This window comes from Pelmatolapia mariae, linkage group LG13, assembly GCF_036321145.2.
Source record: "Pelmatolapia mariae isolate MD_Pm_ZW linkage group LG13, Pm_UMD_F_2, whole genome shotgun sequence".
NCBI classification, from domain to species: domain Eukaryota; kingdom Metazoa; phylum Chordata; class Actinopteri; order Cichliformes; family Cichlidae; genus Pelmatolapia; species Pelmatolapia mariae.
Genome location: NC_086238.1, coordinates 26,219,736 through 26,291,824, shown reverse-complemented (window position 1 = coordinate 26,291,824; position 72,089 = coordinate 26,219,736).

The window sequence follows — 72,089 nt, the reverse complement described above, 5'->3', positions numbered from 1 at the left end:
AGAGAGAAATCTAGCGAGACACTCTGACTAGGACACGGCCTCAGAGGACCAAACTAGCAGTCAGCCACTTGTACGGCTGTGCAGATAAATAATTAGTTGCCGTTTTTGTTTTGGGGGCTTTTTTTATTCCTGGGACTTCTGATCCTCTCCAAATACACAGGGAAGTACCTGATGCAGCTAGTTTTGGGTACTACCATCACCAAGCATTTACAAAATCTATTAGAGGATAATAAAGTGTTTTCACCAACTTGGCCCAGAAGAAAAACATATTTTAGCATATAAAATAGCAGTCTCTTCCAAACAAGTCCTTTAGCATGCTGATGTTAAAAAATATCATGTAGAGTAAGACAGGCATAGAGAACAGCACTGACTGGGAGAGGCTTTGAACAGATGACATACTCAGTTCAATTCAACATATAAGACTTTAAGAATGCACAAGCATCTATCAAAAACCTATTTAATCTATCATCTGTGATATTATTATATACAATTAAATAAATATTTAAGTAAAATTGTGTATGTTTCTGTTCTGTGTCCTGTGTACTGTTTGTTTGTATATGTGTCTTTTTGCTGCTGTTACAACCAAATTTCCCCTTGTGGGACAATTAAAGGATTATTCTATTCTAATTATAATGTATTGTTTATCTCCCTTAAATAAACAGGCAGCCTTCAGGTATGAAATATTCATTTGTCTACTGTTTCAGTGGCTGATAGTGCCCCACAGGCCTCAATGTGAGTTTGAAGCCATTATAATGTTTAAGTTGTTTAACGATAAACAGATTTTGAATGAAAGCCACGAAACTTCGGTAGCACAAAAAAGTCTATATTCTTTGTGTCCATATGGATCAGTCATATTACCATTATTTCCCCCTAAGGTTGCCAAAAGCACCAAGTTAATACTTGAAAAAACTGCAGCAATACACAAAAATATAATCAATATTCTGTTTACTTGGTGACAACGCCGCTTTTAGCCTTCAATCAGAAAGCCTTAAGTTGGCTAGTTAAGCATCGGGCTAACGTTTAAAGCTTTCACTTTGGAGAAGTAACTCGCATTACTGCTACTGCTGTGTAATCTTGGTTAAATTCACAGCATATTCCATAAATTACCCTGCAATAACTAACTGTTATAATAGCGGCACCGTATTGCATCACACTGAGTGCATTTCAATCATTTATCCCGCAAGTTTGCTAGCTAGCAAAATAATAAAAACGATTTTAAAAATTAGCATGTGTAACGTACACACTCGAGAAAATGATTTACTAGGACTTATGCAAACTCCCCCATTGTGAAAACGTACAAATCCTTCTTGTATTTTTGGTTTTCCAGCAAACACTCATTAAAACGGCCTCCAGGCACGTTAGTGCACTCACCCCCGACTGTTCGGGGAGGGGCTGGGGGGTCACAAATTGAAACAGACTGACGTGCAGAGGTACAAGGCAGCCCAGGCAGAGAAATGTTGCTTTTAGACTTTTTATTTCTCTATTTGATAAGAAAACTATTCAATCAGATAGTTATTTGTGGTGAATGAAATACAGTTTCAAGACGTTTTAAGCACAAAATCCCAAATAGAAGCACTACAATATTAAAATCCAAGATTGTTCAAGGATTTCAAGCACCCGTACGAAACCTGCATATGAAGTTGATGATTGTTAAAATAAAATAGAACATTTTCATCAATTTCTTGTACGAAATGACTATATACAGAAAAGCTCGACATGTTATGCAAAAGAAAAAAAAACAATTCTCGTAATTGTCAGTTTCGTAATTTCAAAATTCTTCAAAACTAACATTTTCTTTGATTGACTCATATTAAATTTCCTACGGTCAAATTCAGTGTGAACAATATTACACAAACAAACATGTGTGTGTGCGCCTGCGCATACATTAGAATCACTTTGATCCCTTGTGATGCGGTAACTTTGCTTTGATCCTGTATGACTGGTAGCTTTGCTTTGATCCCAAAACCCATAAATACCAGCGCTCACCTATTATACTTTATGGCATAACGGACGTTGACCTGACACCAACCCAAACCCTTTCGAGACGTTTTGAGAACATTTTAGGACAGAAACCAAAACAAGTTCAGTTTTGTTTCTAACCAATTCACAGAGCAAACAGACAGATCGTGGCTATTAAAGTCAACAAGAGCGACCCTGAAATTCTGCAACAGGCAAAACTGACCAAAGAACAATTTCAATACGAGACAGATTATCAGTCCAAGGAAAGTCGATATATAAACCTAAGCGTTTCGATGACCTCGAACATCGACTGAAGGTTAGGCGAGGACCTGAAAATGGCCAACCATTATTTGTTAGTCTAATCAAACAGATGTTGGTCATGTTTCTGAGGTCGGTTTTCTCCTTTTTTATGTTGCTCTTTCAGTTTTTCTCCTGAGATGAGGTATGAAGTGTCTGTGGTGCAGCTGATCTGGTCTGTCTCGAGACAGTCCAGGCTGCACTCACCTGCAGCAGGTGGAGACTCACCAGAACATTCAGACCTCACAAATTTTGTCTTTCTCAACTCTTCTATAAAGGGTTTCTCTCCGGAGGAGGTCCACCTTTATAATGGGTGGCCAGGCGGCCCAGTCTGGGTTTTTTCTGCTTTCTTTCACACGCCTGAGGGGTGGTGCCACACCATCACGAGGGCTGGCTAGGCTTTCGCAGCCTGTGTGAGTGTATGTGTCTGCACGACTGTGTTTATTGTGTTATATATTTCAAAAAGATGCACATCTGCAGTTTCTTTGGTGGATCTGGTCTCGTCTGTCTTGAGACAGTCCAGGTTGCACCCACCTGTAACAGGTGGAGACTCACCAGTACATTCAGAACTCTGAATGTGTGTGCAGTGTGCGCAAAATTTCCATGTTCGGATTTCTTTTGGGGAGTTTATCTCTGGATGTGTGTAAATGTATGTGCATTCATGTGTGCCTGCGTGGAGTCCTGAGGTTTGCTGGTAGGGTGGACGTCTACGCATAATCACAAGTGTGTGCAAACATTTCCATGTTTTAATTTCTGGGAATTTGGTTTCTTTGGGGGAGTTTATCTCTAGATGTGTTCAGATGTATGTGCATTCATGTGTGCATGCGTGGAGATCTGATGTTGGCTGGTAGGATGGACCTATATTCATAATCAAATGTGTGTGCAAGCATTTCCATGTTTGGATTTCTTTGGGCCGGTCCACCAATGTAAAGAGCGGTGAGGCGGCCCGCTCCCGTTTTTTCCTGCTTTCTTTCCCGCACCTGGAGGGCGTCGCAACCTCCTCATGAGGGCTGGCTAGTTTTTGGGAGTGTGTGTGTGTGTGTGTATGTGTCTGTACAACTGTGCTTATTGTTTTGTTTATTTCAAACAGATGCGTGTCCTCACCTCTGCAGTGCTGCCGTCTCCTGTATCCCGGCATGTTTCTAAGGTACGTTTTCTCCTTTTTTATGCTGTTCTTGTGGTTTTTGCCCTCACATGAGGCTTGAAATTGGGACTATTTAACAGGATCATGACATCACATATATTTAGAATCTTACCACCAATTTGATCCTTTGATCCTTAAATCCATAAATATGGGTAAGAAGCGATGACTTTTAGTCCATTAATCACAGCATTTATGTTCGCAGAATTGAAACGTTCGCCAGAGAAGTATTTTGAAACATCTGGATCCTTTTCGGAGTAACTGTTTACAGATTCCAACATGTCTCAGAGAAAACAACCCTACAGATTTTTAAGGTAAGTTTTCTTTCTTTTTTCTGTTTTTCTGTTGTTCACTAAAAGAAAAGAGACTCACACAGGCTCACCTCTACACGGCTGCCGTCTCCTCTAACCCTGCATGTTTCTAAGGCAAGTTTTCTCATTTTTTATGTTGTTCTTTTGGTTTTTGTCCTGAGATGAGGTTTGAAGTGTCTGTGGTGCACCTGGTCTGGTCTGTCTTGAGACAGTCCAGGCAGCACCCACCTGTGACAGGTGGAGACTCACCAGAACATTCAGATTTCACAAGTTTTTGTGTTTCTCAACTCTTCTGTTGAGGATTTCTCTGAGAAGGGGAGGGCAGTGTGGCCTGGCGGAGGTCCGCCAATATAAAGGGTGGCCATGTGTGTGTATCTGTTAATGTCTGGATGTGTGCAGACATATGTGCATTAAGCCTGCGTGTCTTATTCCATCATGTGTCATGTATCACTCCAAATCTCACTACCTTTAACTGATAATAACTGTTTGCTGAGTGTTATGTCTAAAAGGTATTGCACAATCGCCTCTAGTAGAGGATCAGGTTTCCACTGATAATGGATTTTAACATGACTGACCAATGATTGTGGAGCACGTCCATGTAGGAGCAAACTTAAATGTTTAAAAATGTTCAAAACTTAAGATATTATATTTCTGAAGTATGACGGAAGGAAAAAGTTACATTATTTCATATTTTAAAAAAATCCAATTTCATATGATCAAATTTATGTCAAAAAGTTCATATTTCTTCCCTCCTATGTCATGTGTGAGTACTGTACTGTAAATGTCATATATATCAGATGATACTGATAACCTAATGCTAATTGCAATAACTATGCAGAGGTCTCTAGGCCTCGACCTTTATGGAGCATGTGAAGTTTGGGGCAGAGTGGACAAAGAAAAGTTTCTCAGCAGGTTCAACAGGTTGCTACAACACAGGCCGATGAAGTATTGCACTCACTCATCCAAACTGGCAAACATGTAACATACACCCTAAGACTGATCCTGCTTTTTACTCCTTTGCTATGATTTCATTTGATATTATGTAGCCTTGGAGACAGTTTGCATAGATTAGAATGTTAGATTGCTGTGATGTCATCAATGCCCGATGTTTTGTTTTAATGTCTTGTGATAGTTCTAAGTGCAGACAAAGTCAGAGTTCAAGTGAGTTTAGTACAATTTTGAACCAGTTTCTGACATGTGGTCAAAATCTTGGCCGACCTTTACCACACCACGTGCTGTGGGTGTGCGTAAATATCTAGGTGAGTAAAGTCTCCTTTACCTGTTAAATTCATCTTAATTTGGGGCTTTTACTTCAGGTGTTTTGATTCAGTAGTAACCAAGTGATCTTTGTACAAACTGCAGACCGCCACACTGATCCCTGGTTCCTCAGGATAGAGGACAGGACGTCAGATGGGCGAATCAAGAGCTCCAAACGCAAAGATTGTGCCACAGAAAGACTGGAAAAAGCTTCCAAAAGAAGCAAGGACAGCAAAAGTCCAACCCCAGGCCTCAGCCATCTTGTCTTGGAGAAGTGTAAGTGAGACATTCAGAGATTTTTTGTTTTACAGTTATTGATCATCTGTAGGCCTGTGTGGAGTTCAGAGGTCTAATTGGTTTTGGTTTTTGCAGCTGCTTTCAGAAAGAAGAGCAGCAAAGGAAAGTCAAGCAGCGATGGAACAAAACAACCACGCAGTAAAAAGAGCAAGACATCAAGCTCACAGGAGGAGGCCAGCTGCTCCGTCTACGAGTCAGATACACACAGCACATACAAAAGTCACACTAAAGGTAAGAAGTACATAGGTAAGTTCACACCACACCTGCAGTGATAGAGCCTCTTTCCCAAGCTCTCAGAGTTTAGCTGGTATCCATCTGCTAATCACTAGGAAGCTTCTAACAAAGACTGTATGAATGTGTACATTGAGGCAAAGTCAGCTTTCCTACATACAACTAATCACAACCCCTGTGTTTGTTTTGTCTCTCTGTAGAGGACTTTGAAGAAAAATACGAAGAGCAGGATAAGCTGGGTGAAGGAGGCTTTGGGACTGTCTTCTTTGGAAAAAGCAGAGAAGACAATTTCCCAGTATGGCTTCTTATGTGTGCACTTTACAATTCTTCTAGTGGCAATCTTTAATGGATAATGTAAATCTGATTATTTGAACGTATTTTTCATTTGTCTGTCAGGTCATAATGAGACAGCTGGTACATGCAGCCGCTGAAATGCAATCCAAGGGTGTCTTCCATCGAGACATTAAGCCAGACAATATTGTGTTTGACACATCGCCTGATCATCCAGCATTTCTATGTGTCAAATTCATCGATTTTGGCATTGGAGTCCCTTTTAGAGCAGAAGCAGTCACACGAAGAAATGGTAGGTCGTCAGCCTCGCTGTTTAAATGTCCTTGCCTGCCCACACGCTTAGTGTCCACATGAATTCCTTACCATGAATAATTACTCTCTGGATTTTAGGGACCAAATCAGCCGCTGTAAACTGGCAGGACTTTAATGCCACCACAGCAGATTGCGTCACAGTTTTGCAGCTGGGTGCGGTGATGGATTGGCTGGTACGTGTTGTCATCCCTGATGACAACAACACATCTGAGATGCACACTGACATTTCAGAGGGTAAGCTGAATGTTAATTCTTTAACCTGTCGCATTACAAGGCTTGAAAATTCTGTTTTCGGTGTTATCTGTCTTTATCTGTATCACTTATGCACACGCAGACTTATATAAACACCAACGTGATAAACTCAAACCCCTCTGTTGTATTTCTGAGCAGACTGCAAGTGTTTTCTGTTGGGTTGTTACTGTCAGAACCATGAAGACCGCCTCACCCTAGAGGAACTTCAGAATCATCCCTGGCTCAAATGACTTATTGATGTCAAGCAAAACAGGGTTACAGAGCAGAAGCTCTAACAGAGCCTGAGTCAGCCTGAGTTATGAATACAGTTGTGGTCTAATGTTTTGTCAGTGGTACAAAGTTTGCTTTTGTGCACTTTGCCACTTCAGTTTGTATTTAGAGCCACAACTGTATACACAACAGACCGAACATGCTCAGCTTTGCCAAAGCTTGCAGGAATTGGAGTTTAATTTGATCAATGAATTATTTCTGAATCAACAAAAAAATGGGCAAATGTAAAGAAATGTATCAATCAGGGAATTAGTAGCAACATTAATTGGACAATCTAAATTTGTTGGTTAATTATTAAATGAATCTGGATAACTCATCCTGCATCTCCTGTGATTTTAAGTCACTGATATTGATTTATTAACGATTATTTGTTTGTACTAATGTGTCACAATTTCCTTGAACGTTAAAGGGTCTGGATTTCTTCTCTTAAGCGCCTCAGGGTGATCATCCTGTCCTGTCAGACTAAGAAATGCAGTTGTGAGTTTTTCATTGCTTCGCCTGCACAAAATACCTAGGCACCAAAAATGGTCCAGCTCTCTCCTGCTGTCCTGTTGTATAAGGCGCACACAATTCACCGTGATGAGAGGATAACTTTTGTCACTGCTCCTGTCCTTGATCCTCTGAGCCACTTAAACACCAAACTACTTGTGCGCTGTAGGGGCTTTTCTAATGGTCGTGCTAAGGAGTCCTTTCCCTCCCATCAGTTGCAGAATGCACTCAGAGTTGTACAACACTGGTGTAAATATCAAGATGATGCAACTTTGAACATATTTAGGTCAACAGACTTTTGACTAAAGTAAGAAGAAAAGTGAATCTAACAAATAATATGAATTGGTGTTAAATAGTTACTAGTTAGTAGACAGTAACTAGGCCAGGGGATGCTAATCACCTGCCAAGGAATATTAGTGACTGACTTATTGATGCTAGTTAATAGCTTAGGTATTCTATGTGGTAACCTGGCAAGTAATCACTTGCCTTAAAAGTCTCGCCAGTCCCCTAGGGACACTTGTTGGTGGTATTTATTTGTTCATGTTACAGGCCTTGCTGTAGTGGGCGTGACCACAGATTACAATCCTGTAAAACAGGAGAGATAATGAACAGAGGAAATTTGTTCTTGTTCAGTTTCCCTTTCAGGTGAGGTAACTCTGGGTTGCTCTGACATATAAAATGTGTATTTATTTTCTGGACTCTCTCTGGATTCCTCTGCAGCTGATATGTTGCTCTCAGATTCACTGTTTGATGCTGAGCTTGTGGTGAAATATGACATCATACTGTATGCCTATATGACATCATACTGTATGCCTATATGACATCATACTGTATGCCTATATGACATCATACTGTATGCCTATATGACATCAATCTGAATGCATATACGATATCAAGCTGTCTCGTTCCAGGACTTCAAGCTGAGTGCATAAATGAGACAAGGCTGTATGACATAAATGACACCAAGCTGTATGCCATATATGACATCTGTCACGGCCCAGCGGCACGAGGTAAATGGGATGGACACAAGGGCAAGGGCAAGGGCAAGGGCAAGTTTATTTATATAGCACAATTCAACAACAAGGTGATTCAAAGTGCTTTACAGAGACATTAAAAACAAAAACAAATAAAAAGCACGATTTAAAATTGATTAAGACAAGCAAACAAACAAACAAACAAACAAACAAACAAAACAGTATTTAAAATCAAAAATCAAAACAGTAGATAAAATCAGAACAGTAGATAAAATCAGAACAGTAGATAAAGTCAGTAGTTAAAATGTAAGTTTTGAAATTTAAGCTTAAAAGTGTGGATTTGGTGCTTTATTCAAAAGCAGCTGAGAATAGGTGAGTCTTCAACCTGGATTTAAATAAACTGAGTGTTTCAGCTGATCTGAGGCTTTCTGGGAGTTTGTTCCAGATATATGGAGCATAAAAGCTGAATGCAGCTTCTCCGTGTCTGGTTCTGACTCTGGGAACTGATAAAAAACCGGATCCAGATGACCTGAGGGATCTGGAAGGTTCATACTGGGTCAGGAGGTCACTGATGTATTTTGGTCCTAAACCATTCAGAGCTTTATAAACCAGCATCAGAACTTTAAAGTCTATCCTCTGACGGACAGGCAGCCAGTGTAAAGACCTCAGAGCTGGACTGATGTGGTCCACTTTTTTGGTCTTAGTGAGGACTCTAGCAGCAGAGTTCTGAATGAGCTGTAGTTGTCTGACTGATTTTTTAGGTAGACCTGTAAAGATGCTGTTACAGTAATCAAGCCTGCTAAAGATGAATGCATGGACTAGTTTTTCCAGGTCGTGTTGAGACATCAGATCTTTTATCCTTGAAATATTCTTGAGGTGATAGTAAGCCGATTTTGTTATTGTCTTAATGTGTTTTTCTAAGTTTAGGTCTGCATCCATCACTACACCCAAATTTCTCGCCTGGTTGGTGGTTTTTAGGTGTATAGATTGAAGTTCTCTGGTGACCTGTAATCGTTTTTCTTTGGCACCAAAGACTATTACTTCAGTTTTGTTTTTGTTTAGCTGGAGAAAATTGTGGCACAACCAGTCATTAGTTTCCTCAATGCATTTACCAAGAGCCTGTACAGGGCCTTGGTCTCCTGGTGACATTGTGATATATATTTGTGTGTCATCTGCATAGCTATGATAGTTTATTTTGTTGTTCTTTATAATCTGTGCCAGTGGGAGCATGTAGATGTTAAACAGAAGGGGTCCCAAGATGGAACCTTGGGGAACTCCACATGTGATACTTGTCTGCTCAGATGTGAAGTTACCTATTGATACAAAGTATTTCCTGTTTTCTAAGTATGTTTTGAACCAGTTTAGTACAGTTCCTGAAAGACCTGCCCAGTTCTCCAGTCGTTTGAGTAATATGTTGTGGTCAACTGTATCAAATGCTGCACTGAGATCCAGTAAAACTAAGACTGACATTTTTCCACTGTCTGTATTCAGACATATGTCATTAAACACTTTGGTCAGAGCGGTTTCAGTGCTGTGGTTCTGTCTAAAACCTGACTGGAAGGCATCATAGCAGTTATTCTGTGTTAAGAAGTAATTGAGCTGTTGAGAAACTGCTTTTTCAATGATCTTACTTAAAAATGGGAGGTTTGAGATCGGCCTGTAGTTATTCATTTGTGTCTTGTCAAGATTGTCCTTTTTCAGTATAGGTTTAATTACAGCAGTTTTTAGTGATTCTGGAAACACACCTGACGTTAAAGAAAAGTTTACGATCTGTAACAGGTCTGACTCCAAAGTCTTTGAGACCTTTTTGAAAAAACTCGTTGGCAGGACATCTAAACAGCAAGAGGAGGAGTTCAGTTGACCTAAGATGTCCTCCAGGTCTTTGTTGTTAATAGGGTGAAACTGTTTGATGGTGTTTAAACAGTTTTTTGGTGGACACAGTACATGTCCTGGATCTGCTGTTGATGTACCAATTGCTTGTCTAATCTTTTGGATTTTTTCTGTGAAGAATTTGGCAAAGTCATTGCAGGCCATGGTCGAATAAAGTTCAGCTGCCACTGACACAGGAGGGTTTGTTAGCCTGTCAACTGTAGAAAATAGGACCCGAGCGTTATGACTGTTTTTGGTGATGATGTCAGAGAAGTAGGACCTCCTTGCACTCCTCAGTTGTAAATTATAATTGTGAAGTTTCTCTTTATAGATGTCATAATGAACCTGGAGGTTTGTTTTTCTCCATCTGCGCTCAGCTTTCCTACACTCTCTTTTTTCATATTTCACCAGTGTGGAGTTTCTCCATGGAGACTTCTTCCTTCCAGAGATAACCTTCACCTTAATGGGAGCAATAGTGTCCATTACATTTAACATTTTAGCATTGAAGCTAGTGACGAGCTCATTGACTGAACCTCTGGACAGGTCAGGTGTTAATGGGAAGACCTGGTTAAAGATCTCACTACTGTGTTCAGTTATACACCGTTTTGTGATCACTGCTGATCACAAAACGGTGCAAGATCCAAACCGGATTGTTGCTCTCATATTCACTGTTTGATGCTGAGCTTGTGGTGATACTCTAAGCCAGTACTGTACTCTGGCTGTTTCAGAGTTTTCACAGTCACTGGTTTCGTAGGGTTACTGATGTGTTTGACTGGTTTCTTTTGCTTAATGCAGGGGTGTTTTCTGGTCACATACGCCTCAATGTCCTTCTTCATAAAAGGCCAGTAGAAACGGTCCCGTGCCAAGTGAATGACCCTCTCTGCCCTGCGTGACCCAAGTCATCATGGAGATGTTTAAGCACTAGGAGATGATATTGTGCTGGCAGCACAAGCTGCCTTCGCTGAGCCGCTGTACGATGTTGCAGCTGATTTTCCATATGAAGCTTTCCCCACTCGTGCATAAGCTCTCTCACAGGGCCACTGGCTCTCCTTCTGCCATCATTAGTTATTACTGATTTTGTTTCTTTCAGTTTGATAAGTTAACTGATAGAGGGATCCTTCCTTTGGGATTTTACCAGGTCACTGTGACAGGCTGCAATGGTGACATGTTCACAGGTGTCTCTGGCTGGGCATGTTAGGCACAGGGCAGCGACATATGCAGCATCTTGTCTCTTTGCAGACTCACAACCCTCCCATGTAGCCTGAATGGCCTCTCTCGTCAGCTCTTCAGTACACTTTGTGAGGTAGGTGTCAATGTCAAGTGGAAACCGAGAGAATGAGTCTGCATCGATGTTCACCTTCCCCGGCCTGTATTTGACATCAAACCTGAAATCTGCCAGCTCACCTACCCAGCGGTGGCCTACTGCATTCAGCTTTGCAGTACTCATCACATATGTGAGGGGATTATTGTCTGTATAGACCAGGGGTGAGCCAGCATTTTTCCAAATACAGCAGCGCTAACCAACATCATTTTTTCAAGTAATATAGAAACTATTTTATATATTACCTTTTTAAACATCCCATTTTTCTTTCTAATGTCATTAAAACAAGTTTGCACATTTGTATAACAACAGTCAGACCTCCAGATCTTTTAAGCGTTCAGTTTTTTTCTCAGTGTCACACATAGATTAGTTTTCGTCTCTTTCAATAAGAAAGTCAAATCTTCAAACCTTAAAGCAATCTTTGTTTCTTTCAATCATTCCAATATTTTTCATCTCCTGTAATATAATTGCAGTTAACCAGGGCTTAGCTACTCTGATCCACAGTGATTTTGGGGGTGTGGATACTTGTTTTTTTTCACAGGTGCAGAGCCTTTTTCTACAAAATTACGAATAAACTGCATTTTTTAAAAGTACCATTAACATTAATGTAGACTGACAAGTAACTCAACATTTAACACAGTGATCAGTAGAGAAGAAGGAAAATAACCCATTTTACAATTTCTAGTTCAGATCAAAATTATTGTTCTGATTAAGGAAACAGTAAATTTGGCCACATTATTGTCCCGATCCTCCAATTTTCCCTTTCCAATGTGACGAAATAAAATTCAACCTTTTTAAATAAAAGCAGATGCACACCCAGATATTTCTTACAGTAAGAATCCTCCAACAACCTTTCAAAAGAAACATTTTTTGTCTTTCCTTAATTTTTAGACCAACTGAATCCACAAACCTGAAGCTGCAGACCCCAAACTAACCAAATTTAATGTTTCCTTAATCAGCACAGTAATTTGTAGCTCTTTGTGTGTTATGTTTACTCACAGTTTTGATGCTTGCTTCTTCGACTTGATCCATGATTGGCTCTGCACCATCGCTCTGCTGTTTTCTCTCTCCTCATGCTTCTCCTTTATGCATCCTGTCCTCAGATATAATCCAACCAGCTGCCTCCTTGTTTCCTTCTTGACTTGTATTCGCAAAATTTCCAGTTAAATTAAGAGAAATCCAGAAAAGTTTTCCTGCTTCAAAAGCTCTTCCAATTGCCTGTCTTCTTGTCCTCCTTTAAATGTGCATTTTTGTATATTTGTATTTATTTGACTTCATATTGCCATGACAACATAACACAGAGCATCTTGGTAGATTAAAGCAGGGAGTTCTGTCCTCTGCAGAAATGCTGGTGTTCCATAGTGATGTAAAAGTATGTTAATAATCTTTAAACAAACACTCACTGATCCTGTAAGAGCAGGAATTTAACTACAAACCCTCTTAGTCCCCATCAGTATCATTCATTCTGCTCTGCCACAATGGTCACAGTGGCTGGTTTAAGTACGTTTGCCCCATAGAAAGCCACTGATGTTCAGTGAGCCCCTTTGATACATATTTAGACCTTCATAATTTTCAGGGTGCATGAGTGTTATATCTCCATCTCATCCTAAATATTTTGCCAACATGTAAAAGGCATACGTCCACAAGATTTTGATTTCTTTAATTTTAATTTAAACTTGTTTTATTCTGTGTTGCATGTTTTGAATAATCTTCTTCAGAGTAGAAGCTGATAGTGAATGAAAAAAACTATAAAAAGCTGCTGTGGTTTTAATTTTCCAAGAGAGGTAATGCACATAATGCAGAGACGAGCGCACGGGGGATATCCAAATTCTAGGAAGGCAGCCTGCTGCTGTACACAGGCACATCCTTCTCAGTCATAGTTCTTAACAACTTGACTGTTTTCTCAAACCACACAAAGAGTGCTGTTTCCATTCTGGGAAGTCTACTCATTGGTGTAGGCAGCTCTTCAAATTATAAGTAGCTATATATGAGCAGCTATATTAGCTTTGACTTAACATATGTTAAATAGTATACTTTCCTCTTTTAAAATTTATGATGGCTCAAAATTCAAACCTTACAAATTAAAACCCTGAATCATCACCACTTGTGTGAACTACAAGGGTGCCATCATTTTTCTTTTCAATCCATTAAGTACCACATTTTACACACTGAGCAAGAAAGGAAGTAAGCTCTTCATGGTGACCCCAGGAATTTTAATGTATCACTTTCTAGCATACGGCTGACACTGCTCGACATCTTACAGTGCAGTATAAGAGTCCCGCCACAAGGAGACACTGAAGGCTTTCAAACCAACAGTTTCTGCTTCCAAAGCGGCGCCAACCGTCACCACCGATCATCGTACTTATGTAACACAGACCATGGATGCATGTTTGAGTTGATACATCACTTAAAGCCACCACTGTTCAGGCATCACATCTGTCCATTAGGTTTCCCTTTAATACACAACATTTTTATCCCTGGGTACTAACTTTTTTGTTGTTGTTGACTGTTTATTTATTTGTTTGTTTGTTTGTCCGATGCTCCTTTTGCACTGCTAAATAGGCTGTAGCCAACATGATTTATAAAGGGATTATAAAACTAAGAAATTACTGCATTATTTTACCTACTCCTATTAAACTCACTTTCCTAAAAACTGATTGCAGCTTCTGCTTTGTGATGTCAATGTTATGTCTCTAAATGATTTCATATCATTCATGGGAGATATGCTTGACAAATGAGAAGTTAACAAGTCACTGCTACAAGCTGAATCAATTCATTGGGGCGACCTGCGTGTTGTGTTGCATTGTCTGATTTGGTCATAGTGTGTTTTTTTTTTATTATTAGTAAAGATAACATACAAATAAAATGCACCATATATTATACATTCAGAGAATAAACATTCCTTACATATTAACAACTTTCATACATAGGAAAAAATATATATATAAAGATGGGGTCACATAATTTAACAGATTATTAACTCACTAAATCAAAATCTTCCACAAAGGAGACAAAAAAAGCAGCCTTTTTCTTTTTAACTAAAGTCAAAGATTTAACCAACAGGTTTAAGTCGTTTTTCCAGTAAGCTAGTGTTGGTTTGGTCTTAAAAAAACGACATTTATGTATAAATTGCTTGCACAAGATTAATAACACATTAACACCATAATTAGCTTTCTTTTCTTTCAAAAACACTCCAAACATGATCATATTTAAGGTAAGTGGGGTAATTTGAATCCCACTGGAAAAAAGCCAGGTATGAAAATCCAACCAAAATATTTGTATAAAATTGCACAAAAAGAATAGATGGTCCAAATCCTCCTCTTCTGTTTCACAAAATACACAATTACCAGTTTCTATTTTGAATCTATCACCAAGGAGTCTATTTGTCGGGTAAATTTTATTCAAAATTTTAAATTGGACTTCTTTCCCTTTAGGAGGGATAGGGAAGGTGATATAATCAGTTCTTATTTTTTCAATTTCTTCCCTTTGGAAATCTTTTAATATGTAATTACGTCTAAGTAAATTTGGAGAATAAAGGCTCCTTAATGAAGATCTTAGAAACTTATTATTGCATTTAACATCACAAAATCGAATATCATCTATATATAAATGCCTTAACTTGGGGGATATGTCAGAATATATTATATCATTTACAACTATGTTTTTAAGTGACAATGGAATGGATTTTATAACCCGATTAAATTTACTTTTAGAACATTGGATATTAAACTTTTGGCAAAAATCTTGATGTTCTAGAACATGTCCTTCCTCATCTACAAAATGGGCAATTGCCCAAACACCTTTTGATAACCAATCTTGAATAAAAATAGATTTTCTGTTCATTAGTATATATCTATTGTTCCAAATTGGGCTATTATGTGGAGTGAAATTATGTTTAAATAACATTTTCCAATAAAGAAGGACCTGTTTATGGAATTCAGAGAGTTTAACAGGTAGCTTAGTAATTTCAAAGTCACACTTTAGGAGAAAATCGATACCCCCCAATGTGTTAAAGACCTTACTTGGTATAAAAAACCAAATGGAGTGTGGATTATTTAGGAAGGATTTTAACCATTTAAGTTTCAAAACACCATTCATTATATCGAAGTCAATTGCGTTTCCACCACCTTCAATGTATGGTTTAACCAAATCATCTTTAGATATATAATGGCACTTATTCCTCCAAATAAAATTAAAATTCAAGCTATTAATTGTTTTAATAACTTTATTTGATATTGATAAAGAGTAAGCTGGCTATATAAATCTAGATAAACTATCCATTTTGGTTAATAATATTCTTCCAAAAATTGTGATGTCTCTTTGTAACCACTTATTTAAGATTGTCTTACATTTGTCAACATTATCTGAAATATTTACTTTTTCTAAGACTTTGTGATCTTTTGAAATTGTGATGCCCAAATATTTTACCTCCTTCTTCACCTTTATATCGTACAGTAATTGTGAATGACACTCCTTTAACGCCAATAGTTCACATTTATTTAAATTTAACTTTAAGCCTGAAGCTTTTGAGAATGTAGTGATTATTTGTTTTACCAGGGGAATCTGATGTTCATTTTTTAAGAAAAGAGTAGTGTCATCCGCAAGTTGACTAATTATTAAAAAATTATCCATAATCTCAATTCCGGCAACGCTGCTGTTTTTAATTAAAATTGCGAGCATCTCCACAACCATTATGAATAACAGCGGAGAGCTTCCACACCCTTGCCTAATTCCTCTTTTGACGCTAAATCTTTTACCAGTGCCATAGCCTAACGACACAGAGCTATTTATATCATTATACAGTATATCTATTATCTTCCTAAATTTATCCCCAAATCCAAATCGAGTTAGTGTTTCTAAAATAAAAGGATGTTCTACTGAATCGAAAGCTTTATAAAAGTCCAAGAAAAGAATAAAACTGTCATCACTAATTAGATCATTGTAGTCCAGTAAGTCTAAAGCCAATCTGATATTATTATGAATGTTCCTGTCTTTCAAAAACCCTGATTGTGTCTCACTAATTATACTTGAAACCCCTTGTTTGAGCCTTGTCGCAATTGAGCTAGAGAAAATTTTATAATCTGTATTTAATAAAGTTATGGGCCTTAAGTTATCCAATTGTCGTTTATCTTTGTTTGGTTTAGGAATTAATGTAATTAATCCTTGTTTCATGCTAGACATCAATTCTCCCTTTTCAATACTGGCCAGTATAGCTTTGAATAAAATTTCCCTTAAGTCTTCCCAAAGAAATTGGAAGAAATTAACTGTAAGCCCATCTGGACCAGGGGATTTATTAAGCGCCATTTTCTTAACAGATGCATCTAACTCTTCAATTCTAAAGTCAGATTCACAAAATTCCTTAAACGATTCATCAATTTTAGGGATCAGATTATCTATTTGATCAAAAAAGACATCACAATCTGCTTGGGAGAACTGTGAGGAGTATAAATTGGAATAGAATGTATAAGTTTCATTCTCCAAAATTTTAGGGTCGTCACATTCAATGCCATCAATTAACAGGGAAGATATAAAATTTCTTTTCTGTCTGCTCTTTTCTAAATTAAAAAAATATGAGGAATTTCTTTCCCCCTCCTCAATCCACTTGGCGCGTGAACGCACAAAAGCTCCTTCTGCTTTATTTAGGTAGAGCTGATCTAATTTAGTTTGCAACTCCATAAGTTTACTCCTTTCTTGACTATTTAGATCATCTTTACTACAGCAATAAGTAATTTCTTGGAATAATTTACATTCATATTCTCTTTGCTTTCGACTTATGTTTTTACTGAATTGAATACTAAATTCTCTAATTTTGAATTTAATGAATTCCCATTTACTGATATATCCTACAATTGAATGGTCAGCCATAATATCTTTTATAATTTTTTTGACTATGTTGCAGTAATCTTCATTTTGTAAAAGTTTGGCATTGAACTTCCAATAAGTTCTTTTATTTGATTGTCTAATTTCCGATTCAAAGCATAGTTCAATAAAGCAATGATCAGAAAGAGGTGCATTTGACATCACAACTTTTACAGTGTGGTTAAGAATGTTGTCACTTCCTAGCCAATAGTCTATTCTAGATTTACAAGCTCCATTTGGTTTAAACCAGGAAAAGCTTTTAATTCCTGGATTTCTTACTCTCCAAATATCTGTCAAATTGTTGTTTATCAAAAAATCTATAATTAGGTTATTTTTTTGTGGTCTACCTGTCCTTGAGGGCCATCTATCAGTCCATTCATCAGGAGTCATATTCCAATCACCACCCATTAAAATATATTCCGTAGGGTATCGATCTTTAAGTTCAAAAATATTTAAAGTTATATCTTCTAACATATTTTTATTCTGACTTTCATTATTATATCCATAAACGTTGACTAAAATGAAAAACAAACTTTCAACTCTCATTACAGCAATCAACCAATGACCATTCAAGTCAGTCCGTTGTATTACAAGATCCCCAGGAAAGTTATTGAATAAAATTGCTACACCCCCCGACCTCGTTGAGCCATGGCTAAACAGGATTTTGCTACCCCATTGGTTTGACCAAAAAGATACATCACTATCAGATGAATGAGTCTCTTGTAGAAAAATACAGTTTGATTTTTTACCTTTGCAGTACAAAAATAAGGCTTTTCTTTTAACAGATTCTCTTAAACCCCTAACATTTAAAGAACCAAAACAAATGTTAACATTCAACATGAACTATAGACAGAATATCACTCACCACGTGAAAAAAACGAAAAAGAAAAAAAAGTACTAAATGCTGAGCTCCTCAGACCGCGAACAAGTTTCCACTATTTCAGTTTTTGTCATTTTTAGTTCTCCTGTGTTTCTTCAACTTTGCGTCCATCAATGAAGGCATGTGGACCACGAAAGTAGGCTCGTTTACCCGCACGTCTTGCCTCCTCCACCAGAGGCCATAGGCGCTGTCGATCTTGTATGTCCTCCTGCGGCAACATCTCTGCAAAGCTGATGCCTTCTTGTTTGCAGATTGAAGAATCTTTGGTGCGCCTCCACAATTCTTCTTTGATTCGCCTTTGTGTGAATAAAATAATGATGTTTCTGTTTCTGCCATCAACTCGTTTCCCTAAGCGATGAACAATATCAACGGCCTCTTCTAAGTTCAAGTCAGGGGCAATCTTCTGAAGCGTTTGCAAAACCTTCACTCTAATGTTTTCGTCTTTGTCTTCCTTCACCCCTTTCAGCTTTAAGCACCACCTCATTCGGTAGCGCTCTTGTTCTCTCACTCTTCTTTTCAAGTCTTCGTTTTCTTTAAGCAGCTGTTCATTCGCATTTGCCAGTTTAACAACTTTCAGTTTGCAATCAACTATCTCTGCAGCATTAAACTCCACAGCCTTAGCCAAGCTGGCAACCATAGCTGCACTTTGTCTGTTTTGTTCCTTGATATCTTCCAGTTGTACTTCAAATTTCTTCTCAAGTCCCAGAATGGCTTCAAAAATAGTTTTATTGGAGATATCATCTTCCTTCTCTGAAGATTTTGTTCTTTTCTCCTCCGGCGGTTGTTTTGATGGAGTTGGCGGCGCAGAGTCTGCTCCCCGTTCTCGCTTGTTTAGGCTCACTTTGGCAGCTTCAGTGCTAGCATAGCCATGGTCACTGACTTTAGCATGCGAAGACGTCTTAACATTGGGGTTTGACGGCACAAATTGCAGCTTTGCATTCTTAATAACCTTTTGGGCATCCATAGTTGTAATTCGAGTGGAAAGAGAATAAAGTTCCTTAGTAAATTTTGCGGTCTTTCGGAGCTCCTGAAAAAACACGACCGTTCAAGCTGCCATCTTGGTGCCACCGCTGCTGCAAACTGAATGTGCCCGTACCAGAGGTTATACTTAAAATGGCAGCTGTCAGGAAGTCTCTTTGGAAATTTGTGTTCGCCCTTTATGAAATAGATATGTTGTATTACAAGGTACTAATGCACCCTTGCATTGGTAAAATAAATTCTGTTAGAATAGCTGATACGCCCTCACAGAAGATTTATTTTGACCTTTCTAAAGCCTTCTTTAAAATTTAGAAAATAAAATGAAAACAGGCATATCAAAACAAGCCTACTAGAAATACTACTCTGTATTACATCCTAACACTTGGCTAAATCCTAATATGTAATTCTGGTTTAATAGTTTATTACACTAAATGCACACAGATGTTTTACTTTGGCAGGAGCTTAAACAACTGAGTTGAATTAACACAAGTTATTCATATTCAATAAACCTGTGCAATTTGTGTTGATAAAATATGATTGAAACATGTTTTGGTGAAGTAATTTGAGCTCTTGGAATATTTTAATCCTTCATAATTTTCACACTTTATTCCAACACTATTCAGTGGCAAACAAACAAAACCGTACATTTTCTGAAATATTTGTGGGTTTTTCTCGTTTGTTTTTATACTACTTAAACACTAAAGTGACCCTCCAATGTGATGACAGTGCCAGCAGTGGCCCACAGCTCATTTAATGCTTTCTCCTAATTGGCTCATAATAGTCTTGCATATGTATGAACTATGTAGGCTATCTCTATTTTAAAATAATGACTGGGCAATGAGAGCATCTCCTCACGGTCTACTTTACTGACAATAGGACAACAGGGAATACAGAGAACTGACTGAGGACTTTGTCAACTGGTGCCAGCAGAACCACTTCCAGATCAACACTCCGAAAACCAGCGAGCAGGTAGTGGACTCCACCTACACCAGTGAACATCCAGAGAATGGGCATTAAGATAGCTGACTCATATAAGTGATCTAACCAATAAACTGATCTGGAGTAACAACAGAGAGTCCATCTACACAAAAGGATAGAGACGGTTGTATTTGCAACAGAGAAGTCTTTTGGAAGGGAGCAGGGAGAGCTCCTGAAGACCTTCTAGGACTCTGTGGTGGTATTGTCCATGTTTTATGGTGTGGTCTGCTGGGGATAGGAAGAAACTGAACAGGTTGATCAAGAAAACTAGCTCTGTTCTTGGATGCCCTCTTGACCCAGTGGAGGTAGTTATCTCTGTCAGATAACAGCTCCCACCCCATACAGGCCACCCTGACAACACTAACCTGTTTTCCCTCCAGTGATAGGCTGCTGGCCCCAACTGACCGAGTGCTCAGTGAATACCTCAGGCAGCAGAAACCCAAGAAAGAGGAGGGAGACGAGGAACCATCATGGAAGGACAGGCCCCTGCACGGTATGTACCACCGGCAGATAGAGGAGGTGGCTGATATCCAGAAATCCTACCAGTGGCTGGACAAAGCTGGACTGAAAGACAGCACAGAGGCACTAATCATGGCAGCACAAGAACAAGCTCTGAGTACAAGATCCATAGAGGCTGGGGTCTATCACACCAGGCAAGACCCCAGGTGCAGGCTGTGTAAAGATGCCCCAGAGACAATCCAGCACATAACAGCAGGGTGCAAGATGCTAGCAGGCAAGGCATACATGGAACGCCATAACCAAGTGGCCGGCATAGTGTACAGGAACATCTGTGCCGAGTATAACCTGGAAGTCCCGAGGTCAAAATGGGAGATGCCCCCAAGGGTGATGGAGAATGACCGAGCTAAGATCCTGTGGGACTTCCAGATACAGACGGACAACATGGTGGTGGCTAACCAACCGGACATAGTGGTGGTAGACAAACAGAAGAAGACGGCTGTAGTGATCGATGTAGCGGTTCCGAATGACAGCAATATCAGGAAGAAGGAACACGAGAAGCTGGAGAAATACCAAGGGCTCAGAGAAGAGCTCGAGAGGATGTGGAGGGTGAAGGTAACGGTGGTCCCCGTGGTAATCGGAGCACTAGGTGCGGTGACTCCCAAGCTAGGCGAGTGGCTCCAGCAGATCCCGGGAACAACATCGGAGATCTCTGTCCAGAAGATCGCAGTCCTAGGAACAGCGAAGATACTGCGCAGGACCCTCAAGCTCCCAGGCCTCTGGTAGAGGACCCGAGCTTGAAGGATAAACCGCCCGCAGGGGCGTGCTGGGTGTTTTTTATATACACACATATACATATATACATACGCCCTGCCCGTGATCAGGTACCCTGCTGGGGTAATAGGCTGGCCAAAGGAGGAGATAGAAGCCACTGACATAAAGACAAGAAAGCCCCTTACCATGCATGGAGGGTTTCACCCCAAGTCCAGCATCCTGAGGCTGTACGCTAAGTGGAAGGAAGGAGGCCGGGGACTGGTGAGTGTCAGCACCACAGTCCAGGATGAGACAAGGAACATCCACAAATACATCACGAAGATGGCCCCAACTGACAGCGTGCTCAGTTCAATTCAATTCAATTCAATTCAATTTTATTTATATAGCGCCAAATCACAACAAAAGTCGCGTCAAGGCGCTTTATATTGTACAGTAGATTGCACAATAATAATATGAATACCTCAGGCAGCAGAAACCCAAGAAAGAGGAGGAAGGCGAGGAACCATCATGGAAGGACAGGCCCCTGCACGGTATGTACCACCGGCAGATAGCGGAGGTGGCTGATATCCAGAAATCCTACCAGTGGCTGGACAAAGCTGGTCTGAAAGACAGCACGGAGGCACTAATCATGGCAGCACAGGAACAAGCACTGAGCACAAGATCCATAGAGGCTGGGGTCTATCACACCAGGCAAGACCCCAGGCTGTGTAAAGATGCCCCTGAGACAATCCAGCACATAACAGCAGGGTGCAAGATGCTAGCAGGCAAGGCATACATGGAACGCCATAACCAAGTGGCCGGCATAGTGTACAGGAACATCTGTGCCGAGTATAACCTGGTAGTCCCGAGGTCAAAATCGGAGATGCCCCCAAGGGTGATGGAGAATGACCGAGCTAAGATCCTGTGGGACTTCCAGATACAGACAGACAAAATGGTAGCGGTCAGGAAGCAACATCAGGAAGAAGGAACACGAAAAGCTGGAGAAATACCAAGGGCTCAGAGAAGAGCTCGAGAAGATGTGGAGGGTGAAGGTGACGGTGGTCCCCGTGGTAATCGGAGCACTAAGTGCGGTGACTCCCAAGGTAGGCGAGTGGCTCCAGCAGATCCCGGGAACAACATCGGAGATCTCTGTCCAGAAGAGCGCAGTCCTAGGAACAGCGAAGATACTGCGCAGGACCCTCAAGCTCCCAGGCCTCTGGTAGAGGACCCGAGCTTGAAGGATTAACCGCCCACAGGGGCGAGTGGGGAATTATTTATATATATATATATATATATATATATATATATATATATATATATATATATATATACACTCAGAAAAATAAAGGTGCCAACTGAAACCAAAAGTGGTTCTTTAGACTGATGCCATAGAAGAACCTTTTTTGGTGCCACAAAGAACCTTTCAAACAATGGTTCTTTGAAGAACCATTTCTTTCAGTCGTTCATTGAAGAACCTTTAATGGTTTTTCAAAGAACCTTTTTTAAAATGGTTCTTTAGAGAACCATTTTTAAAAGCTCCTTCAAATGGTTCTTTAAAAAAAACATTTTAAAGAACCATTTTAAATCTTTCAAAATAAAATGTATCATAAATTGAATTTAGGTAGGATAAAATAAATACGAGCACAGCATAGACATATATTAATGGTTTATTGTCATTTCATAATATACCAAAAGACAAAAAGGCATTTTAACCCTCAGCACCACATCACTACTAATACATGTTACATATTAGTCATTTAAACAGTAATAATTAAACATTTTTACTATACTTTAAATAAATATATATATGAATACTATATCTATAGATAACACAACAATTAATACATGTATTATTTAATTAATAAAACATCAGAAAGTGATAAAGACACATTAGAAATAGCAATTGCTTCATAACAGACGAATAAATCAACACATTTTCATCAGCAGATGTTTGCATAATCTGTAAAAATATTTCAACAAGTTTTTGATTAAAATTATCAATGAACTTCAGCCTTACGTTATGTAAGGTAAGTTTCATGTTGGACTCATGGTTCTTTGTTAGTCCAGTTTAGGACAATGTCTCTGACGTATGTATCATATCAAATATATGTCATATCAAAACAAGCCCACACCTGCAGTTGTTTCAGTTTTTCACATGTGTTTCCTGTCAGCTGGTCAACCGCACTCAGGTGGACATCCATATCAGCCAACCAAACGACAAGCTCCTCCCTTTGTGCTTCAAATCCCTCCCACTCTGAGACAAGGAGCTGAGAGAGAGAAAACAAGGGTCAATTATAAAGAAGAGAGAAAAGTGAAACCATCCTCAGAAGGTCTGACTCGCATACCTGCAGTCGACCTATGATGGACTCCAGTTTGGCGTCATCACAGCGGCGGCCGCACTCCCTCACCAATGCCAGCAGCCGAGTCTGCAGGGTGCCCTGGAAGAGCAGAGTTAATGTTCGACTCTTCCTGGTCAGTCTCTCCAGCTGGGTGAGCCGAGGTTTCCCCTCTCACCGCCGCCTCTGAACACACGAACACAAATTGCATGTGAAGCAGGAGGTGCAGATTTTTTTGCTATTCTTTTCTAAATCCAGGCTTGATAACGTGAAGGTATTTGGAAAACTTTTTTGGCCAGCGGACGACTGTTGCCTCGCAGAAAGTCAAATCAAATGTATGCGATACACAATCAATTCACAAGAACACATTATAAAAAACAAGTCCAGTTCTTGCCTGATTTCAAGTGAATTCTGCATCAAAACAGGGTAACAGAATTAAAATGAGTGTTTGCAGCAAATGTGAGCACAAAGCCTCACTTTGTACAAGCCTGCTATTAAAGTTCTCCTCTATGCAGACAACGTTCCTGTTTTCAAGGCACAACTTGGATCTGCTGTACAAATCTTATGGATACACGCTAAATGAAACAGAAGTTTGCACAACTCCAGATTCTGATCCCTCCACCTAATATGGTCCCAAAAGGCTAACAAATACCCACATAGCAATAGCAATAAAGCAAATGTTGAGGCTTCAAAATACAAAGTCCATAAACCAATGGCTGACATGGGTTTTATCATAAGGGTGATAAATATACAACATATGTTTTTAAGACTAAAAGTATAATACAGATTTTAGTCTGAGAGATTTGATGTTCATTTACCTGCAGATGCACTATACGTGCCTGCTCCATATCATTATTTGATTGGTCGACATGGTACATTTTTCGACCAATAGGAAAGGGGTTTTTTGGTTTTGGTTTTGCTCACAGGCGGAGAGTGCTTTCGAGTGTTTTCCTTATAAAACGCCGTTTCTACCGTTTCTTCCCGCAGTAAATATAAACAACGCTAGTATTCAGGAAGAAAACCAAACATTGCAGATATTTTTATCATAACTCTGGTTTTCGTGGCCTATCAACACAATTTAAAAACTGGTATAAAGTCCACACTTTTTCCATCAATTGTTCCGTCTGTCCTGCTCACATCTCCAGTGGTTGTACACGTTGTCATTAACGTGGCTTCACTTCACATCAGCCACGCCACTTTGCTAGCTAAAACACCGGTGCACATAAGGACGCTGTCATAGCCTGTCGACGACGTTGATTAGCAGCGTATATACGAATGTGAATCGCATTATTGGCTGGACTATGGGATAAGGCGGCATCGTTCTAATCCCATACGGGAGCAGCCAGTCACTTACTGACTAACACTGCAAAACAGAATTGTTAAAGTTTTGATTTTAATTTCAATTCAGGTTAGATTTTGTTTTTGTGCGCAGAGACCGTGCCAGCAGTGCGCGATTCCGAGAGAATGAGTCTGCATCAATGTTCACCTTCCCCGGCCTGTATTTGACATCAAACCTGAAATCTGCCAGCTCACCTACCCAGCGGTGGCCTACTGCATTCAGCTTTGCAGTACTCATCACATATGTGAGGGGATTATTGTCTGTATAGACCAGGGGTCGCATGTGGCTCTTTCATCCTTATACTGCGGCTCCGCGTGGCTTGGGACAATACACTTCCATTTAATACTTATCAATAAATTGATAAGTATTTAATGATAAGTATTAAGTTATATAATAAATATAATAAAATTATATTTTATTATTTTTGTTGCTCAAAATAAGCATCGCATAACGTGGAAGCCGGTGTACCCGCCAATACGCCGTGCATTTATCGAGACTTTCAACCTCGGGTAGGCCAAGTATGGAGAAATGTAAGAAAAGAAAAATATCAGAAGAAAATAGAACATTTCATGATGCCTGGGCAGATTCATTTGCATTTACTTCTGACGAGAGTGGCCTACCAGTATGCCTAATTTGTGGAGAGATACTGGCTAACAATAAAAGGTCAAATGTCGAAATAAAAACACAGCCTTTGCTGAAAAATATCCAGAGGGAGAAGAGAGGAAAAAAGCCTTTTTGGAAGTGATTTGGAAGGCTGATCTGTGGAAACATCAATTCAAGAAGTGGATGAAGTCTGCATATGCAAGTTTTGTGGCCGCTCAGGAAATAGTCAGGCGTGGGAAGCCGTTGACGGACAGAGAATATATGAAGGAATCATTCATTAAGATTTCAGAACACCTATTCGCTGACTTTAAAAACCAGAGTGCACAATCTCCGTGCAGAAAATCAGAGCGATGCCTCTCTCTGCGAAGACTGTCAAAGACAGAACCATCAAAATGGCAGAAAATATCACAAGACAGCAAATTAAAGACGTCAGTTCAGCTGCAGCGTACTCAATTGCCTGTGATGAGTCCAAAGACATGGACTCATCACTGGAGTTGGCCTGGAGTTGGCCGTCCGACTGGGGTCTGGTGTGTGGGGCCTCCCTGCTGCTGCGGAGTCGGGGCAGTCTGCTTCTCCCCACTGCAGGGAAAAGGGTAACACCACCTGGGTCTGGGTGCAGTTTCCCCCTCCAGGGGCAAGGGTACCTAGACCCGGTTCTTAGAGTACGCTTGGGGAGTGTGATTGTGTGTACAGCGTCTCTTTATGTCTGTCTCCACGTTGGTTGAGTGTGGAGTAATTGCCTATGAGAGCATGAGGGTGGGAATGAATGTTTGTATTTGAGTGTGCCTGTATGTCTGTGTCTATATGTCAGGTTGGGTATCAGACGCCACCTCTCTGGGGACATCTCAGGCCCTCCAAGGTTTGGAGGCCTATCTCCCCCCACCACTTCCCCTGCCGGTGGCAGACGCCCTCAGACATCGATGCGTTGGTGGTTCTTTGTGTCCGGGGGTGGGCGTCCGGGTACACACCGGCTCACTCCTTGGTGGCTGCTTATCGGGGCCTGGAACCTGGGGCTCGCTCGGGCCACTTCGGGGGTGGGGTGCCCTCGGCCTCTCGGCCTGGGGCTCGGTCACTCAGGCACAGCTGGCTGCCGGCGGAGCTCACGGGCACGTCACTGCAACCCCCCCTGGCTTCTGCTCCGCGGCTGCTGAGTGATCCCTCATCTGGGACTCTCCTCAGCTCTTTCTGGGACAGTGGCGCGGCTGCCCCTCTGTTGGTCTTCCTTGGTCTCTTGTGTTCTGGGGGCCTCTGGATGTCTGGAGTTTTGATCTCCTCCATACCTGCTTCATGCCCTGGAGGATGGGACTGTGGCCCCCCACACCCCCTAGCAGATCATTACATTAAGGAACCTTTTAAATACAAGCGCGCTCATGCTCACAGGTGTACACACAGGTGATCGCACACACAAACTACACCCTTTTTGGCTCCTACCTCAAAGCACACTGTGCGCTGTCGATCCTACGTGCTGCACAATAATGTTTAATATTAAGTATGTAGTGTTATATTCCCATATATCATTGTGATGTTGTTTATTCTATTACTCTCGTTTTCTTCTGCTTGTTTTCTTTTTTCTTTCTCAACAGGTGATCCAGGTGATCGATATATGTATTTTTTGTCTGCTTATTTTGTTGGTTTTTGTTTTTTGCCCTTTATCCCCGTCCCTCTTCTCCGCTGTTTTTTTTGTTTTGTTTTGTTTTTTCCCCCCTCTTTCTTTCTCCCTTTTCTTTTCCCCTGTCCCGTATCTAGCAAGTAAAAAAAAAATAAATAAATAAAATAAACAATAAAAGGTAAATCAAATGGACCATTACGGCAAGGCTGGGATGGTCCATTTGGTAAAGTAAATCCGTTGGGCATCTTTCTTCGCCTTTAGACAATAATTCTGATGGCAAAAGAACCAAACGGGACAGGTTTAAAAAAAAAGAAAAAAAAAAAAAAAAAAAAAAAAGAAAAGAAAAATATCAGAAGAAAATAGAACATTTAATGATGCCTGGGCAGATTCATTTGCATTTACTTCTGACGAGAGTGGCCTACCAGTATGCCTAATTTGTGGAGAGATACTGGCTAACAATAAAAGGTCAAATGTTGAAATAAAAACACAGCCTTTGCTGAAAAATATCCAGAGGGAGAAGAGAGGAAAAAAGCCTTTTTGGAAGTGATTTGGAAGGCTGATCTGTGGAAACATCAATTCAAGAAGTGGATGAAGTCTGCATATGCAAGTTTTGTGGCCGCTCAGGAAATAGTCAGGCGTGGGAAGCCGTTGACGGACAGAGAATATATGAAGGAATCATTCATTAAGATTTCAGAACACCTATTCGCTGACTTTAAAAACCAGAGTGCACAATCTCCGTGCAGAAAATCAGAGCGATGCCTCGCTCTGCGAAGACTATCAAAGACAGAACCATCAAAATGGCAGAAAATATCACAAGACAGCAAATTAAAGACGTCAGTTCAGCTGCAGCGTACTCAATTGCCTGTGATGAGTCCAAAGACAAAAGTGACAGTGAACAAATAGCGCTGTTTTAGCAATATGTGAACTCTGCTGACCACAGCAAGAAATGATTGAGCTGATAGCACTAAAATGCCAGACACGGGGGAGGACATCTGTGAGGCTGTGATGATTGTTTAAGAGTCAAAGAAATAAAAACAAGCCACCTAGTGTCAGTGGCTACTGATGGGGCACCAAGTATGACTGGAGGGCACAGGGGCTTTGTGGCCTGGCTGCAGAAGTCACTGGATAGAAAGCTGCTGACGTTTCACTGCATCCTGCACCAAGAGGCATTGTGTGCGCAAACCTTTCCTCCAGAATGCACAGAGGCCATAAATGTTGTCATTCAGATCATCAATAAAATAATGGCAAAAGGTTTAAATCCAGAACTGTTCATTACTGGATGAGGTGGAGAGCATTTACCCTGATCTCCTGCTGTATAACAGAGTGTCCAGAGGAGAGGTGCTGAAACGCTTTGCTGCATGTCTGGGAGAGGTGAAAACTTTCATGAGCAGCAAAGGGCTCACCTTTTCTGAGCTGGAACAGCCAGAGTGGCTGAAAAAGCTGCACTTCGTGGACATTACAGCGAACCTGAAGAAGCTGAATACAACTCTGCAGGGGAGAGGAGGCACAGCGTTACACATGCTGGAGGAGGTGTTAGCGTTTGAGTGCAAACTGACAGTTTTAGCCAGAGATTCACAGAGAGGCACACTGTTTCACTTCCCCTCTTTAAGGGAGTTCAAACAAGCTCACAAGGTGATAAATTCAGAGCATTTGCAGTCTGCAAACACCATAATTATTTGGGAAATAATTCCACGAGTTCAGAGAGGAAAAACCCACATTATCCTTCCCCGTCACAGCCCTGACCATCGATCCATCCCTGTTAAATGTGACTGGATTTTCAGGTATAAGTCAACCTGATCTGGAGCTGGAGCTGGCTGACATAGCTGACAAAGATATGAGGGTGTCCAAATTCAAACGCTTGACAGAGTATCTTGAAGATGTTGCCCATCAGAAGGCCACTCTTGTTCAGAAGAGTGATACTGAGAACCTTGTTTGAAACATTGAATGCCATCCCCGACACATAAACATGAAGAAATATGCATTTGGAGTCCTGTCGATCTTCAGATCCACATACGTATGTGAGCAGCTATTCTCCACCATGAACTGTGTTACAAACAAACACAACTCACGCCTCACAGACGACAGCTTACAGTCCTGCGTAGATGAAAGTGACTTCATGACGCCCTGATTTGCAGACGCTGTGCGCAGAGGTTCAGGAGCAGAAGTCCCATATTAAACTTACCACGGCAGACCCGACGATGTTTGCATGAACATGCTCTTCAGCATCTCTTTATTGACCACTTTAGTTCACTGAAACTTCAATGCCAGTTTAGTTTAAGACATTAAACTGGTCGCGCTTTGAATCCAATTGATAATAACAGAGCTATGCTGGACATAAGCAACTGTGTTAGTGTGACGCCCTGCATATTTGAAGGATTACGATAAACTTCAGTTCTTACTGAATCTATAACATTGCCTTGATCTGCCTACATCATTTTAAAATGCATTTTTTAAAAATAGTTTGTGTTGTTAAATGAGTTTTGTGTCACTGTGCACAGTGAAAAACTCACCTGATGTAGTGGTAAGGCCATGTTCACCACTAGATGGTGACAACCTGGCACAGGTATTTTCTATACGCACTAAATTTCACACTAAAAAGCCTTGGTGGGAATTTTTGTTTGCATAGAAAGTAAAGGAAAAAATGTCTTGAGGTCTTTTTCCAGTGTTTTCAAGATTGTGTTTTTCAGATACACATCAAAGCTTCACACAGACAAACACACACACAAAACAACAAAATATGTCAAATTACATAAGATAAGATAAGATAACCTTTATTAGTCCCACGCGCGGGAAATTTGTTTTGTTACAGCGGTGGACACTGCAAAGTTACATGGAGAATTAGAAAAAAGAAAAACACTGGAATGGAGTGTGATATCAATAGAAACTGTACACAATAGAATAGAATAAAATAAAATAAAATAAATATATATACAATCAAAAACAATAGAATACAAATGCTATATACAATTGAGTATAATACAACGATGCCGGAAAAGAGTATTGCACTTACTGTTATTGCTATTGCACATGTGTGGATGGGTGTGTTTGATCAGTTGAAGTCTTTGTTGTGGAGTCTGACAGCAGTAGGGAGGAAAGACCTGCGAAATCTCTCCATCCCTCATCGTGGGTGCCGCAGCCTGCCACTGAAGGAGCTGCTCAGTGTTGTCAGAGTCTCTTGCACGGGGTGGGAGATGTTGTCCAACAGGGATGACAGCTTAGCCACCATTCTCCTGTCACTCACCACCTCCACTGGGTCCAGAGGGCGTCCTAGAACACAGCTGGCCCTTCTGATCAGCCTGTTCAGTCTCTTCCTGTCCCCAGCAGAGATGCTGCTGCCCCAGCAGACCACACCCTAAAAGATGGCTGAGGCCGCCACAGAGTCATAGAAGGTCATGCACGTCTCATTCATTTTTTGAGAATCTCCCCACTTTTAGTTTTCATGGAAAATAACTTGTGTTATTCATGGCATGACATCATTTCCAATAACTTTGTCAGGTCAGTAAATAGCTGCCACATAAGTACAAATCTAAATCATACATGTGTATTATAGAAAAAAAAAGCAAAAACCGTTGTGCTGTTTGTTCATAATAAATGGGTAGGGGTGCATAGTCAGTAAAAGTCACCAAGGCTCTGCAGAGCTCCAAACCTCCTCTGCCACAAACAGAAGCATCAAAAATGTGCGCTGGGAGCTTCATGGCATGGTTTTCTACAGCCAAGCAAATCTATATGTATGTGGCCAAGAACCTTAGTCCATGTAGGGTATCTTAGCACAGTTTACTTGTGTCAGTTAGGTCAGCTAGTGGGAGGGCAGAGAGGGCAGCCTTTACATTATTTTATTGTAGAGTGACAGGAACTGCCTATGAGCTTCTAATCAGGCAGAAGTATTGACAGAAAATATATCAAAGGAAATACATTGATGAAAATCAAAGAAGAGAAATATTTATGTGATGTTCCATTTTCCTGAGAACTGATTGGCTGTGATGACTCCTTCAAGTACTACATGCTACTTTGTCCTGCTAGTTAAGCCTGCTGTCTGTTCTCAGGCCTCCTCCTGTTTCACTGACATATATCCATCACCAGAGGGCTCCACCGACCTGCCTGCTGACATCAGAGCACACCCCTGTGTCATGTGACCTGGCTGGAGTTGCAAAGCTGGACTCAGACCTCAGGAAGAGAGATTTTTATCAGTCAGCTGGCAGATGACACAGTGCTCTTCCTTAAAGATGTTTCTCAGGTTTCAGTTGCAATCAGCACCCTTGAGTCTTTCTCCAGAGCATCGGGCCTCTTCCTAAACCGCAATAAGTGTGAACTGCTACCAGTGAACAAGTGTACCGTGTCCTATGTTTCCGGTATCCCAGTGAAAAGTTGTGTAATATATTTGGGAATCGTTATTACCAAGGATATGAATTCTAGGAACGCTCTAAACGTTAACGCTATCATCAACAAAACTCAAAATGTCCTCAACTTTTAAAAAACATGAATCCAAACCCGACAATTAAAATATCTGACATTTATTTTTACACTACATGTTGTTTAGATGAGTTTTTCATATGTGTTTGGTAATATTTGACCTTTCTTCATTATGAAACAATAATCAGAGAAAGGTCTACACAGATTAGTCTTAATATGAAACATTAGAAAGCACAGCAGTGTTATTGCAGCCCCGCCCTCACATTGTGAGCAATGCTGTGACGTTTCTCAGTTACAATAATGTGACATAACTTCTGCCAAGCAGCTTCTGTGTTTGGTAGCGTTGGTGTCACTGTGTCTGTAAACATGATAACTGGAAACAGGCATGTAGAGCGGCCCAGTGTTAACAATCCAGTCAAAGTTTGCCTGACATCCACTGAGGTCATCAAAGTCCGTCCACCGTCTTTCACTTATCAGGGTCGTGGGGGGCTGGAGCCTATCACAGCTGTCATAGGGCGAGAGGCGGGGTCCACCCTGGTTCCACAGGTCGCCAGCCCGTGGCAGGGCTAACACACAGACAACCATTCACACCGATCCCCACTAACTGCATGTCTTTAGACTGTGGGAGGAAGCCGGAGAGAACATGCAAACTGCACGCAAAGACCCCGGCCTGATGAGGTTAGGGTTCTGAGTTTGATACCCTAACCCGGAACTGAACTCAGGACAGAGGAAGGGATGTTCATGTGTGCCCAGGTGTATGATGTGGCTCTTTGCGGTGACACAGTAAAAAATGTGGCTCTTTGTCTCTGACTGGTTGGCTGCCCCAGCCCTGGCCCTTCATGTATTTCAGTAATGTCTTTTTCTCCCGTCTCCTCCTCTTGTTTACATGTTTTCCCCTTGTGACCCATTCCTTCTGTCACGTGTGTTTTCCCCCCAGCCATCATGTTCTGTTTGTGCTTAGTTATGTCCATGTAAATGAAACTTAAAGAATCTTTGGCTCACGTCTTCATCTGGATGGTACAGCATAACCAGGTTAAGTCATCTCTAAAAAAAAAAAGATATTTTTGAGGGTTTTTCAGTGTTTTTAATTATTTGTTTTAATTTTGTTTATTTTTCATTGTTCAATGTGGCCTGGTAAGCATTTTGTCAATATATATTTCATAAGGTCATCGTTAAATATTTACAAGAAATCAGGCATTATACAGTGTGTAAACTTCAGTGCAGTGTGATTTGGATGCTCAGCAGAAAATGTAGCCAGACATCAGCTGGGTTTAGATACATTTCAGATAAGATAACCCTTGTTAGTCCCAGAGTTGGGAAATTCAAATTGTTACTGCAGCAGAGGACACAAGGCAGGAACAAATGAACACATGCAGCATACCTAACAGCAATAATGCTGTGCAAAAATAGAAGAAATATAGACCAAGAAATAGATATGTACTTATATATGTAAGTTTATATATCTATATCTATCTATCTATATATAGATCTATATACATACATATATATGATGCAATAATACAGATTACTAGTAGGAGAAGAATGAAACATTTCATAGTGCAGTGTTTGGGTGTTAATAGGTATTAACAGGTATTGCACACTGATATATGTAAAGACCCCAGTGTGTGCATATGTGGTGTACATTCACTGCTGTTGTGCAGTGTACAGTCTGACAGCAGCTGGAGGGAAAAGCCTCCAAAATCTCCCCTTTGCACACTGTGGGTGCAGCAGCCTATCACTGGAGGGAAAACAGGTTAGTGTTGTCAGGGTGGCCTGTATGGGGTGGGAGCTGTTATCTGACAGAGATAACTACCTCCACTGGGTCAAGAGGGCATCCAAGAACAGAGCTAGTTTTCTTGATCAACCTGTTCAGTTTCTTCCTATCCCCAGCAGACCACACCATAAAACATGGACAATACCACCACAGAGTCCTAGAAGGTCTTCAGGAGCTCTCCCTGCTCCCTTCCAAAAGACTTCTCTGTTGCAAATACAACCGTCTCTATCCTTTTGTGTAGATGGACTCTCTGTTGTTACTCCAGATCAGTTTATTGGTTAGATCACTTATATGAGTCAGCTATCTTAATGCCCATTCTCTGGATGTTCACTGGTGTAGGTGGAGTCCACTACCTGCTCGCTGGTTTTCGGAGTGTTGATCTGGAAGTGGTTCTGCTGGCACCAGTTGACAAAGTCCTCAGTCAGTTCTCTGTATTCCCTGTTGTCCTGTTGTCAGTAAAGTACACCGTGAGGAGATGCTCTCATTGCCCAGTCATTATTTTAAAATAGAGATAGCCTACATAGTTCATACATATGCAAGACTATTATGAGCCAATTAGGAGAAAGCATTAAATGAGCTGTGGGCCACTGCTGGCACTGTCATCACATTGGAGGGTCACTTTAGTGTTTAAGTAGTATAAAAACAAACGAGAAAAACCCACAAATATTTCAGAAAATGTACGGTTTTGTTTGTTTGCCACTGAATAGTGTTGGAATAAAGTGTGAAAATTATGAAGGATTAAAATATTCCAAGAGCTCAAATTACTTCACCAAAACATGTTTCAATCATATTTTATCAACACAAATTGCACAGGTTTATTGAATATGAATAACTTGTGTTAATTCAACTCAGTTGTTTAAGCTCCTGCCAAAGTAAAACATCTGTGTGCATTTAGTGTAATAAACTATTAAACCAGAATTACATATTAGGATTTAGCCAAGTGTTAGGATGTAATACAGAGTAGTATTTCTAGTAGGCTTGTTTTGATATGCCTGTTTTCATTTTATTTTCTAAATTTTAAAGAAGGCTTTAGAAAGGTCAAAATAAATCTTCTGTGAGGGCGTATCAGCTATTCTAGTAGAATTTATTTTACCAATGCAAGGGTGCATTAGTACCTTGTAATACAACATATCTATTTCATAAAGGGCGAACACAAATGTCCAAAGAGACTTCCTGACAGCTGCCATTTTAAGTATAACCTCTGGTACGGGCACATTCAGTTTGCAGCAGCTATACAACAGTGGCCTCTAGACGTGTTTACACACTATGACCAAATCAGACAATGCAACACAACACGCAGGTCGCCCCAATGAATTGATTCAGCTTGTAGCAGTGACTTGTTAACTTCTCATTTGTCAAGCATATCTCCCATGAATGATATGAAATCATTTAGAGACATAACATTGACATCACAAAGCAGAAGCTGCAATCAGTTTTTAGGAAAGTGAGTTTAATAGGAGTAGGTAAAATAATGCAGTAATTTCTTAGTTTTATAATCCCTTTATAAATCATGTTGGCTACAGCCTATTTAGCAGTGCAAAAGGAGCATCGGACAAACAAACAAACAAATAAATAAACAGTCAACAACAACAAAAAAGTTAGTACCCAGGGATAAAAATGTTGTGTATTAAAGGGAAACCTAATGGACAGATGTGATGCCTGAACAGTGGTGGCTTTAAGTGATGTATCAACTCAAACATGCATCCATGGTCTGTGTTACATAAGTACGATGATCGGTGGTGACGGTTGGCGCCGCTTTGGAAGCAGAAACTGTTGGTTTGAAAGCCTTCAGTGTCTCCTTGTGGCGGGACTCTTATACTGCACTGTAAGATGTCGAGCAGTGTCAGCCGTATGCTAGAAAGTGATACATTAAAATTCCTGGGGTCACCATGAAGAGCTTACTTCCTTTCTTGCTCAGTGTGTAAAATGTGGTACTTAATGGATTGAAAAGAAAAATGATGGCACCCTTGTAGTTCACACAAGTGGTGATGATTCAGGGTTTTAATTTGTAAGGTTTGAATTTTGAGCCATCATAAATTTTAAAAGAGGAAAGTATACTATTTAACATATGTTAAGTCAAAGCTAATATAGCTGCTCATATATAGCTACTTATAATTTGAAGAGCTGCCTACACCAATGAGTAGACTTCCCAGAATGGAAACAGCACTCTTTGTGTGGTTTGAGAAAACAGTCAAGTTGTTAAGAACTATGACTGAGAAGGATGTGCCTGTGTACAGCAGCAGGCTGCCTTCCTAGAATTTGGATATCCCCCGTGCGCTCGTCTCTGCATTATGTGCATTACCTCTCTTGGAAAATTAAAACCACAGCAGCTTTTTATAGTTTTTTTCATTCACTATCAGCTTACACCAAAAGTCTACTCTGAAGAAGATTATTCAAAACATGCAACACAGAATAAAACAAGTTTAAATTAAAATTAAAGAAATCAAAATCTTGTGGACGTATGCCTTTTACATGTTGGCAAAATATTTAGGATGAGATGGAGATATAACACTCATGCACCCTGAAAATTATGAAGGTCTAAATATGTATCAAAGGGGCTCACTGAACATCAGTGGCTTTCTATGGGGCAAACGTACTTAAACCAGCCACTGTGACCATTGCGGCAGAGCAGAATGAATGATACTGATGGGGACTAAGAGGGTTTGTAGTTAAATTCCTGCTCTTACAGGATCAGTGAGTGTCTGTTTAAAGATTATTAACATACTTTTACATCACTATGGAACACCAGCATTTCTGCAGAGGACAGAACTCCCTGCTTTAATCTACCAAGATGCTCTGTGTTATGTTGTCATGGCAATATGAAGTCAAATAAATACAAATATACAAAAATGCACATTTAAAGGAGGACAAGAAGACAGGCAATTGGAAGAGCTTTTGAAGCAGGAAAACTTTTCTGGATTTCTCTTAATTTAACTGGAAATTTTGCGAATACAAGTCAAGAAGGAAACAAGGAGGCAGCTGGTTGGATTATATCTGAGGACAGGATGCATAAAGGAGAAGCATGAGGAGAGAGAAAACAGCAGAGCGATGGTGCAGAGCCAATCATGGATCAAGTCGAAGAAGCAAGCATCAAAACTGTGAGTAAACATAACACACAAAGAGTTAAAAATTACTGTGCTGATTAAGGAAACATTAAATTTGGTTAGTTTGGGGTCTGCAGCTTCAGGTTTGTGGATTCAGTTGGTCTAAAAATTAAGGAAAGACAAAAAATGTTTCTTTTGAAAGGTTGTTGGAGGATTCTTACTGTAAGAAATATCTGGGTGTGCATCTGCTTTTATTTAAAAAGGTTGAATTTTATTTCGTCACATTGGAAAGGGAAAATTGGAGGATCGGGACAATAATGTGGCCAGATTTACTGTTTCCTTAATCAGAACAATTGTTAGAGTGGATTGTTAAATGTTTGTCATTTTTATGCTTGCCAACTTTGATGAAAGGGATTCCACTGTCCTTCCCCCCAGATTCTCGGGGTTCTGGGTAGGGGGCTGTAAGGTTTTATTGCAGATACATCCTATCTGGAGGATCTACTTCTTTTGATCTAAGCTTCCTGAGTTTATGACCCTTTGATCAGCAGCACACACACACACACACACACACACACACACACACACACACACACACACACACACACACACACACAGTGCCTCGTCTTTGTAACCAAGGGGGGTTAAGAGGGGAGGTACGTGTTGTAAACTATTGTGTGAACTGTCTCTCAATAAATAGCTGCGAGGGAAGCTGCTCTTTGACGGACTTTGGGCTGGAGACAGGTTAGGAGCGTGAGCTCCAAGAGCTGGTTCTTGACCAAAGGCCTCCCTTGCGCAAGTAATCGATCGAATGCTGTTGCCTTGTTTTCTTTCATGATAAATAAGTCTCTAGAACTAGCGGGGTTTGTGGGAACAGACCCAACATTTATTTGGTCCTTCGAGCCGGATCCCAACACATCGCCTCCACCGCGAGGAGAGGGAGAGGACGCCACCGCAGTCTGCTAGCAGCCATCGTCTGGGACGATTGACGAAAGCCCTGGTACTTTGCTTTGTTCCAGGCCGGACAGTTTGCGCCTGAACTCCCCACGGGATGGATGGCGATTGACGGGAACCAGAGACTCTTCCCATGAACGGAAACAACACGAACAGTGAGTACAGAAGGCCTTAGAGAGCGGCTACGTGCCCGTGCGTTAAAGCAGGTACGTGAGTGCGCAAGCTGTGCGTGTAGACGCAAGCTACCTGGCTTCTCCGCCAGTGTTTTAGTTTTTGTTTTATCTTTTTGATTCATTTAAGGAGGTTTAAAGGGGTTTCTCCACCGAATAGAAGGAGGGTAAGGACGGTTTCTCCACCGAAAGGAGGATAGAGCTCTATAAAGATAAAAAAAGGTTCTCCGCAGTTAAGGGCGTTGAGTGTATGGTTTCTCCACCAATGGTAAGGAGGAAAGAGCTCGCCGCGGTAAGGGGGATTATGGGCCTAAAAAGAGTGTGAATGAGCGTATATGTGTGTGAGTGCCAGTAAGTGAACGCAGCAGCACAGAAGGAAACCTAAGCGGTGTTAATGGAATTCGGTGACCTGTTGTGTACACGTAGCCTGGGTTTTGGTGTAAGTCGCGTTGCCTGCTGCAAACTTAAAAGAAGTCTGCCTTGAAAGAGAATGAAATACAGTGCAAAGTTTTTATTGGGCAGAACGTGGTGTGTGGATCGTTGAAGAATGAAGTGAAATTGTGCGCTAAGCAGAAGTGAGTGTGAGTGTGTCTGACGTCATGGTGTGTGTGAAGGTATCCAGCTGGGGCAGACGTGATTCTGCAGGTCACCTGCCCAGTGGACAAAGAAATAAAATAGTTGTGTGGTGAATGATAGCACGAAGAGTGTTTGGTGTTTCTCAGCCTGAAACAGCTGTAATGTACTTTCTGTTTTTAAGAGAGAGAGAGATGTGTGTTGTTTTAAGCAGTGATGAGATTAATGAAAATGTGATGAGAGAGGAACACAAAAACATACAGAAAAATGCATCAACCATACTAACCCTACATGCATATACACAATAAATGATAGTCATGAGGACCAGACAGCATCTTAAGCATGAGATTCTGTTTGTCATCTTGTCCAAGTCACTAGTAAGATGAAAGTGATACATAGACTAGTGGACTGAATATTATAGGAGGACAGATGGTTGCATCATAGAGGAAAACAGAATGCTGATGAGGGGTCTTAAATGAGTGAGCTGAGTGAGCTGATTGTGAGTTTCTGGTGTGTGAAGAAGTTTTACCATGGCACACATTTGGTTACATGAGGAGAAACTTATTATGTGATGAGACAACAGGGTTATGCTGTATGTTGTGTGTGGCTGATTGGATGGATGTTTGAGATTAAACTGGCTGTTGATTTGTCTTTTGTTACTAAGTTGAGCCTGCCAAATGGGTTGTTACAATTTATCCCCCTGGCATGAAAAACACGTGTCATGACTTAACAAGGCCTTTCTTTCCTTTGCTTTCCTTTATTTTCTTTCCTTTCTTTTTATTTTGTTACTTTCATGGTGCACTGAAAGTTTCGGTTGATGATGTCTGTTTGAGCAGATATGCACGATTAGAACAGAAGCGCTATACGACTCGTCGTCAAGAAAACTGTTGCAAACGTGAGGTTCTCCAAAAATTAAAATGGGCTCAGGAGAAAGCCACTTATTTGGGACGATCAGAAAACAAGTCCCTGGGTACTGACTGACTTAACACCATTGTGTGAAGTTAACCCCCACCTGACAAAGGTGTGGATGTATCTCTGTGTGTGTCTTCTGTTGCAGGAACAAAAGGAGACCACAAGAGGAAACTTGGGTCACATGACTATGTGAACTCTGCAAATTTAACCTTTTTTACTTTAAATTTTTCCTGTGTCTGTGAATTCACCATGGGTGTGTTATTCACTACCTTGTGTTGCTCACAGAGATTACTGTGAGAAAGAGTGTATACACCTGCGCAGCGCTAACATTTACTTCTTTTTACAGCAGAGTGTTAACTTTATGACCTTTTTACAGCATCTCTGGAATCTGGATGGCCGGCACCTGACCACCAGGATTGTTTATGTGTGTTGTTAATGTTTGTTTTTCTAAGAGTGCATGTAGAGGATTCAGCAAAAAACAGACAAGTGACATGAGAAAACAAATAAGAGATGCAGTGTTTATGGAATAGTTTAATATGGGCTCACTAGCTGGCCACTATTGAGCTCATAGTAAGTGGAGTGACAAACTTTAGGAAAGTCACCGATTAAATTGTGGAATAAATTGGGATGATTCATGATTTGGGACAAATTATGATAATAATAATAGTGATTTAATGACTGGAGAAAACCTGCACATGATATTTGTCTTTTATGTTGAATACCTTATTACTCTCATGATCTATAGTTGGTTGAAAATGCGAAGTTTGATTTAAAGACTTTTTCTTCCAGGATACAGGCTCCAGGTGGAGCTGGGAGTTAAACAAGCTAAATATTTAATTGCCGACTAATGTTTTACACAGGGTTACAGGTTGGAGTGAAGCTGCTCCAAGGGACAAACCCTGGAGATTGTTTTAGGGAGACTGTGCAACATTCTTGTACATGTCTCGTTGGGGAGTTGACACATGGCAGAAGCCGTGTGGCGAGAGGAGTGTCATTTTGATTTGCAGATGTCGTGAGGTGCCATGACGAGAAGGAGTGACTGAGAGGATCGTCCACAAGATGGAAGCTGAGGCCTGGAGAGAGGCTTCAGGAGGATCGGAGATCACCTTCAGCACAGAGAGCTGTGCTACTGAGCTTCCAGGAGATCGTCATGAGGAGACTCTGCACAGCAAAATCTTAAATAAGATAAAAGAGTTTCGATGTTGACGTTGAGGAAGACAACTAAGGTGTACGACGTGCTCTGCCTTTAAAATCTTCAGCAACGTTGAATCACGAGAGCTTGAGGGGGCGTGCCAAGCTCCAAAAGTGACAGCGCAGAGGAGGTCCAGCGATGGACTTGTGGTTCTGTGAACAGCACAAATGCCAGGTGACTGCGAAATACCTAACAGCACTTTTTCCACAAGTGAAGCCAGTAACTTACTATCCTAAAAGATTAGCTCTAGTTGCTTGTGCTTTACTTCCATGCGTGAGATCAATATGTGCAGCAGCTTAAGCTGTACAATGTTTCAGGATATAGTTTCACCTTTTTGACACTGTTAGTTCCACACGAGGTAGATGTCTACTAATGCAGACTAAAATTACATTTCTGTCACCTACAAGACGCTTGTCTTTAATGTTACTGTTACGTCAACCCTTTTTGCCAACAAAGGAAGAGGGCGCTTCTCATGAGTGTAGACAGCGCGTAGAGAGGGGTGTAAGCTGAGGGATGACTTAATAGATGTGCCACTTGTTGAGGGAAAGGTTTGGTTTGTTGATGGTTTGAGCTTTACAGCGGCAGAGGGACAGACTAAAACAGGTTTTACTGTAGTAGATAGTGAGAAAGTTATCTGTACAGGACAACCAGCATGTTTCATATTTGCTTGAGCAGCAGGGATGCTAGCTTTAACGGCAGCGTGTAAAACTGCAGAGAAATAAGATGTGACGATATACACTGATAGCCAGTATGCATTTGCTACAGTACATTTCTTTGTAGTGCAGTGGGTGAGACGAGGTGTGACAGCCTCTACAGGGAAACCTGTAGAACACGCCAAACTTTTGCAAAATCTGCTGGAGGCAGAGTTATTACCCAGTAGGATTGCCGGTTGCAAATGTGTAGCACACATGTGAGGGAAAGATCCAGTTGCATTAGGGAATGCTTTTGCAGATAGGATAGCAAGAGAGGCATCTTTAGGAGCACATGGTGTTAACATTTTAGCAATGCAACACCAACAGACGTTGCCTATTATGCGAGGTGCACTGGCAGCCATGCAGGGCCACTCACCTACTGCAGGAAAACAGTTGTGACTTATAGAAGGAGCGAGCTTGCAGGATGGTGTTTGTTATCTGTGTGATACACCAATACTGCCTAAGAATTTGTATAAGACTGCTGCTATTTTGCGCCATGGGCTTTGCCATGTCGCAACAGGAGGGAGATGATGACAGCAATAGTTTATACTTTAAGATTAAATACCTGAGCATATTAGCAGATTAGATGCTTTAAATGTTAAAAAATAAAGAAGTCTTGAGAACAAATGATCTGCCAGATGATTCTGTTTCTCCGCAGGAGCAGAATCTGAAGTCTGGAGATTGGATGTTGACAAGGCCATGGAGAGGACGTGCTGGTCCAGTCCACGGTGGGAAGATCCATATCGGATGCTGCTGACGATGACCACAGCAGTGAAGATTGCTGAAAGGAACACTTGGATACATCAAGCGCACTGCAAGAAGGTAACACACTTCCTGGCCGACTCTGGGCGATGGTGAAAAGGCCAGCGGTACAAAGGGGGGAGTATATCTCTAGGACCTCTCATCTCAATCCTGGTGAAGAAACCAACGGATCCTGAACCCAACTTAGAATGGCTGGGAATGTGCTGTTCGCCTTCTTGTGCCTGTGGACCCTGAGTGGGATGACAGGAGCGCACTGGGACAGAGCAAACCACACCCAGTACCCGCATGGGGTTTCAACCAACTACTGGTGGCAGTTTGTGAACACAACCGCTCACATAAAGAACGAGACCAATGGTTATGCTTGTGATGCCACTGGCTACACATTCTTCTGGACTGTGGCCATATAGCATCACTGAGAGCGAGACAGTTGTTTGGTTGCCTTGGCAACACATCCAGGAGTAAACATACTTGGGACACTGCCAACTTTTCAACTTCTGAACCTGAATGGACGGTTGGTTCACCAGTAGCTGGGAAGGTGAACTGCTCTGGTACGACAGACCTGCTAGTCTGACTCCAAGAATCTGACTCGCTGCAGGACACTGAACAGCTAAATGAACTGGAAACAGGCCAGTTGCCTATGTGAATGAAGGGCAATGGATTAGTCCAAGTTGGAGATTTATCATGGAATTTGTACAACATCACCTATTCTTTGTGTCCTCTGCAAGAAGGATGTAAACAGAGAAGCCTTTTGTCTTCATTTACATCATGAACACTTCTCTAAGCTGGTTAAGGCTTTGAGCCAAGAAGATCAAAACACCTTGATCCAATTTCCTTTACAAAGCTTTTCCTGTGGTGACAACAGGACAGGAGAAGAGTTGCAAATGCAGATAATTCACCATTTGACTCTAACCCCCACAGGATGCCCACAGTGTGAAGGTTTGGGGGGTTGATAGGAGTCATAAAGAAGGGTGTTGACCAGGCTACAGCTTTGAAGTTAGCTGAGAGCCACATGGACAAACGATAAAGTCAACTGATGTGTTTGAATGTCTATGTCTGTATACAGTTGGATTGTAGTGACACATGATTTTTTGAGTATGTTGATCATTCTTGTTTGACTGTTACATTCAGTTGTTTACTTGCAGGAATACATAATGAATCACACGACAGGAGTAGATGCACCACAAGGCTGGATAACTTGGTTAATGTCTGGTCCTTGGTGACATCTTCTTTTGAAAATATTAATTCCTGTTTTTGGACTGTTGACATTTGATTTGTTTATGTATAGGATGCATTTTACCATGTATAAGATCACTGTTAACTAAAATGATTTCTGATACATTTGTTAATTATGTACTCTTACAACAATATGAATTGACTGAAATGAATGTCATGACAGAAGCCTGTGTATGAATGACGCCTGCGCTGAAATTGTCAAGCAAGAGGTGCATGGATAAGAATATACTACACAGGAATAATTTGGAGCATAAAAATCACAAAACAGGAGGGAAATGTTAGAGTGGATTGTTAAATGTTTGTCATTTTTATGCTTGCCAACTTTGATGAAAGGGATTCCACTGTCCTTCCCCCCAGATTCTCGGGGTTCTGGGTAGGGGGCTGTAAGGTTTTATTGCAGATACATCCTATCTGGAGGATCTACTTCTTTTGATCTAAGCTTCCTGAGTTTATGACCCTTTGATCAGCAGCACACACACACACACACACACACACACACACACACACACACACACACACACACACACACACACACAGTGCCTCGTCTTTGTAACCAAGGGGGGTTAAGAGGGGAGGTACGTGTTGTAAACTATTGTGTGAACTGTCTCTCAATAAATAGCTGCGAGGGAAGCTGCTCTTTGACGGACTTTGGGCTGGAGACAGGTTAGGAGCGTGAGCTCCAAGAGCTGGTTCTTGACCAAAGGCCTCCCTTGCGCAAGTAATCGATCGAATGCTGTTGCCTTGTTTTCTTTCATGATAAATAAGTCTCTAGAACTAGCGGGGTTTGTGGGAACAGACCCAACAACAATAATTTTGATCTGAACTAGAAATTGTAAAATGGGTTATTTTCTTTCTTCTCTACTGATCACTGTGTTAAATGTTGAGTTACTTGTCAGTCTACATTAATGTTAATGGTACTTTTAAAAAATGCAGTTTATTCGTAATTTTGTAGAAAAAGGCTCTGCACTTGTCAAAAAAAACAAATATCCACACCCCCAAAATCACTGTGGATCAGAGTAGCTAAGCCCTGGTTAACTGCAATTATATTACAGGAGATGAAAAATATTGGAATGATTGAAAGAAACAAAGATTGCTTTAGGGTTTGAAGATTTGACTTTCTTATTGAAAGAGACGAAAACTAATCTATGTGTGACACTGAGAAAAAAACTGAACGCTTAAAAGATCTGGAGGTCTGACTGTTGTTATACAAATGTGCAAACTTGTTTTAATGACATTAGAAAGAAAAATGGGATGTTTAAAAAGGTAATATATAAAATAGTTTCTATATTACTTGAAAAAATGATGTTGGTTAGCGCTGCTGTATTTGGAAAAATGCTGGGTCACCCCTGGTCTATACAGACAATAATCCCCTCACATATGTGATGAGTACTGCAAAGCTGAATGCAGTAGGCCACCGCTGGGTAGGTGAGCTGGCAGATTTCAGGTTTGATGTCAAATACAGGCCGGGGAAGGTGAACATCGATGCAGACTCATTCTCTCGGTTTCCACTTGACATTGACACCTACCTCACAAAGTGTACTGAAGAGCTGACGAGAGAGGCCATTCAGGCTACATGGGAGGGTTGTGAGTCTGCAAAGAGACAAGATGCTGCATATGTCGCTGCCCTGTGCCTAACATGCCCAGCCAGAGACACCTGTGAACATGTCACCATTGCAGCCTGTCACAGTGACCTGGTAAAATCCCAAAGGAAGGATCCCTCTATCAGTTAACTTATCAAACTGAAAGAAACAAAATCAGTAATAACTAATGATGGCAGAAGGAGAGCCAGTGGCCCTGTGAGAGAGCTTATGCACGAGTGGGGAAAGCTTCATATGGAAAATCAGCTGCAACACCGTACAGCGGCTCAGCGAAGGCAGCTTGTGCTGCCAGCACAATATCATCTCCTAGTGCTTAAACATCTCCATGATGACTTGGGTCACGCAGGGCAGAGAGGGTCATTCACTTGGCACGGGACCGTTTCTACTGGCCTTTTATGAAGAAGGACATTGAGGCGTATGTGACCAGAAAACACCCCTGCATTAAGCAAAAGAAACCAGTCAAACACATCAGTAACCCTACGACACCTGGCTGGAGCTGCTCACTCAAGGACAACACCATGCCATCCAAATGGCAACCCAGCTGAGCGATCTAATTGGACATTTCTTCAAATGCTAAGGACACTGGAGGAGAAGGCAAAGAGCAGCTGGAAAGAGCATCTGCCTCAGATACTACATGCATACAACTGCACCAGGCATGAGGAAACAGACTTTTCACCCCACTACCTCATGTTTGGTCGACACCCCCGTCTCCTAGTAGACTTCATTTTTGGCCTGTTAGCCAGAGATGGGACTGAAACACCTCAGAGCTATGCTAAAAAGTGGGTTTTGTGGATGGAAGAGGCTTATCGTATTGCAGCTGAGAACAGCCAGCACTCTAGTGCAAGGGTTAAGAAGAACTATGATCATCACACACAGAACACAGTCACTCTCCAACCTGGTGAGACAGTGTCCTAGTCTGTAACATGAGTGAGAGGGGAGGACCTGGAAAATTGAGACCTTACTGGGAGCAAACTGTGTATGTCGTCAAACAACAAGTGAGTGACAGTCCCATTTACAAAATGTGTTCAGAGACGTAATGTGTTTACTTCATAGAAATCTCCTACACCTCGTGAAAGACCTACCTGTTGACCACTGGGGGACCACTACCACGTAGAGGGAACCAAAAGAAAAGAAGTCATCGTGTTGGGAGACGTGACTGGTTGGAGACACCTGAAAGCAGTGACTGTGAAAACTCTGAAACAGCCAGAGTACAGTACTGGCTTAGAGTATCACCACAAGCTCAGCATCAAACAGTGAATATGAGAGCAACAATCCGGTTTGGATCTTGCACTTGTGTCCATCCCATTTACCTCGTGCCGCTGGGCCGTGACAGATGTCATATATGGCATACAGCTTGGTGTCATTTATGTCATACAGCCTTGTCTCATGTATGCACTCAGCTTGAAGTCCTGGAACGAGACAGCTTGATATCATATATGCATACAAATTGATGTCATATAGGCATACAGTATGATGTCATATAGGCATACAGTATGTCATATATGCATACAGTATGATGTCATATATGCATACAGTATGATGTTATATAGGCATACAGTATGATGTCATATATGCATACAAATTGATGTCAGGTCAGGCATACAGTGTGATGTCATATAGGCATACAGTATGATGTCATATATGCATACGGTATGATGTCATATAGGCATACAGTATGATGTCATATAGGCATACAGTATGATGTCATATAGGCATACAGATTGATGTCAGGTCAGGCATACAGCTTGGTGTCATTTATGTCATACAGCCTTGTCTCATGTATGCACTCAGCTTGAAGTCCTGGAACGAGACAGCATGATATCGTATATGCATTCAGATTGATGTCATATAGGCATACAGATTGATGTCATATAGGTATACAGTATGATGTCATATAGGCATACAGTATGATGTCATATAGGCATACAGATTGATGTCAGGACAGGCATACAGTATGATGTCATATATGCATACAGTATGATGTCGTATGATGTCATATATGCATACAGTATGATGTCATATATGCATACAGTATGATGTCATATAGGCATACAGATTGATGTCAGGTCTGGCATACAGTGTGATGTCATATAGGCATACAGTATGATGTCATATATGCATACGGTATGATGTCATATATGCATACAGTAAGATGTCATATAGGCATACAGATTGATGTCAGGTCAGGCATACAGTGTGATGTCATATGTGCATGCAGATTGATGTCATATGTCACCACAAGCTCAGCATCAAACAGTGAATCTGAGAGCAACATATCAGCTGCAGAGGAATCCAGAGAGAGTCAGAAAACAAATACACATGTGCGCTGCTTTTCGGTCTGGTTACTACCGTTTATGTCAGACACCGGTACCCATCCCTACTGATGACCATATTCTCTTAACCTTAAAAAGATATGTTGATATGTCCAAAAAAGATAAAGATGTGTCCAGATTTAATTCCATTTCCTCACTTAAAGTGGAAAAAAGTGTCAGGGTGGGGGGACTGATTGAACTGTGATTGTGGAATTTGCCTCACACAGGTGCGTTCACTATTGCTTGTTTGAGAATACTGCTGTATATATACAAATGCTGACTGCATAAACAAACTGTTGTACATATATTTTTAGAATTATCTGAATATATTAAGAAAAAGACAATAAAAAACAATGACTTGCAGCATCAAGCGGAGGACTTTAATCTTCTCTGGGTCTTGTTTACAAGTTTGGGGACAGGTGAGCAGAGGACTGACACATGAAAAAAATGAGCTTTCTCTAAGGGTGTTGCCTCTCCCTTAAAGACAGGCTGAGGAGTTCAGTTACTCAAAAGGGGCTCAGAGTAGAACTGCTATTCCTTCACGTTGAAGAGAGGCTGATGAGAAAAGGAGAAAGAGGCCCCAGGGCAGACCCAGGACACTCTGGAGAGGCTATATCTCTCAGCTGGCCTGAGGATGTCTTGGTGTTATCCCAGAAGAAGTGGAGGAGGTGGCTGGGGAGAGGGAGATGTGGGCTTCTCTGCTTAGGCTGCTGCCCGGGTAAACCAGTCCTTGATAAGCAGAAGAAAATGGATGGATAACAATAATAAGCAGAAGAAGCTAAAAGACACAGACACAAATTTAAAATAAAACATTATTAGTTATGAATTGAAAGATATAATTATTCAGCTATATAATAACTCAGCTTATAAATATACATGTAGGCATTTTTTTAAAGTAAATTATCGGGCAAAGGAACTGAGTTTGTTGGCAAACAGCAACAGGAAGACAGCAGCTACATTTTCTTCTGAATTGACAGTTAGCAAGTACAGAACAAACAGAAATGCAATTACAATATTTATTTTATTAATTTAACTTATTACCCAGAACTGCAACAAAACAAACAAACAAAAAACGCTCAATTAACAGAAGAGAGAGAAATCTAGCGAGACACTCTGACTAGGACACGGCCTCAGAGGACCAAACTAGCAGTCAGCCACTTGTACGGCTGTGCAGATAAATAATTAGTTGCCGTTTTTGTTTTGGGGGCTTTTTTTATTCCTGGGACTTCTGATCCTCTCCAAATACACAGGGAAGTACCTGATGCAGCTAGTTTTGGGTACTACCATCACCAAGCATTTACAAAATCTATTAGAGGATAATAAAGTGTTTTCACCAACTTGGCCCAGAAGAAAAACATATTTTAGCATATAAAATAGCAGTCTCTTCCAAACAAGTCCTTTAGCATGCTGATGTTAAAAAATATCATGTAGAGTAAGACAGGCATAGAGAACAGCACTGACTGGGAGAGGCTTTGAACAGATGACATACTCAGTTCAATTCAACATATAAGACTTTAAGAATGCACAAGCATCTATCAAAAACCTAATTAATCTATCATCTGTGATATTATTATATACAATTAAATAAATATTTAAGAAAAATTGTGTATGTTTCTGTTCTGTGTCCTGTGTACTGTTTGTTTGTATATGTGTCTTTTTGCTGCTGTTACAACCAAATTTCCCCTTGTGGGACAATTAAAGGATTATTCTATTCTAATTATAATGTATTGTTTATCTCCCTTAAATAAACAGGCAGCCTTCAGGTATGAAATATTCATTTGTCTACTGTTTCAGTGGCTGATAGTGCCCCACAGGCCTCAATGTGAGTTTGAAGCCATTATAATGTTTAAGTTGTTTAACGATAAACAGATTTTAAATGAAAGCCACGGAACTTCGGTAGCACAAAAAAGTCTATATTCTTTGTGTCCATATGGATCAGTCATATTACCATTATTTCCCCCTAAGGTTGCCAAAAGCACCAAGTTAATACTTGAAAAAACTGCAGCAATACACAAAAATATAATCAATATTCTGTTTACTTGGTGACAACGCCGCTTTTAGCCTTCAATCAGAAAGCCTTAAGTTGGCTAGTTAAGCATCGGGCTAACGTTTAAAGCTTTCACTTTGGAGAAGTAACTCGCATTACTGCTACTGCTGTGTAATCTTGGTTAAATTCACAGCATATTCCATAAATTACCCTGCAATAACTAACTGTTATAATAGCGGCACCGTATTGCATCACACTGAGTGCATTTCAATCATTTATCCCGCGAGTTTGCTAGCTAGCAAAATAATAAAAACGATTTTAAAAATTAGCATGTGTAACGTACACACTCGAGAAAATGATTTACTAGGACTTACGCAAACTCCCCCATTGTGAAAACGTACAAATCCTTCTTGTATTTTTGGTTTTCCAGCAAACACTCATTAAAACGGCCTCCAGGCACGTTAGTGCACTCACCCCCGACTGTTCGGGGAGGGGGTGGGGGGTCACAAATTGAAACAGACTGACGTGCAGAGGTACAAGGCAGCCCAGGCAGAGAAATGTTGCTTTTAGACTTTTTATTTCTCTATTTGATAAGAAAACTATTCAATCAGATAGTTATTTGTGGTGAATGAAATACAGTTTCAAGACGTTTTAAGCACAAAATCCCAAATAGAAGCACTACAATATTAAAATCCAAGATTGTTCAAGGATTTCAAGCACCCGTACGAAACCTGCATATGAAGTTGATGATTGTTAAAATAAAATAGAACATTTTCATCAATTTCTTGTACGAAATGACTATATACAGAAAAGCTCGACATGTTATGCAAAAGAAAAAAAAACAATTCTCGTAATTGTCAGTTTCGTAATTTCAAAATTCTTCAAAACTAACATTTTCTTTGATTGACTCATATTAAATTTCCTACGGTCAAATTCAGTGTGAACAATATTACACAAACAAACATGTGTGTGTGCGCCTGCGCATACATTAGAATCACTTTGATCCCTTGTGATGCGGTAACTTTGCTTTGATCCTGTATGACTGGTAGCTTTGCTTTGATCCCAAAACCCATAAATACCAGCGCTCACCTATTATACTTTATGGCATAACGGACGTTGACCTGACACCAACCCAAACCCTTTCGAGACGTTTTGAGAACATTTTAGGACAGAAACCAAAACAAGTTCAGTTTTGTTTCTAACCAATTCACAGAGCAAACAGACAGATCGTGGCTATTAAAGTCAACAAGAGCGACCCTGAAATTCTGCAACAGGCAAAACTGACCAAAGAACAATTTCAATACGAGACAGATTATCAGTCCAAGGAAAGTCGATATATAAACCTAAGCGTTTCGATGACCTCGAACATCGACTGAAGGTTAGGCGAGGACCTGAAAATGGCCAACCATTATTTGTTAGTCTAATCAAACAGATGTTGGTCATGTTTCTGAGGTCGGTTTTCTCCTTTTTTATGTTGCTCTTTCAGTTTTTCTCCTGAGATGAGGTATGAAGTGTCTGTGGTGCAGCTGATCTGGTCTGTCTCGAGACAGTCCAGGCTGCACTCACCTGCAGCAGGTGGAGACTCACCAGAACATTCAGACCTCACAAATTTTGTCTTTCTCAACTCTTCTGTTGAGGGTTTCTCTCCGGAGGAGGTCCACCTTTATAATGGGTGGCCAGGCGGCCCAGTCTGGGTTTTTTCTGCTTTCTTTCACACGCCTGAGGGGTGGTGCCACACCATCACGAGGGCTGGCTAGGCTTTCGCAGCCTGTGTGAGTGTATGTGTCTGCACGACTGTGTTTATTGTGTTATATATTTCAAAAAGATGCACATCTGCAGTTTCTTTGGTGGATCTGGTCTCGTCTGTCTTGAGACAGTCCAGGTTGCACCCACCTGTAACAGGTGGAGACTCACCAGTACATTCAGAACTCTGAATGTGTGTGCAGTGTGCGCAAAATTTCCATGTTCGGATTTCTTTTGGGGAGTTTATCTCTGGATGTGTGTAAATGTATGTGCATTCATGTGTGCCTGCGTGGAGTCCTGAGGTTTGCTGGTAGGGTGGACGTCTACGCATAATCACAAGTGTGTGCAAACATTTCCATGTTTTAATTTCTGGGAATTTGGTTTCTTTGGGGGAGTTTATCTCTAGATGTGTTCAGATGTATGTGCATTCATGTGTGCATGCGTGGAGATCTGATGTTGGCTGGTAGGATGGACCTATATTCATAATCAAATGTGTGTGCAAGCATTTCCATGTTTGGATTTCTTTGGGCCGGTCCACCAATGTAAAGAGCGGTGAGGCGGCCCGCTCCCGTTTTTTCCTGCTTTCTTTCCCGCACCTGGAGGGCGTCGCAACCTCCTCATGAGGGCTGGCTAGTTTTTGGGAGTGTGTGTGTGTGTGTGTATGTGTCTGTACAACTGTGCTTATTGTTTTGTTTATTTCAAACAGATGCGTGTCCTCACCTCTGCAGTGCTGCCGTCTCCTGTATCCCGGCATGTTTCTAAGGTACGGTTTCTCCTTTTTTATGTTGTTCTTGTGGTTTTTGCCCTCACATGAGGCTTGAAATTGGGACTATTTAACAGGATCATGACATCACATATATTTAGAATCTTACCACCAATTTGATCCTTTGATCCTTAAATCCATAAATATGGGTAAGAAGCGATGACTTTTAGTCCATTAATCACAGCATTTATGTTCGCAGAATTGAAACGTTCGCCAGAGAAGTATTTTGAAACATCTGGATCCTTTTCGGAGTAACTGTTTACAGATTCCAACATGTCTCAGAGAAAACAACCCTACAGATTTTTAAGGTAAGTTTTCTTTCTTTTTTCTGTTTTTCTGTTGTTCACTAAAAGAAAAGAGACTCACACAGGCTCACCTCTACACGGCTGCCGTCTCCTCTAACCCTGCATGTTTCTAAGGCAAGTTTTCTCATTTTTTATGTTGTTCTTTTGGTTTTTGTCCTGAGATGAGGTTTGAAGTGTCTGTGGTGCACCTGGTCTGGTCTGTCTTGAGACAGTCCAGGCAGCACCCACCTGTAACAGATGGAGACTCACCAGAACATTCAGATCTCACAAGTTTTGTGTTTCTCAACTCTTCTGTTGAGGGTTTCTCTGAGAAGGGGAGGGCAGTGTGGCCTGGGGGAGGTCCACCGATATAAAGGGTGGCCATGTGTGTGTATCTGTTAATGTCTAGATGTGTGCAGACTTATGTGCATTAAGCCTGCGTGTCTTATTCCATCATGTGTCATGTATCACTCCAAATCTCACTACCTTTAACTGATAATAACTGTTTGCTTAGTGTTATGTCTAAAAGGTATTACACAATCGCCTCTAGTAGAGGATCAGGTTTGTTTTCCACTGATAATGGATTTTAACATGACTGACCAATGATTGTGGAGCACATCCATGTAGGAGCAAACTTAAATGTTTAAAAATGTTCAAAACTTAAGATATTATATTTCTGAAGTATGACGGAAGGAAAAAGTTACATTATTTCATATTTTAAAAAAATCCAATTTCATATGATCAAATTTATGTCAAAAAGTTCATATTTCTTCCCTCCTATGTCATGTGTGAGTACTGTACTGTAAATGTCATATATATCAGATGATACTGATAACCTAATGCTAATTGCAATAACTATGCAGAGGTCTCTAGGCCTCCACTTTTATGGAGCATGTGAAGTTTGGGGCAGAGTGGACAAAGAAAAGTTTCTCAGCAGGTTCAACAGGTTGCTACAACACAGGCCGATGAAGTATTGCACTCACTCATCCAAACTGGCAAACATGTAACATACACCCTAAGACTGATCCTGCTTTTTACTCCTTTGCTATGATTTCATTTGATATTATGTAGCCTTGGAGACAGTTTGCATAGATTAGAATGTTAGATTGCTGTGATGTCATCAATGCCCGATGTTTTGTTTTAATGTCTTGTGATAGTTCTAAGTGCAGACAAAGTCAGAGTTCAAGTGAGTTTAGTACAATTTTGAACCAGTTTCTGACATGTGGTCAAAATCTTGGCCGACCTTTACCACACCACGTGCTGTGGGTGTGCGTAAATATCTAGGTGAGTAAAGTCTCCTTTACCTGTTAAATTCATCTTAATTTGGGGCTTTTACTTCAGGTGTTTTGATTCAGTAGTAACCAAGTGATCTTTGTACAAACTGCAGACCGCCACACTGATCCCTGGTTCCTCAGGATAGAGGACAGGACATCAGATGGGCGAATCAAGAGCTCCAAACGCAAAGATTGTGCCACAGAAAGACTGGAAAAAGCTTCCAAAAGAAGCAAGGACAGCAAAAGTCCAACCCCAGGCCTCAGCCATCTTGTCTTGGAGAAGTGTAAGTGAGACATTCAGAGATTTTTTGTTTTACAGTTATTGATCATCTGTAGGCCTGTGTGGAGTTCAGAGGTCTAATTGGTTTTGGTTTTTGCAGCTGCTTTCAGAAAGAAGAGCAGCAAAGGAAAGTCAAGCAGCGATGGAACAAAACAACCACGCAGTAAAAAGAGCAAGACATCAAGCTCACAGGAGGAGGCCAGCTGCTCCGTCTACGAGTCAGATACACACAGCACATACAAAAGTCACACTAAAGGTAAGAAGTACATAGGTAAGTTCACACCACACCTGCAGTGATAGAGCCTCTTTCCCAAGCTCTCAGAGTTTAGCTGCTATCCATCTGCTAATCACTAGGAAGCTTCTAACAAAGACTGTATGAATGTGTACATTGAGGCAAAGTCAGCTTTCCTACATACAACTAATCACAACCCCTGTGTTAGTTTTGTCTCTCTGTAGAGGACTTTGAAGAAAAATACGAAGAGCAGGATAAGCTGGGTGAAGGAGGCTTTGGGACTGTCTTCTTTGGAAAACGCAGAGAAGACAATTTCCCAGTATGGCTTCTTATGTGTGCACTTTACAATTCTTCTAGTGGCAATCTTTAATGGATAATGTAAATCTGATTATTTGAACGTATTTTTCATTTGTCTGTCAGGTCATAATGAGACAGCTGGTACATGCAGCCGCTGAAATGCAATCCAAGGGTGTCTTCCATCGAGACATTAAGCCAGACAATATTGTGTTTGACACATCGCCTGATCATCCAGCATTTCTATGTGTCAAATTCATCGATTTTGGCATTGGAGTCCCTTTTAGAGCAGAAGCAGTCACACGAAGAAATGGTAGGTCGTCAGCCTCACTGTTTAAATGTCCTTGCCTGCCCACACGCTTAGTGTCCACATGAATTCCTTACCATGAATAATTACTCTCTGGATTTTAGGGACCAAAACAGCCGCTGTAAACTGGCAGGACTTTAATGCCACCACAGCAGATTGCGTCACAGTTTTGCAGCTGGGTGCGGTGATGGATTGGCTGGTACGTCACATCATCCCTGATGACAACAACACATCTGAGATGCACACTGACATTTCAGAGGGTAAGCTGAATGTTAATTCTTTAACCTGTCACATTACAAAAACTTGAAAAAATCCCCCAAAGAAACCAAATTCCAAGAAATCCAATCATGGAAATGTTTGCACACACTTGTGATTATGCACAGAGGTCCACCCTACCAGCCAACCTCAGATCTCCACGCATGCACAAATGAATGCACATACATCGACACACATTCTGGTATTGATATTTGACATCACAGTAGAGACGCAAATCTGGCATAGCTCTGAGGTCTTTCAGTCCCATCTCTGGCTAACAGGCCAAAAATTAAGTCTACTAGGAGACGGGGGTGTCGACCATACAAGAGGTAGTGGGGTGAAAAGCCTGTTGCCTCATGCCTGGTGCAGTTGTATGCATGTACTATCTGAGGCAGATGCTCTTTCCAGCTGCTCTTTGCCTTCTCCTCCAGTGTCCTTAGCATTTGAAGAAATATCCAATTAAATGGCTCAGCTGGAAATGGGTTGCCATTTGGATGGTATGGTGTTGTCCTTGAGTGAGCATCTCCAGCCAGGTGTCCCCACTTTGCAGTTATTTATTTGTAAAAAATGTTTGGTATCATGTATGAATTTCGTTCCACTTCTCAAGTGTACACCACTTTGTATTGGTCTTTCACGTGGAATTCCAATAAAATTGATTCATGTTTGTGGCTGTAATGTGACAAAATGTGGAAAAGTTCAAGGGGGCCGAATACTTTTGCAAGCCACTGAATATCAGATGACACTGATAACCTAATGCTAATTGCAATAACTATGCAGAGGTCTCTAGGCCTCGACCTTTATGGAGCATGTGAAGTTTGGGGCAGAGTGGACAAAGAAAAGTTTCTCAGCAGGTTCAACAGGTTGCTACAACACAGGCCGATGAAGTATTGCACTCACTCATCCAAACTGGCAAACATGTAACATACACCCTAAGACTGATCCTGCTTTTTACTCCTTTGCTATGATTTCATTTGATATTATGTAGCCTTGGAGACAGTTTGCATAGATTAGAATGTTAGATTGCTGTGATGTCATCAATGCCCGATGTTTTGTTTTAATGTCTTGTGATAGTTCTAAGTGCAGACAAAGTCAGAGTTCAAGTGAGTTTAGTACAATTTTGAACCAGTTTCTGACATGTGGTCAAAATCTTGGCCGACCTTTACCACACCACGTGCTGTGGGTGTGCGTAAATATCTAGGTGAGTAAAGTCTCCTTTACCTGTTAAATTCATCTTAATTTGGGGCTTTTACTTCAGGTGTTTTGATTCAGTAGTAACCAAGTGATCTTTGTACAAACTGCAGACCGCCACACTGATCCCTGGTTCCTCAGGATAGAGGACAGGACGTCAGATGGGCGAATCAAGAGCTCCAAACGCAAAGATTGTGCCACAGAAAGACTGGAAAAAGCTTCCAAAAGAAGCAAGGACAGCAAAAGTCCAACCCCAGGCCTCAGCCATCTTGTCTTGGAGAAGTGTAAGTGAGACATTCAGAGATTTTTTGTTTTACAGTTATTGATCATCTGTAGGCCTGTGTGGAGTTCAGAGGTCTAATTGGTTTTGGTTTTTGCAGCTGCTTTCAGAAAGAAGAGCAGCAAAGGAAAGTCAAGCAGCGATGGAACAAAACAACCACGCAGTAAAAAGAGCAAGACATCAAGCTCACAGGAAGAGGCCAGCTGCTCCGTCTACGAGTCAGATACACACAGCACATACAAAAGTCACACTAAAGGTAAGAAGTACATAGGTAAGTTCACACCACACCTGCAGTGATAGAGCCTCTTTCCCAAGCTCTCAGAGTTTAGCTGGTATCCATCTGCTAATCACTAGGAAGCTTCTAACAAAGACTGTATGAATGTGTACATTGAGGCAAAGTCAGCTTTCCTACACACAACTAATCACAACCCCTGTGTTTGTTTTGTCTCTCTGTAGAGGACTTTGAAGAAAAATACGAAGAGCAGGATAAGCTGGGTGAAGGAGGCTTTGGGACTGTCTTCTTTGGAAAATGCAGAGAAGACAATTTCCCAGTATGGCTTCTTATGTGTGCACTTTACAATTCTTCTAGTGGCAATCTTTAATGGATAATGTAAATCTGATTATTTGAACGTATTTTTCATTTGTCTGTCAGGTCATAATGAGACAGCTGGTACATGCAGCCGCTGAAATGCAATCCAAGGGTGTCTTCCATCGAGACATTAAGCCAGACAATATTGTGTTTGACACATCGCCTGATCATCCAGCATTTCTATGTGTCAAATTCATCGATTTTGGCATTGGAGTCCCTTTTAGAGCAGAAGCAGTCACACGAAGAAATGGTAGGTCGTCAGCCTCGCTGTTTAAATGTCCTTGCCTGCCCACACGCTTAGTGTCCACATGAATTCCTTACCATGAATAATTACTCTCTGGATTTTAGGGACCAAATCAGCCGCTGTAAACTGGCAGGACTTTAATGCCACCACAGCAGATTGCGTCACAGTTTTGCAGCTGGGTGCGGTGATGGATTGGCTGGTACGTCACATCATCCCTGATGACAACAACACATCTGAGATGCACAATGACATTTCAGAGGGTAAGCTGAATGTTAATTCTTTAACCTGTCACATTACAAAAACTTGAAAAAATCCCCCAAAGAAACCAAATTCCAAGAAATCCAATCATGGAAATGTTTGCACACACTTGTGATTATGCACAGAGGTCCACCCTACCAGCCAACCTCAGATCTCCACGCATGCACAAATGAATGCACATACATCGACACACATTCTGGTATTGATATTTGACATCACAGTAGAGACGCAAATCTGGCATAGCTCTGAGGTCTTTCAGTCCCATCTCTGGCTAACAGGCCAAAAATTAAGTCTACTAGGAGACGGGGGTGTCGACCATACAAGAGGTAGTGGGGTGAAAAGCCTGTTGCCTCATGCCTGGTGCAGTTGTATGCATGTACTATCTGAGGCAGATGCTCTTTCCAGCTGCTCTTTGCCTTCTCCTCCAGTGTCCTTAGCATTTGAAGAAATATCCAATTAAATGGCTCAGCTGGAAATGGGTTGCCATTTGGATGGTATGGTGTTGTCCTTGAGTGAGCATCTCCAGCCAGGTGTCCCCACTTTGCAGTTATTTATTTGTAAAAAATGTTTGGTATCATGTATGATTTTCGTTCCACTTCTCAAGTGTACACCACTTTGTATTGGTCTTTCACGTGGAATTCCAATAAAACTGATTCATGTTTGTGGCTGTAATGTGACAAAATGTGGAAAAGTTCAAGGGGGCCGAATACTTTTGCAAGCCACTGTATATCAGATGATACTGATAACCTAATGCTAATTGCAATAACTATGCAGAGGTCTCTAGGCCTCGACCTTTATGGAGCATGTGAAGTTTGGGGCAGAGTGGACAAAGAAAAGTTTCTCAGCAGGTTCAACAGGTTGCTACAACACAGGCCGATGAAGTATTGCACTCACTCATCCAAACTGGCAAACATGTAACATACACCCTAAGACTGATCCTGCTTTTTACTCCTTTGCTATGATTTCATTTGATATTATGTAGCCTTGGAGACAGTTTGCATAGATTAGAATGTTAGATTGCTGTGATGTCATCAATGCCCGATGTTTTGTTTTAATGTCTTGTGATAGTTCTAAGTGCAGACAAAGTCAGAGTTCAAGTGAGTTTAGTACAATTTTGAACCAGTTTCTGACATGTGGTCAAAATCTTGGCCGACCTTTACCACACCACGTGCTGTGGGTGTGCGTAAATATCTAGGTGAGTAAAGTCTCCTTTACCTGTTAAATTCATCTTAATTTGGGGCTTTTACTTCAGGTGTTTTGATTCAGTAGTAACCAAGTGATCTTTGTACAAACTGCAGACCGCCACACTGATCCCTGGTTCCTCAGGATAGAGGACAGGACGTCAGATGGGCGAATCAAGAGCTCCAAACGCAAAGATTGTGCCACAGAAAGACTGGAAAAAGCTTCCAAAAGAAGCAAGGACAGCAAAAGTCCAACCCCAGGCCTCAGCCATCTTGTCTTGGAGAAGTGTAAGTGAGACATTCAGAGATTTTTTGTTTTACAGTTATTGATCATCTGTAGGCCTGTGTGGAGTTCAGAGGTCTAATTGGTTTTGGTTTTTGCAGCTGCTTTCAGAAAGAAGAGCAGCAAAGGAAAGTCAAGCAGCGATGGAACAAAACAACCACGCAGTAAAAAGAGCAAGACATCAAGCTCACAGGAAGAGGCCAGCTGCTCCGTCTACGAGTCAGATACACACAGCACATACAAAAGTCACACTAAAGGTAAGAAGTACATAGGTAAGTTCACACCACACCTGCAGTGATAGAGCCTCTTTCCCAAGCTCTCAGAGTTTAGCTGGTATCCATCTGCTAATCACTAGGAAGCTTCTAACAAAGACTGTATGAATGTGTACATTGAGGCAAAGTCAGCTTTCCTACACACAACTAATCACAACCCCTGTGTTTGTTTTGTCTCTCTGTAGAGGACTTTGAAGAAAAATACGAAGAGCAGGATAAGCTGGGTGAAGGAGGCTTTGGGACTGTCTTCTTTGGAAAATGCAGAGAAGACAATTTCCCAGTATGGCTTCTTATGTGTGCACTTTACAATTCTTCTAGTGGCAATCTTTAATGGATAATGTAAATCTGATTATTTGAACGTATTTTTCATTTGTCTGTCAGGTCATAATGAGACAGCTGGTACATGCAGCCGCTGAAATGCAATCCAAGGGTGTCTTCCATCGAGACATTAAGCCAGACAATATTGTGTTTGACACATCGCCTGATCATCCAGCATTTCTATGTGTCAAATTCATCGATTTTGGCATTGGAGTCCCTTTTAGAGCAGAAGCAGTCACACGAAGAAATGGTAGGTCGTCAGCCTCGCTGTTTAAATGTCCTTGCCTGCCCACACGCTTAGTGTCCACATGAATTCCTTACCATGAATAATTACTCTCTGGATTTTAGGGACCAAATCAGCCGCTGTAAACTGGCAGGACTTTAATGCCACCACAGCAGATTGCGTCACAGTTTTGCAGCTGGGTGCGGTGATGGATTGGCTGGTACGTCACATCATCCCTGATGACAACAACACATCTGAGATGCACACTGACATTTCAGAGGGTAAGCTGAATGTTAATTCTTTAACCTGTCACATTACAAAAACTTGAAAAAATCCCCCAAAGAAACCAAATTCCAAGAAATCCAATCATGGAAATGTTTGCACACACTTGTGATTATGCACAGAGGTCCACCCTACCAGCCAACCTCAGATCTCCACGCATGCACAAATGAATGCACATACATCGACACACATTCTGGTATTGATATTTGACATCACAGTAGAGACGCAAATCTGGCATAGCTCTGAGGTCTTTCAGTCCCATCTCTGGCTAACAGGCCAAAAATTAAGTCTACTAGGAGACGGGGGTGTCGACCATACAAGAGGTAGTGGGGTGAAAAGCCTGTTGCCTCATGCCTGGTGCAGTTGTATGCATGTACTATCTGAGGCAGATGCTCTTTCCAGCTGCTCTTTGCCTTCTCCTCCAGTGTCCTTAGCATTTGAAGAAATATCCAATTAAATGGCTCAGCTGGAAATGGGTTGCCATTTGGATGGTATGGTGTTGTCCTTGAGTGAGCATCTCCAGCCAGGTGTCCCCACTTTGCAGTTATTTATTTGTAAAAAATGTTTGGTATCATGTATGATTTTCGTTCCACTTCTCAAGTGTACACCACTTTGTATTGGTCTTTCACGTGGAATTCCAATAAAATTGATTCATGTTTGTGGCTGTAATGTGACAAAATGTGGAAAAGTTCAAGGGGGCCGAATACTTTTGCAAGCCACTGTATATCAGATGATACTGATAACCTAATGCTAATTGCAATAACTATGCAGAGGTCTCTAGGCCTCGACCATTATGGAGCATGTGAAGTTTGGGGCAGAGTGGACAAAGAAAAGTTTCTCAGCAGGTTCAACAGCTTGCTACAACACAGGCCGATGAAGTATTGCACTCACTCATCCAAACTGGCAAACATGTAACATACACCCTAAGACTGATCCTGCTTTTTACTCCTTTGCTATGATTTAATTTGATATTATGTAGCCTTGGAGACAGTTTGCATAGATTAGAATGTTAGATTGCTGTGATGTCATCAATGCCCGATGTTTTGTTTTAATGTCTTGTGATAGTTCTAAGTGCAGACAAAGTCAGAGTTCAAGTGAGTTTAGTACAATTTTGAACCAGTTTCTGACATGTGGTCAAAACCTTTACCACACCACGTGCTGTGGGTGTGCGTAAATATCTAGGTGAGTAAAGTCTCCTTTACCTGTTAAATTCATCTTAATTTGGGGCTTTTACTTCAGGTGTTTTGATTCAGTAGTAACCAAGTGATCTTTGTACAAACTGCAGACCGCCACACTGATCCCTGGTTCCTCAGGATAGAGGACAGGACGTCAGATGGGCGAATCAAGAGCTCCAAACGCAAAGATTGTGCCACAGAAAGACTGGAAAAAGCTTCCAAAAGAAGCAAGGACAGCAAAAGTCCAACCCCAGGCCTCAGCCATCTTGTCTTGGAGAAGTGTAAGTGAGACATTCAGAGATTTTTTGTTTTACAGTTATTGATCATCTGTAGGCCTGTGTGGAGTTCAGAGGTCTAATTGGTTTTGGTTTTTGCAGCTGCTTTCAGAAAGAAGAGCAGCAAAGGAAAGTCAAGCAGCGATGGAACAAAACAACCACGCAGTAAAAAGAGCAAGACATCAAGCTCACAGGAGGAGGCCAGCTGCTCCGTCTACGAGTCAGATACACACAGCACATACAAAAGTCACACTAAAGGTAAGAAGTACATAGGTAAGTTCACACCACACCTGCAGTGATAGAGCCTCTTTCCCAAGCTCTCAGAGTTTAGCTGGTATCCATCTGCTAATCACTAGGAAGCTTCTAACAAAGACTGTATGAATGTGTACATTGAGGCAAAGTCAGCTTTCCTACATACAACTAATCACAACCCCTGTGTTAGTTTTGTCTCTCTGTAGAGGACTTTGAAGAAAAATACGAAGAGCAGGATAAGCTGGGTGAAGGAGGCTTTGGGACTGTCTTCTTTGGAAAAAGCAGAGAAGACAATTTCCCAGTATGGCTTCTTATGTGTGCACTTTACAATTCTTCTAGTGGCAATCTTTAATGGATAATGTAAATCTGATTATTTGAACGTATTTTTCATTTGTCTGTCGGGTCATAATGAGACAGCTGGTACATGCAGCCGCTGAAATGCAATCCAAGGGTGTCTTCCATCGAGACATTAAGCCAGACAATATTGTGTTTGACACATCGCCTGATCATCCAGCATTTCTATGTGTCAAATTCATCGATTTTGGCATTGGAGTCCCTTTTAGAGCAGAAGCAGTCACACGAAGAAATGGTAGGTCGTCAGCCTCACTGTTTAAATGTCCTTGCCTGCCCACACGCTTAGTGTCCACATGAATTCCTTACCATGAATAATTACTCTCTGGATTTTAGGGACCAAATCAGCCGCTGTAAACTGGCAGGACTTTAATGCCACCACAGCAGATTGCGTCACAGTTTTGCAGCTGGGTGCGGTGATGGATTGGCTGGTACGTCACATCATCCCTGATGACAACAACACATCTGAGATGCACTCTGACATTTCAGAGGGGAAGCTGAATGTTAATTCTTTAACCTGTCACATTACAAAAACTTGAAAAAATCCCCCAAAGAAACCAAATTCCAAGAAATCCAATCATGGAAATGTTTGCACACACTTGTGATTATGCACAGAGGTCCACCCTACCAGCCAACCTCAGATCTCCACGCATGCACAAATGAATGCACATACATCGACACACATTCTGGTATTGATATTTGACATCACAGTAGAGACGCAAATCTGGCATAGCTCTGAGGTCTTTCAGTCGGATATCTGGCTAACAGGCCAAAAATTAAGTCTACTAGGAGACGGGGGTGTCGACCATACAAGAGGTAGTGGGGTGAAAAGCCTGTTGCCTCATGCCTGGTGCAGTTGTATGCATGTACTATCTGAGGCAGATGCTCTTTCCAGCTGCTCTTTGCCTTCTCCTCCAGTGTCCTTAGCATTTGAAGAAATATCCAATTAAATGGCTCAGCTGGAAATGGGTTGCCATTTGGATGGTATGGTGTTGTCCTTGAGTGAGCATCTCCAGCCAGGTGTCCCCACTTTGCAGTTATTTATTTGTAAAAAATGTTTGGTATCATGTATGATTTTCGTTCCACTTCTCAAGTGTACACCACTTTGTATTGGTCTTTCACGTGGAATTCCAATAAAACTGATTCATGTTTGTGGCTGTAATGTGACAAAATGTGGAAAAGTTCAAGGGGGCCGAATACTTTTGCAAGCCACTGTATATCAGATGACACTGATAACCTAATGCTAATTGCAATAACTATGCAGAGGTCTCTAGGCCTCGACCTTTATGGAGCATGTGAAGTTTGGGGCAGAGTGGACAAAGAAAAGTTTCTCAGCAGGTTCAACAGGTTGCTACAACACAGGCCGATGAAGTATTGCACTCACTCATCCAAACTGGCAAACATATAACATACACCCTAAGACTGATCCTGCTTTTTACTCCTTTGCTATGATTTAATTTGATATTATGTAGCCTTGGAGACAGTTTGCATAGATTAGAATGTTAGATTGCTGTGATGTCATCAATGCCCGATGTTTTGTTTTAATGTCTTGTGATAGTTCTAAGTGCATACAAAGTCAGAGTTCAAGTGAGTTTAGTACAATTTTGAACCAGTTTCTGACATGTGGTCAAAATCTTGGTCGACCTTTACCACACCACGTGCTGTGGGTGTGCGTAAATATCTAGGTGAGTAAAGTCTCCTTTACCTGTTAAATTCATCTTAATTTGGGGCTTTTACTTCAGGTGTTTTGATTCAGTAGTAACCAAGTGATCTTTGTACAAACTGCAGACCGCCACACTGATCCCTGGTTCCTCAGGATAGAGGACAGGACGTCAGATGGGCGAATCAAGAGCTCCAAACGCAAAGATTGTGCCACAGAAAGACTGGAAAAAGCTTCCAAAAGAAGCAAGGACAGCAAAAGTCCAACCCCAGGCCTCAGCCATCTTGTCTTGGAGAAGTGTAAGTGAGACATTCAGAGATTTTTTGTTTTACAGTTATTGATCATCTGTAGGCCTGTGTGGAGTTCAGAGGTCTAATTGGTTTTGGTTTTTGCAGCTGCTTTCAGAAAGAAGAGCAGCAAAGGAAAGTCAAGCAGCGATGGAACAAAACAACCACGCAGTAAAAAGAGCAAGACATCAAGCTCACAGGAGGAGGCCAGCTGCTCCGTCTACGAGTCAGATACACACAGCACATACAAAAGTCACACTAAAGGTAAGAAGTACATAGGTAAGTACACCACACCTGCAGTGATAGAGCCTCTTTCCCAAGCTCTCAGAGTTTAGCTGGTATCCATCTGCTAATCACTAGGAAGCTTCTAACAAAGACTGTATGAATGTGTACATTGAGGCAAAGTCAGCTTTCCTACATACAACTAATCACAACCCCTGTGTTAGTTTTGTCTCTCTGTAGAGGACTTTGAAGAAAAATACGAAGAGCAGGATAAGCTGGGTGAAGGAGGCTTTGGGACTGTCTTCTTTGGAAAACGCAGAGAAGACAATTTCCCAGTATGGCTTCTTATGTGTGCACTTTACAATTCTTCTAGTGGCAATCTTTAATGGATAATGTAAATCTGATTATTTGAACGTATTTTTCATTTGTCTGTCAGGTCATAATGAGACAGCTGGTACATGCAGCCGCTGAAATGCAATCCAAGGGTGTCTTCCATCGAGACATTAAGCCAGACAATATTGTGTTTGACACATCGCCTGATCATCCAGCATTTCTATGTGTCAAATTCATCGATTTTGGCATTGGAGTCCCTTTTAGAGCAGAAGCAGTCACACGAAGAAATGGTAGGTCGTCAGCCTCACCGTTTAAATGTCCTTGCCTGCCCACACGCTTAGTGTCCACATGAATTCCTTACCATGAATAATTACTCTCTGGATTTTAGGGACCAAATCAGCCGCTGTAAACTGGCAGGACTTTAATGCCACCACAGCAGATTGCGTCACAGTTTTGCAGCTGGGTGCGGTGATGGATTGGCTGGTACGTCACATCATCCCTGATGACAACAACACATCTGAGATGCACTCCGACATTTCAGAGGGTAAGCTGAATGTTAATTCTTTAACCTGTCACATTACAAAAACTTGAAAAAATCCCCCAAAGAAACCAAATTCCAAGAAATCCAATCATGGAAATGTTTGCACACACTTGTGATTATGCACAGAGGTCCACCCTACCAGCCAACCTCAGATCTCCACGCATGCACAAATGAATGCACATACATCGACACACATTCTGGTATTGATATTTGACATCACAGTAGAGACACAAATCTGGCATAGCTCTGAGGTCTTTCAGTCGGATATCTGGCTAACAGGCCAAAAATTAAGTCTACTAGGAGACGGGGGTGTCGACCATACAAGAGGTAGTGGGGTGAAAAGCCTGTTGCCTCATGCCTGGTGCAGTTGTATGCATGTACTATCTGAGGCAGATGCTCTTTCCAGCTGCTCTTTGCCTTCTCCTCCAGTGTCCTTAGCATTTGAAGAAATATCCAATTAAATGGCTCAGCTGGAAATGGGTTGCCATTTGGATGGTATGGTGTTGTCCTTGAGTGAGCATCTCCAGCCAGGTGTCCCCACTTTGCAGTTATTTATTTGTAAAAAATGTTTGGTATCATGTATGATTTTCGTTCCACTTCTCAAGTGTACACCACTTTGTATTGGTCTTTCACGTGGAATTCCAATAAAACTGATTCATGTTTGTGGCTGTAATGTGACAAAATGTGGAAAAGTTCAAGGGGGCCGAATACTTTTGCAAGCCACTGTATATCAGATGACACTGATAACCTAATGCTAATTGCAATAACTATGCAGAGGTCTCTAGGCCTCCACTTTTATGGAGCATGTGAAGTTTGGGGCAGAGTGGACAAAGAAAAGTTTCTCAGCAGGTTCAACAGGTTGCTACAACACAGGCCGATGAAGTATTGCACTCACTCATCCAAACTGGCAAACATGTAACATACACCCTAAGACTGATCCTGCTTTTTACTCCTTTGCTATGATTTCATTTGATATTATGTAGCCTTGGAGACAGTTTGCATAGATTAGAATGTTAGATTGCTGTGATGTCATCAATGCCCGATGTTTTGTTTTAATGTCTTGTGATAGTTCTAAGTGCAGACAAAGTCAGAGTTCAAGTGAGTTTAGTACAATTTTGAACCAGTTTCTGACATGTGGTCAAAATCTTGGCCGACCTTTACCACACCACGTGCTGTGGGTGTGCGTAAATATCTAGGTGAGTAAAGTCTCCTTTACCTGTTAAATTCATGTTAACCCTTAGATGCACACGTGGGGTCAAAGATGACCCCACGGGTTGTTTTTCTTCAAAATCTTTAAAATGCAAAGTTGTAATATATTCATATTCCAGGTATTCCTCATAAAATATGTTTGTAACATGAGGCCATTTGCATTTTTATTTATTTTTTCATTAATTTAAACAAAATGCAGTTTTTGTATCACTACCCCACTCTTCCACAAGTGGGGTCAAAAATGACCCCAAGCAGTTCCTATGGAATCTTCTATGAAACTTTCATTCTTAGCAACTCTGACTGACCCACTTACACTTCTGATGGATCAAGAATTAATTTTTACACAATAACATACATGATTTATAGTCAGGGCTGCACATAAGTGGTCTGCAGGTGTGCATTCACTGTCAAAATAAAAGTATTCCCGGAAATTCAGAGAATACGCGCTTCTTTTGTGGTGGAGGAACACCAAAGTAATTTCTTACGGAGCTTGCTTCTTCGACATCTTAAGAGTTCTGAACAAATGTCTGTCCTCCTCCAGAACATCTTATGTACGCAAACACGCGTTCCAACTTCTTATCTGGTGCGCGTCTTTTATTTTGACAGCGAATGCGCACCTGCGCACCATTTATGTGCAGCCCTGTTTATAATTTCCTCTGCATTTCAAACATTGTCCTTTCTGATGTTTTTTTTAATATCTAAAGTAACATGGCTGCTATGAGGCCAGCTAGGATCCCTGTAGACCTTGCCCTACAAATGATCCAAGACGAATGGGATGAAGGGCCCATCGGAGGCACTGACTCAGAATCTGACATCTAAGATATAGAGGACCCAGACTATTGTCCCCCCCACTGAACAAGGCCAGTCAGATACAGAGGAGTCCTCTGATGAGTCCTCTGAAGAGGAAATGGATATTGAGTCTAACAGAATGATCCTCCCTTTTACTGCTCTAGCCACAATATTCTGAATTAGTCGGCCAGGGCTTGCACCTGGGTTTAGTCTCCCCAATAGATGCATGGAAGATGTTCATGTCTGATAATATAATAGAAGAGGTTCTGACATGCACAAACAAGGAGGCATGAAGAGTAGCCATTGACAGGGGAAAAGAGTAGAAAAAAGTAATCAAACATAAGCTCCTAGCCTTCATTTGATTGATCATTCTTGCAGGAAGTGAGAAGAACTGGGATGTACCAGTCAGTGTGTTTTTTGGGAGTCCTCTGCATAACCCATTGTACAAGGCCACTATGTCAATTCAAAGATTTAAAGATATTCGCCGTTTCTTGCACTTTGATGACAAGAGGACCAGAGCCTACTGACTGAAAACAAATCACATGGCAGCTTTCCGCTACATATGGGGCCTGTTCCTGGTCAACTGCAGGCAGAAATTCATCCTCAGTGATTGTGTTACAGTGGATGAACAATTTGTGCCTTTCAGAGGGAAGACACAGCTTCTGCAGTATATGCAGAGCAAGCATACAAAAGTGATACAAGTGATACAAAAACTGCAATTTCTTAAAATTAATAAAAAAATAAATAAAAATGCAAAGGGCCTCATGTCACAAACATGTTTTATGAGGAATACCTCAAATATGAAAATATTACAACTCTTCGTTTTAAAGATTTTGAAGAATAACAACCGAGTTTATAGCAAAATGCATTGTTTCTATTTGGGGTCATTTTTGACCCCACTTCTGGAAGAGTGTAGGTATTGGTAGGTTGTGCATCCAAGGGTTAATTTGGGGCTTTTACTTCAGGTGTTTTGATTCAGTAGTAACCAAGTGATCTTTGTACAAACTGCAGACCGCCACACTGATCCCTGGTTCCTCAGGATAGAGGACAGGACGTCAGATGGGCGAATCAAGAGCTCCAAACGCAAAGATTGTGCCACAGAAAGACTGGAAAAAGCTTCCAAAAGAAGCAAGGACAGCAAAAGTCCAACCCCAGGCCTCAGCCATCTTGTCTTGGAGAAGTGTAAGTGAGACATTCAGAGATTTTTTTGTTTTACAGTTATTGATCATCTGTAGGCCTGTGTGGAGTTCAGAGGTCTAATTGGTTTTGGTTTTTGCAGCTGCTTTCAGAAAGAAGAGCAGCAAAGGAAAGTCAAGCAGCGATGGAACAAAACAACCACGCAGTAAAAAGAGCAAGACATCAAGCTCACAGGAGGAGGCCAGCTGCTCCGTCTACGAGTCAGATACACACAGCACATACAAAAGTCACACTAAAGGTAAGAAGTACATAGGTAAGTTCACACCACACCTGCAGTGATAGAGCCTCTTTCCCAAGCTCTCAGAGTTTAGCTGGTATCCATCTGCTAATCACTAGGAAGCTTCTAACAAAGACTGTATGAATGTGTACATTGAGGCAAAGTCAGCTTTCCTACATACAACTAATCACAACCCCTGTGTTAGTTTTGTCTCTCTGTAGAGGACTTTGAAGAAAAATACGAAGAGCAGGATAAGCTGGGTGAAGGAGGCTTTGGGACTGTCTTCTTTGGAAAACGCAGAGAAGACAATTTCCCAGTATGGCTTCTTATGTGTGCACTTTACAATTCTTCTAGTGGCAATCTTTAATGGATAATGTAAATCTGATTATTTGAACGTATTTTTCATTTGTCTGTCAGGTCATAATGAGACAGCTGGTACATGCAGCCGCTGAAATGCAATCCAAGGGTGTCTTCCATCGAGACATTAAGCCAGACAATATTGTGTTTGACACATCGCCTGATCATCCAGCATTTCTATGTGTCAAATTCATCGATTTTGGCATTGGAGTCCCTTTTAGAGCAGAAGCAGTCACACGAAGAAATGGTAGGTCGTCAGCCTCACTGTTTAAATGTCCTTGCCTGCCCACACGCTTAGTGTCCACATGAATTCCTTACCATGAATAATTACTCTCTGGATTTTAGGGACCAAATCAGCCGCTGTAAACTGGCAGGACTTTAATGCCACCACAGCAGATTGCGTCACAGTTTTGCAGCTGGGTGCGGTGATGGATTGGCTGGTACGTCACATCATCCCTGATGACAACAACACATCTGAGATGCACTCTGACATTTCAGAGGGTAAGCTGAATGTTAATTCTTTAACCTGTCACATTACAAAAACTTGAAAAAATCCCCCAAAGAAACCAAATTCCAAGAAATCCAATCATGGAAATGTTTGCACACACTTGTGATTATGCACAGAGGTCCACCCTACCAGCCAACCTCAGATCTCCACGCATGCACAAATGAATGCACATACATCGACACACATTCTGGTATTGATATTTGACATCACAGTAGAGACGCAAATCTGGCATAGCTCTGAGGTCTTTCAGTCCCATCTCTGGCTAACAGGCCAAAAATTAAGTCTACTAGGAGACGGGGGTGTCGACCATACAAGAGGTAGTGGGGTGAAAAGCCTGTTGCCTCATGCCTGGTGCAGTTGTATGCATGTACTATCTGAGGCAGATGCTCTTTCCAGCTGCTCTTTGCCTTCTCCTCCAGTGTCCTTAGCATTTGAAGAAATATCCAATTAAATGGCTCAGCTGGAAATGGGTTGCCATTTGGATGGTATGGTGTTGTCCTTGAGTGAGCATCTCCAGCCAGGTGTCCCCACTTTGCAGTTATTTATTTGTAAAAAATGTTTGGTATCATGTATGATTTTCGTTCCACTTCTCAAGTGTACACCACTTTGTATTGGTCTTTCACGTGGAATTCCAATAAAATTGATTCATGTTTGTGGCTGTAATGTGACAAAATGTGGAAAAGTTCAAGGGGGCCGAATACTTTTGCAAGCCACTGTATATCAGATGATACTGATAACCTAATGCTAATTGCAATAACTATGCAGAGGTCTCTAGGCCTCGACCTTTATGGAGCATGTGAAGTTTGGGGCAGAGTGGACAAAGAAAAGTTTCTCAGCAGGTTCAACAGGTTGCTACAACACAGGCCGATGAAGTATTGCACTCACTCATCCAAACTGGCAAACATGTAACATACACCCTAAGACTGATCCTGCTTTTTACTCCTTTGCTATGATTTCATTTGATATTATGTAGCCTTGGAGACAGTTTGCATAGATTAGAATGTTAGATTGCTGTGATGTCATCAATGCCCGATGTTTTGTTTTAATGTCTTGTGATAGTTCTAAGTGCAGACAAAGTCAGAGTTCAAGTGAGTTTAGTACAATTTTGAACCAGTTTCTGACATGTGGTCAAAATCTTGGCCGACCTTTACCACACCACGTGCTGTGGGTGTGCGTAAATATCTAGGTGAGTAAAGTCTCCTTTACCTGTTAAATTCATCTTAATTTGGGGCTTTTACTTCAGGTGTTTTGATTCAGTAGTAACCAAGTGATCTTTGTACAAACTGCAGACCGCCACACTGATCCCTGGTTCCTCAGGATAGAGGACAGGACGTCAGATGGGCGAATCAAGAGCTCCAAACGCAAAGATTGTGCCACAGAAAGACTGGAAAAAGCTTCCAAAAGAAGCAAGGACAGCAAAAGTCCAACCCCAGGCCTCAGCCATCTTGTCTTGGAGAAGTGTAAGTGAGACATTCAGAGATTTTTTGTTTTACAGTTATTGATCATCTGTAGGCCTGTGTGGAGTTCAGAGGTCTAATTGGTTTTGGTTTTTGCAGCTGCTTTCAGAAAGAAGAGCAGCAAAGGAAAGTCAAGCAGCGATGGAACAAAACAACCACGCAGTAAAAAGAGCAAGACATCAAGCTCACAGGAGGAGGCCAGCTGCTCCGTCTACGAGTCAGATACACACAGCACATACAAAAGTCACACTAAAGGTAAGAAGTACATAGGTAAGTTCACACCACACCTGCAGTGATAGAGCCTCTTTCCCAAGCTCTCAGAGTTTAGCTGGTATCCATCTGCTAATCACTAGGAAGCTTCTAACAAAGACTGTATGAATGTGTACATTGAGGCAAAGTCAGCTTTCCTACATACAACTAATCACAACCCCTGTGTTTGTTTTGTCTCTCTGTAGAGGACTTTGAAGAAAAATACGAAGAGCAGGATAAGCTGGGTGAAGGAGGCTGTGGGACTGTCTTCTTTGGAAAACGCAGAGAAGACAATTTCCCAGTATGGCTTCTTATGTGTGCACTTTACAATTCTTCTAGTGGCAATCTTTAATGGATAATGTAAATCTGATTATTTGAACGTATTTTTCATTTGTCTGTCAGGTCATAATGAGACAGCTGGTACATGCAGCCGCTGAAATGCAATCCAAGGGTGTCTTCCATCGAGACATTAAGCCAGACAATATTGTGTTTGACACATCGCCTGATCATCCAGCATTTCTATGTGTCAAATTCATCGATTTTGGCATTGGAGTCCCTTTTAGAGCAGAAGCAGTCACACGAAGAAATGGTAGGTCGTCAGCCTCACTGTTTAAATGTCCTTGCCTGCCCACACGCTTAGTGTCCACATGAATTCCTTACCATGAATAATTACTCTCTGGATTTTAGGGACCAAATCAGCCGCTGTAAACTGGCAGGACTTTAATGCCACCACAGCAGATTGCGTCACAGTTTTGCAGCTGGGTGCGGTGATGGATTGGCTGGTACGTCACATCATCCCTGATGACAACAACACATCTGAGATGCACTCTGACATTTCAGAGGGTAAGCTGAATGTTAATTCTTTAACCTGTCACATTACAAAAACTTGAAAAAATCCCCCAAAGAAACCAAATTCCAAGAAATCCAATCATGGAAATGTTTGCACACACTTGTGATTATGCACAGAGGTCCACCCTACCAGCCAACCTCAGATCTCCACGCATGCACAAATGAATGCACATACATCGACACACATTCTGGTATTGATATTTGACATCACAGTAGAGACGCAAATCTGGCATAGCTCTGAGGTCTTTCAGTCCCATCTCTGGCTAACAGGCCAAAAATTAAGTCTACTAGGAGACGGGGGTGTCGACCATACAAGAGGTAGTGGGGTGAAAAGCCTGTTGCCTCATGCCTGGTGCAGTTGTATGCATGTACTATCTGAGGCAGATGCTCTTTCCAGCTGCTCTTTGCCTTCTCCTCCAGTGTCCTTAGCATTTGAAGAAATATCCAATTAAATGGCTCAGCTGGAAATGGGTTGCCATTTGGATGGTATGGTGTTGTCCTTGAGTGAGCATCTCCAGCCAGGTGTCCCCACTTTGCAGTTATTTATTTGTAAAAAATGTTTGGTATCATGTATGAATTTCGTTCCACTTCTCAAGTGTACACCACTTTGTATTGGTCTTTCACGTGGAATTCCAAAAAAACTGATTCATGTTTGTGGCTGTAATGTGACAAAATGTGGAAAAGTTCAAGGGGGCCGAATACTTTTGCAAGCCACTGTATATCAGATGATACTGATAACCTAATGCTAATTGCAATAACTATGCAGAGGTCTCTAGGCCTCGACCTTTATGGAGCATGTGAAGTTTGGGGCAGAGTGGACAAAGAAAAGTTTCTCAGCAGGTTCAACAGGTTGCTACAACACAGGCCGATGAAGTATTGCACTCACTCATCCAAACTGGCAAACATGTAACATACACCCTAAGACTGATCCTGCTTTTT